Below are 62823 nucleotides of genomic sequence, written 5' to 3'. Positions count from 1 at the left end.
AAAGTGTAGATTTTATTATCTTTTTATGTGTTCTGCATTTAAACACTTTTGTTCATGTCCTTCTTTTCTCCTTGATTCAGGTAATTTAACTCTTTGCTAACATAATTAATGTTGTTATTTATCATTATTCTGACTATAAACACAATCTTTTGGTGTTTTTTCTCCCCTATTACCACGTGTCATTACTCTCTTGATAACTCACTTTGTTCCTTTATTCTTAAATACCTGTATTTGTAGGCATTGATTTATGTTTTAAATTCTACTTTAAATGCAGTTTGTTCAGACTTTATATTAGATTTTAAATCAGTGTTTTAACCTTCTGCACCGTCAGCAAACAGGCCGACGTCTGTTCCGTTCAACATTCTCCAGGCTGATGTTTCTGTAGAGGCCGACCTCACAGGCGGGCGTGCACGGACGCACGGACGCACGTACACGACTGAGACTTAACGTGCTGAAGAACAGAAGGTTTCACAGTCACGCAGATTAATAATGAATCCCAGATTCTCCCTTAAAAAACCCTGAATGTTTATTATGCAGAGAATTCAGAGAATAATGACCAGGATGTCGTCCGCCTGCCTGTCTGTCTGTCTGCCTGTCTGTCTGCCTGCCTGCCTGCCTGCCTGCCTGCCTGCCTGCCTGTCTGTCTGCCTGCCTGCCTGTCTGTCTGCCTGTCTGCCTCACTGTCTGCCTGCCTGCCTGTCTGTCTGTCTGCCTGCCTGCCTGTCTGTCTGCCTGTCTGCCTCACTGCCTGCCTGTCTGTCTGTCTGTCTGTCTGCCTGTCTGCCTCACTGTCTGCCTGCCTGCCTGTCTGTCTGTCTGCCTGCCTGCCTGTCTGTCTGTCTGTCTGCCTGCCTGCCTGCCTGCCTGCCCGCCCGCCCGCCCGTCCGTCCGTCCGTCCGTCTGTCTGTCTGACAGCCATCAACTTGTGGGTGGTTAATCAATCATTGAGGCTTTTTTAATTCAAACATTTAATACTATGATCTCATGTTTACAAGCAGGATGGATGGATGGATGGATGGATGGATGGATGGATGATGGATGGATGATGGATGGATGATGGATGGATGGATGGATGGATGATGGATGGATGATGGATGGATGGATGGATGGATGGATGATGGATGGATGGATGGATGGATGGATGGATGGATGGATGGATGGATGGATGGATGGATGATGGATGGATGGATGGATGATGGATGGATGATGGATGGATGGATGGATGGATGATGATGGATGGATGGATGGATGGATGGATGGATGGATGATGGATGATGGATGGATGGATGATGGATGGATGGATGGATGATGGATGGATGGATGGATGGATGGATGATGGATGGATGCTCTGAAACTGTGTCATCACCTTCAGGACGGCAGAATCACGACACCATGAAATGAACCTTGCGGTGAAACGCAGGAACAAACAAACTGAAGCAGATTTGTTTCACATTAAGCTGCTGAGTCAGAACCAACATCAGCACTTTGAGTGTTGTTCAAATGTGACTCCAAAGAGAGAAAATACCAAAAAACAAAACATTGTTGCAAAGCATTCCCATCATGTGTCATTATAGACCCAACGTCTACAGTACAGCCGCTGGGGGTGTTTTCTTTCTGCATTTATAAATATGTTAGCACGTCCGTCTCCCCTCCACTGACTGCATCACTCGTCATCCTGAGCTGACAGAAGATAATGAGCTCTGTAGGTCTGAAGCACCAAAGATGTCAGCCTCGGCGCCTCAGGAAATAATAATGAATATGGAATAATAATCTATGTACTTTGTTCTGAAAACACAACCAGATGCAAAAGGTGCATGAGGAAAAAATCAGGAGCAGATGTCAGTAACTTCTAGAAGAGAAGGTCTGAGTCTGCAGCCCTGCAAACCTTCTGAAACCCAACTCTGTGCTATAATCACTGTGTACCAGCGCTTTGTAATGAGCGAAGCTACAGTATAAACGAGTTACGCAGCTGTTCCCAGGGAAACCACCGGTCTAGACACAATGTTACTTATGGACAATGAGAAAATTGCTTAAGTCCGACACATTTCTGCAGCCTGCTGCACATGTGGTCACAAAAGAATGCGTATTTACATATATTCGTCCTTCACAGGCAGAGCAGGGCAAACAGCTGAGGAGACGGTGGATTAAAGCTGTTTATTTTGTGCTACAGGCCAGGATAATACGGAACAAATTAAATAATTAAGATAATATTTCAGGAACAACAACTTTAATAAATGACCCTTTTATTATACCTTTCGTTTTCAACGATGTTCGTTTAGTAGTGTTTATAAATTAATTTTGTCCTTTCAAAGCCGCCGTAGTCTGACGTCACAATCCAAGATGGCGCTGCCCGTGCGGACCAACGGAACATATCTTTTCAAATTCATTCAGAAGTTTCGATCCCCCAAAAGATTCTTCTGCTCCGGTGCCTGTTCGGAAAACAAGGTAGGAAAAATTCCTCTCATTGCTGGACCTTGTTGTCTTTTGGTTCTTGGTGTTGCTCCAATGGAAGCGGTGCTCGTTTGTGTTGTGCTGAATGAAGAGATTCGCTTCACGTGTTATTAATTCGCTCAACTTTGCGCTGATTTTCCTGCAGTATTTTCCTATTTACTATATAAAACCATGGGGCGACATTAGCACAGTTGAGTTGGTCGCAATTTTTGGTTTGACAAATGTCTGAACACTTCCGCAAACACATCGCTGAGTCCTCGCGACACCTTTATTTTGACCTTAATTGAGACAATTGGATTACGTCATGATTTATGTAAACGTCATAATCTGGGGTTCCATATTCAACACCCGGTAACAATGTTTTTTCTGACACAGAACGAACGTATTCTGTGATAGATAAATAGATAGATAATGTGTGTGTGTGTGTGTGTGTGTGGGTGGTCAGAAATATGGAAGTCACAAAAAGTTACATCTGAACTTCCTGTTGTTTTAAAGATATTTGCCTGGAAACATAAAAAACTGTTTGGTCCCTCCTGTCTCCCCATGAGAATGTGGAACAGAGACGGATCATTTCCATGTAAGGAATCTAATCCAAAATGTAAGAAAATTGAATTTTACACTTTGTGATCGACTTGTGCATTTAGATGGATGTTTCTATTATTTCAATGTAGTGAATATCTAGTTGGAGTCCAATTATTGGCTTAGGTACAGCAGTGTAAATGGCTGACTGTGTTTATTTCCTTTCATATAAGAACAGAATATCTGGGGTGTGTGTGTGTGTGTGTGTGTGTGTGTGTGTGTGTGTGTGTGTGTGTGTGTGTGCGTGTGTGTGTATTTACTTTTGTGGGATCACACAGCCTTTTGTTGCCTGTTAAACTAATTAATGTGAGTTTATTATGGCTTCTGTTAATGTACTGATCTCATTAAACACAAGTTAATGATATATCATGTGATGAAGGGTTTAAAACGATCTATTCCTGTAATTTCCTTAAGATTCCAATGTTCTTTGGAGCTGCAACGCGTTGCTTTGATCCTGGTTAAAGTGAATCATACACAGGAATGAAAACATGCGATTAATGAAAGCAGCGGGCAGGTGGATGTGGTCAACACCCTTGGATTGAGACGCAGGACGCCGCCTCGGCCTGCTTCCATGTTAACAGTCTGTTCAGGTTCTAATGTGTGTTTGTGAATACCTGAGGATTTGTCCGGGGAAGTTTGGGTATTTAGAACAGCTGCTTTTAGTTTTAGGGCGGGGAGAGTTTTTGGAGGTTCGAAACATCAATAGAAACTATCTCCTCTGGTATCAGTTGCTCTAAATTAAAACGGGAAGGTGTAGAGAACAGATGAAAGCAGAGGCAGCTATGCAAATATCCCCGGGGGAAACGGATCCTGGGAAACAGATGAAGAAGAAAAAAAATGGAGCTATGATGAAATGAAGGAAGCTGGAGGCACATTTGTGGATGGTGAAAAGTGAAAATGGCAGGACGCCACTGCAGCGCTGAAACAGTGTTAATCTGACACCTTTCTCACACTTTTGGACGTTACAGTTTGAGCTCATTTTCCTCGTCGCCACACCCTCAGTAGCGCCACGAGTTTAACACCGTTTAGGAACGCACCTACTGTAACTGACAACTCCGCTTTCCTGGTATTCCGTCTGGTTTGGAGAAATAAATGGGGTGTTAAGTCCCCGAGCACACGTTAGTCTGGCGGGGACGTTTCAGTACAGCAGCGATGCTAATTATTTAGCTGTTCGTGCATTATAGTGCCGTAAAAACCTCAACCGTCTGCCCAAAAAACTGGCGTAGCTGCTTGATGTATGAACTGTAATGTGGCGTTCGTGGTCACCGCTGTCCCAGATGTGTTTTGTTAGAGCGGAGAGGAGAGGAGGTGAGCGACGGGGACGGGACCTTGTTTTCAGGGCGCTCCAAAGCATCTCAGCAGAACTTCATTAGCAGCAATAACAGCAGAAACGCTGTAATAATGTTTTAATTTTCTCCAAATGTGGGAGGCCGAGTGCAAACGCCGGCACATTCACAAAGCCCCGAGGTGTGATGTGCGTCAGGCAGAGACGCTTCCCCCCCCCCCCCCCCCCACCTCCTGCACTGGGAAAAGTGTTGAAAAAGGTGAAGGAGTGAAACGGAGACGAGGTGCGATGGAGGTCAGAGGCCGAGATGCTGCCGGGGCGGCGTTAAAACTGGCGTGGGTGCGATCACGCGTGAGACGATGAGGTCGCCATACGCGGGATGTTTGATCAGCTGAGTGGACCGAGCTGGGGACGTCATCCAATAATCAAACTAAAGGGGAGTTTGATGCTGTTTCTGTGTAATTCTGGTGCTGTTCCACAAAAAAGCAGCAATTAAATACACAACTTGTGGATTTCTGGGGGGTTTTAAAATGTTTCTGTTTTCTTTTGAATTCTGTCTGTACGATTTCCCTGAACTCACCTCAGCGTGAGCCCTTCATGACCCCCCCTACGTCGCCCCGTCGCTTCAGGAAGAGGAAGTGACCTCTGGTTTGCTTCTCTGTCCCTTACGCCCCAAACTCACCGACCTTTGGTGTCGGCTGAAGGCGTGAGAGCGGCCCCGGCATCACGCGGGGGAGGGGGGGGGGGGTGTTTTGGCATCTTCCTTTTCTGTTGTGATGTCGCTGAGCGGCGCCTCGCTCCTTTTCCCACCGGCAGGTCGCGTCTGATTTGGCGCCTTTTGTGGAGTTTTATTTTTAATTCCAGCACAGGAGTATCTGGTGTCCCGCCGGCGTCCGAGCCGGGGAGCTGCTGCAGGTCCTGCGGTCTGTGAGCCTAATTAAACTTTGACGTATTTACGACGTGTGTGCCAGCTGTTATTTGCAGATTTTGACTTTTATGTGTTTCTCATGTCTGATTATTTCTCCCGTCATTCATCTTTTGTCCAGCCGGGGGGACGTATTTTCTATTGTAAACACAGATGAAGGAAGTGGGCGAACGGAACCGTTTGAAGCCGTTTTGAAGGAATGGAAAGAAGTAGCTCTGGCATGAGCGTGTTTATCTAACGGGGGGGGGGGGAAAGTTACCTATGAATTTAGCTAGTCTTGGCGTTTCCAGCTGCACACAGCTGCTTTCCATGTGACCGCGCAGGCATTGCTAACTGCTCGCAGGCCCGTCCGTTTCGTACTGATAGTGGTTTTAAACCCTTGGAAGATTAATAAAAGCTTATGATTTGCAGCTTGTTATTATTAGAGGCCCACGGTAGCCGTGAGATGAGTGATGATTTCAGGATTATTTAGAACTGAGGAATGGGTTGAAGCTGAGCTCCTCATTTATTTGGGGCGAGATTTCTGGGCCCCAGGATGAGAGAGGAACTGCTGCCTGCCCGTGGAAGCGTGAAGCAAAAGACCTTTGTAGATTTCCCTGCTGCGGCGCGTCCTGGCGATCTGACTCTTCCTGTCAGGACTGTCCAGAACCCCTTCAAGCCGTCACTCAGAACACACCGCCTTCCTCCTCTGCTGAAGCAGTCGTGCAACGGGCCAAAATAAACCGGCACAGGCGGCCCGGCGCTCCGAGCCGCCGTCGCTGATGGGTTGATGGTTCTGCTCATTCGTGCCCTTTATGCGTATAATCACATTAGCAGGTAAGGCGATACTGCAGTTGATACGGTATCGCCTGTCAGTATTTGTCAGTTCTCATAAACTACAAAAAAAGCCCATAAAACGTTTAGTTTCTAATGAGGCAGATTACAGCTTCCTGTCTCGAGCCGCCAGGGCTTGTCTTGGTTATCTCCCCCCAGGCAGCATTGAAGTCAGCTTCCTTCAGAAGCTGCAGCCTGTTAGGACGGGAGGCTGGGGGGCTGGTTATTTTTGGAGCGCCGCTGGGCCCCCGTCTGCAGGGAGTGCTGTTTTTGAAGGGCCTCCAGCGCCATTAATCAGCCGAGGGACCCCACGGCGCGAGCGGGCCCCGAGCCCTGCTCCGCCACACTGCAGCGTTCTGTTCCTGTACCCCTGCTCTCTGCACAGTGTGAAGCTCGGAGGAACCTCATCAATCTCACCTGTCCCACATGTCAGCCGCAGATTTAATCAAACGCTGCTTTTGCCCCCCCCCCACCTTCGCTCACGTGGAAGGAAAAACCCCTCCTTCGCTGTTTTACACAGCTGTGCGGTTTCTAAGCGGTTACCCACCACTGCCTTTCTCCAGTTTGTCACCTGTGGTTCTGTTTTCTGATCCCGCTCTGTCTGAAGACGCTCCACTCTGGGGGGGGGGGGGGGGGTGTAATGGGATTCACGAGGCGACCAGAACAGAGGAGAAACACTGAACACTGGACCCTGTGTGATTGATGCCCCGAGGGGAATCCACCTCCTCGTGGAGGCACATCTCGGGGGGAGCGGGGTTCGATCTGGAGCTCTTCCTCGGTCCACAAAGAGCCGATGGTGGTTCGCAGCGGGGCGGGGGGGGGGGGGGGGGGGGGGGGGGGGCAGGGGCGGGGGGCGGTGGCGCTCACGCAGATGTGTTGAAATTGGCCCGGGCCGATGCTCATCAGCGCCGCGGTGAGAGAGATGTCAGTGCGCCACTTCAGGGTTCCCCAGCTTTGATTTACTGGATGGATCCAGAACAGGTCTGAGAAGAGAAGTGGGAGGCAGAATATCAGGGGGGGGGGGGGGGGGGAAGAGCCTCATCCCCAACGTGCTGCCAGGAATAACGGCACATCTGGGAGGCACTTTTACAGGACCCCCGCACCAACGGAGCAGACCTCTGATGGCCACCGCTGCGTTGTTAATAAAAATGGAAGAAAATCATGGTGCCTCCGGCTGAACGTCCCGAAGGTTCGGCCCTCGTTTATGACCTGTGACACGGGTGCAGCGGCACCTTTGTGACCCCTCCAGGGGCAACAGCCGCGCCCCGGAATTATAAATCCCCCAAGATCCTTCTGTAAGTGTGAGGATTATTAGTGAAATCTAAAGTTTGAGTTCAAGTCGGTTTCTCTGCCTCTGGTTGCTATGGGAACCCCCTTGTCTGTGGTCGGGGTCGCTCCGGTTGATTTTATTAATCTTCTGGATTATAATCATTGATCGATTGTCATTAGTCCAGATTGTTTTGAGTGGAATGTCGTCTCCATTTCATTCCTCCAGTTAACGTTAGAGACTGTAAATTCTCGAATGTTCCACTTTCCGCCGCTGGCGACCTGCTGCAGACGGACGCCTTCACGCTCCAACTGCCGCTGACGACGGCAGAGACTTGTGGACACGTGTCTGCATTTCTCTATGACCCGTGTCCCTGTGGACAATACCACACACGTGCACTCAGAAATATCCGAAAACATTCCCGGAAAGGTAGTGAAGGTGTGAAAACATGGAATAGTGCTGTATGTAATGTTCCAACAGTAGCTGTCAATGTCTGTCTGCCTCTCTCTCTCTCTCTCTCTCTCTCTCTCTCTCTCTCTCTCACTCACTCACTCACTCACTCACTCACTCACTCACTCACACACACACACACACACACACACACACACACGGTAAATGAATGAATTTAGCGTATGACTGTGTGTTCTGTCTCGCTTTGTTCCTGAATCGTAGCACCAGTTAGCATCATTCTGTTAGCTTCTCTCTGGTAGCTTGAATGCAGCTGATTGTTGACTGTTTACTAGGCTGCTCCAGACTAACGTTTCTCACCATTTTGATTAAAATAGTTCCTTTTTTTAGACTCGGCTGTAAAGTTACTTTGCTGCACTTTTGTGCGGCTACAGCAGCTGGCTAGCATCGTTGCCGTAGCAGCTGATCATCATCTGCAACAACATCTGCACTTTTCAGCCATCAAAACCTGGAGAAAGTGAAGAAAAGCTAATCGTTCTCTTACAAACGACCATTATCCAAAGAAGCTTGGTGGAGATAATGTTACTCTCACAGCCATTACAGAGGCTCCTATCTAAAGACACTTGTTCCTTAATAGCTAACACGCAGGTGCGCCGCGAAGTAGCATTGAGCGTGTTAGCGCCGGTGGCTAGTTAGCCATGACTCTCATTTGACACTTGATTGGCTCAAATAACATTATTAGCATGTCTGCGTGGCTAATGGCTTTCCCCGGGGGACGAGGCAGAGGGGAAACATGCATTTGGCGTGTCAGCTCGAGGTGAGAACACACATGAGCCAGGCTCGGGGCCCCCGTCGGCCCCCAAATCAATCCTGACACCTCTAAAGAGGCTCTCAGCATCAATGGCACTCAGGCGCAATTACCCCCGTCGGTAATGACATAAAGACCCAGTTCCTTCCTGCTTCTCTCTTGGCCCGGCAGCAGCCGGCTTCCCCAGGCCAGATGGAAAACTTCGGGGACCCCGCTGGTCTGAGAGCAGTCGTAACCCGATCGCTGTTGGGGAGAAAGAACGGGGGAAGCTGTCGGCCGCGCTGGTGTTATCTGATCTGGGCGGCCCTGTCCGCGGGTCTGTCCTGCAGCCAGAGGGAGCCGTGGCTGATCCAGCTGTACAAGATAACCAAAGAATACGGAGGAATGTGGTTCCGTAACCACCGGTTACGATAGATCGGCGCTCGGCTTCAGGCTCAAGCCTGTAGGGATTGGAACCAACAAACCCTTGCTACCTGCTCCCCGCCTCCTTATGTCTAACGGTGCCTGGCGGCGCCGACCCGGGCGTCACCGGGCCCTCGCCGTAGCGCCTAGACGCCGTCCCTCGCCACCTCCGTGTTGAAAACCCCGACCAAGTCATTAAACCGGGCCTCTGCCGGGAACGGGCCGCTCGCCCTGTGCTCGGCCTTCCGGTCAGCTCAGGGTAAACGGCGAGTTCTGGTCCGTCGGAGCTCAAACCTACCGTGGATCAGCTCTGGTTGCGGTGTTGCAGGGCGTCGCCGTGCAAACGGGCCGGCGCCTGAATAGCGTCCTGGCGCAGAACTGCAGGAAAATCCAACATTGGCCCAGAAATGCTGACCCAGCGGTCGCAGGGCTCGACCCCCGGGTGTCCGGGGCATTAATATTCCTGCAGATCCGCGTTCTTCAGTGACCTTCAGTGTTACCAGAGACCTCGGGTTTAGTTGGCCGGGTTCTGATTATTTTTGGCTGGCGGGCCGAGGCCGTCTCTGGGCTGGTTGTGTTTGGAGGAGAACAGAGGTTCTAGCCATCCAGTTAGTGTTTCTCTAAAACAAGCATGACCCCCGCCGGCCCCGAACCCGTCAGGATTCAACACCAACACTCCCAGTGTCTGCAGGTTCTGACGGTCTCGCCAGCCGGTTCCCTCAAACGGATCAGAATTACTTCAAATATGATGTATTTATTTTATTATTGTTGCATTTAGAAATGTTTATTCCGTCACAGGAGCCTCCCGGAGGTGGACGCGTGTTCTCCGGGATCCAGCCCACCGGGGTGCCCCACCTCGGCAACTACCTGGGCGCCCTGGAGACCTGGGTCACCCTGCAGAACCAGTACCCCTCTGTGGTGTACAGCATCGTAGACCTGCACTCCATCACGCAGCCTCAGGAGCCGCCTCAGCTGAGGAGCAGCATACTGGACATGGCTGCCAGCCTGCTGGCCTGTGGTGTCGACCCGGAGAGGTCCGTCCTCTTCCAGCAGTCTCAGGTGGGACCGCTGCTCCTCACAACCCCCACATTTAGGACCCCGTGTTAGAGGTGACGCTCTCTCGCCTGCCGCATTTGTTCGCACTTATTTAGGCGCCGAGTCCGCCGATGCCGTTAATCTGCAGTTTATATACGAGGTGTGTAAACAGCCGACCGTGTCTGGCTGTTTATTTTACGGCTGTTTCTCGTGTGCTGACTGGACTGATGAAAGATCCAATTGCTTTGATTCTTATCTCCACTCGCCGCACATACGGCCGGTGAGAGAGACATTTCTGTGCAGCACACACACACACACACACACACACACACACACACACACACACACACACACACAGAGCCTTATTTCTTATTTCTGTTTATCTTTTCGCCTCACAACTTGGCAGATAGACGCCTGCTCCACCAGCGAAAACACGAGTTCCTAAAGAAAAAAAAAAACCTCGACTGAAGTCAGACGCATCAGAAACGAACAGGTTGAGCGAGCCGATCCTTGGAATTCAGTTTTTCCAGACGCGTCCAGAGGTACAAATGTTAGCTCAAACCCCCGCGTTAGCTGTAACATTAGCATATCCCTGCTTCTGTTATCTCCTCAGCTCAACGTTGGGGTTTTTAATATATTGCATTTCCCAGCGTATCTCTCCACCGTCGGGCCTGTCATCAACATCTGTCTCCTGTCCGTCTGTCTGCAGTGTGTAATTAAAACCGGCCCCATTCATGTTGCTGGGCTTTAAGGCTAAATCCTGGTTTATGTCCCTGCTGTCTGGTATTAACGTCACTCATCCCAGAATGCTCTTCAAGCCACGAGAGCGAGAGGGGAGAGCAGCGTCGTTAGCGGCCGGAATTTGTCAAAGAGAGCGGGCGGACTGTTCTGCTTTATCTCAACGCCACATAATGGTGGCGGATGTGAAATGTCAGTTCGGGACTCCGCCACCGGGGGGCGCTGAGGAGTTGCAGCTGTCTCACGAAGACGTTCTCGCCGGTTGGATTTTGAGTGTATGTAGTTTTCACCCCTGAGAAAGGGGGCAAAGCTCCAAACATGCAGCAGGCAGTGGTGTCTGTGTCCGGATTTTAACCCCGGTCTGTGACCCCCGCAGGTGTCCGAGCACGCCGAACTGTCCTGGATCCTGGGCTGTCTGACCAGCATGCCCCGCCTCCGCCACCTGCCCCAGTGGAAGGTCAGGCTTTAACCATTCCCTCCACGTTCTCCTCCGGTCCAGGTTTCATCACAGCCCTTTGATCTTAACCCTTCTTAGTAATTTTCGGGCCAACCCGCGAGCGGTCGGAGTGGGCGCGACCTTTCACCTTTTGTCAGAAAACCGAGCGAATGCTCGGAAACAAATCACGTGGATGTTTCGTTTCTCGTTAAAGATGAAGAGCAAACAGAAAAACGAGGGCAGCGTTGGCCTCTACACGTACCCGGTCCTGCAGGCCGCCGATATTCTGCTCTACAGGTGAGCGCCCCGCGCGTACAGAGGCGAATGGTGAGCCGCCTTGGTTCCTCCGGACCGGCCGTGTTTCCACCTCCGTGGTTAACGGACTTCAAACCTCCTCACAGATCCACTCACGTTCCTGTCGGTGAGGATCAGGTCCAGCATTTAGAGCTGGCCCAGGACCTCGCTCGCATCTTCAACGGCCGGTACGGAGAGCTGTTCCCAGAACCCAGAGCGCTGCTGAGTAAGACACACACACACACACACACACACACACACACACACACACACACACACACACACACACACACACACACACACACTTAGCTCTTCTTCTTCTACCTCTTTGCTGTCGTTCCAGCCTCCCACATTCATTCCTGTATTGTTTTGCCAGCAACTGTAAGACGAGGAAATTTATTTTATTTTATTATTTTTTTTACAAAATCCATCGACGACAGAGTGATTGGTCACGTTCTGCGTCCAGAAATGGGTTTTTACACACGTGTGACAGGTTCATAAATCCCACTTTCATCCCCAGTATCGTCATCAGCAACATCAAATAGGCCCAAGATGGAGTCGTGTGGGCAGGCAGTTCTCATTAAAGAGGGCGTGCGCGCGTGCGTGCGCACGTGCCCGTGCTTTCTTCTACATGCTACACAGAGAGCTCCACAATATGCATTTCATTTGCAAAGTGAGGACATTTTTTGGGAAGCGAGGACATTTTTTCTGGTCCTCACAACTTCCAGAGGGTTCAAACTGAGCTTCAAAATTCAGAAGGGGTCAGATTAGGATGAGGCGTGTCGATGTGGTGCTTGGGGTCAGGTTAGGGGCCGAGGGAACGTATAATGTCGACGAGAGTCCTCACAGAGATAGAAGTACAGCGTGTGTGTGTGTCTCAGCAGGGGCTTTTGCGCTGCTTGACTCCCACTGATGGATCCCATCCTTCTTTCTTTCCTGTCTTTGGCAAAAGCAGAGTAACGAGTCGCCGCCTTCCCTTTGATTCTAAACCAATACTTTTTTTTTTTTTGTTTTAATTTCACACAGATCCGTCTCAGGGGTGATAAACATGTGACACATCCACACATGTGGAAGCAAAAAAAAAAAAGGAAAAAAATAAAGAGAAAGCTCGCCACATTGTGAAAGTGTCGGTTTGATAAATAGGAAAGGATGGGAAATCTCAACTCCGACTGTCTGCTCATCAGCTCACACTGAGGCACGTCTGCTTCACACTGGGATGTTTTTACAGTCCAAGTCCAACACACACACACACACACACACACACACACACACACACACATATATACATACAGAGTTTAAAAAAAACTAGTTTTTTATCCAGAATTTTGGAACTTCGGTGCTCGTTTTTCCCTCATTCCCGTCTGTCAGGTTTAATTCTGTCCGATGGCGCCCGCGACCGTGGTGAAATCCTTCCTCTTCTCTGACCTCCACAGGCGCAACGCGAAAGGTGAAATCGCTCCGTGACCCTTCGTCCAAAATGTCCAAGTCCGATCCGCACGCCATGGCGACGATCAGCATCACGGACTCCCCGGACGACATCGCCCTCAAGGTCCGCCGTGCCGTCACCGACTTTACCTCGGAGGTCACCTTTGACCCCGAGGCGCGACCGGGCGTGTCCAACCTCGTGACCATCCATGCCGCCGTTGCGAGGATCAGCGTGGACGAGGCGGTGTCTCAGGCCAGAGGGTTGGACACGGGCACTTATAAGACGCTCGTTAGTGACGCCGTTATCCAAAGGCTGACGCCCATCAGAGAGGAGATCCAGAGGTTAAGGATGGATCCGGCTCACTTGGAAGGAGTGTTGGCCCTCGGGACTCGCAGGGCCCGTGAGCTGGCGGCGCCGGTCCTCAGGGAGGTCCGACAGCGAGTTGGACTGAGCTGAACCGTCGCCCCACTGACTGGTTTAGTAGACACGGAGGACTGTACCCATCATGCATCGCTCTGCTATTTATACGTGAAGTCACGAAGGTTTTTAATGTATGACGCGCTGCAAATAAAAGTGTTGTGCCATTCCATCGCCATGGCAACCTGCATGAAATCAGACGACACTGGTTCTGCGTCTGTGTTCCACCCTTAGGTGCTGCCAGATCTCACACAGCCACGTGGAAGACTTTCTCTGTGGCCACATAACCGGAAGTTGCTGTTTGCTGAGCAGTTGACGTCATTTGTTTATTTCCTCCTGTTTGTTCAGTCATTTAAATATATTTTAAATATATCTTCTCTTCATCACACTTTTTTCTCCGTTAACCTGTTTAGAACTGTTCCCGCCTCCTGGATTCAGAGCGCGCGCTGGTTCCTACCTGCACGAGAACACTGGGTTATTGAATTAAGAGAGCCACGCGCGGGCGCAGCGGTCGGTCTCCCGCAGCGAGCTGTTGACGCTTCTCACGCACAGGATCGTATTGCGGTGAATGGAATCAGTTCGAGGAGATCAAACTGTTGTTGGATTGAGACCTCAGAACAGAACCGGAAGTTTTCTCGCGTTCGTTTGATTTTAGTTTTGCGTAATTTACCGACGAGTTTTAACTTTAACATTCTCAAATTACTTGCCTTCATTTCTCTTGTATTCACTCCTACATACATCCCCAAATGTTTCTGAGTGGTTTAAAACACAAAAACACCGTAATTTTATTTTTAAAATTATAATGAAAATTAAAAAAATATATACAATTTGTTCGAATTCCGTCCTTTACTTCTAATCTGATATGTTCGGATTTGAATGCCTCGATTGAGTAATTATAGTTTACAGCGCCTGGCGCGCGCGTGTTTGTTAACGAGGCCCATTATTTAAAGTGCGGGATGAGACCTAATCCAAATGGAAACGCACATAATTCCTTCTCCTCAGACCAGTCGCCTGTAGTTTAGTTCCTCGGTCTCGGGTAACATCGTTGACCGTCCGGTTCTGTTTAGATGACCCGGGAAGCGCGTCGATCTCTCGTGCTCGTCCTCAATCTTAAACTCCGCAGCTCCCGCAGTCCACGCCGGATTCTGAGCCCATCGCTCCCGCGTGGGCTGTACTGAAACAACCGGGGGGGGGGGCTCCTGTCGGTGCGCGTGCTTTACGGCTTCATCTGCGGGGGTCACGCGGGGTCAAAAGCATTCCCGCACTAACTGGACCTTAAAGTCACGTTTGGCCGTTTCCACCTGCGCTGCACGTGCCTGTCGTGAGGGTTACCCAGGGAGATCCTGGGGGATTATAGGTTTTGAGGAGAGGCTGAATAATCCCCAACTGGATTTATTAAAAAAAAAAGAAAGAAAAATCAAATAATGAGACAAGAACTGCGCCCACAAACGCTCCAACGATGTGATTCGGGTTGGGTCCAAATGAGACCCGAACGGTTCCGATATGCAGCCTCTGCGTGACTGCCGGGTAAATGAAGCCATCGGCTCTGTAATTGGGATCTAACCAGGTTTGGTTTCAGCTTTTTACTGCCTATTTTTAACGAGTCCTCTTCCACAGGTATTTAAACGTGCACACGTGCGCAGGCGCAACTTGGTACCTGCGTCTTTTACTTTGTGCAGAGCTTCAAGTGTCCAAAGAAATGTTTGTAAAATAATAATAAAAAAAAGAATAAGACACGACGCCGCCTCAAATTAGAGCTTCGTTTATTCAAATGTGATCATTCGAACTCGTTAATTCGACTTTTCTCTGCGTTGATCTGCCTCGTTTTCCGGAACCGGATTCAGCCGAAAGGCCGCTCCAACAGGCCTGGAACTGTTTAGTCCTGACACCAAGTTTGTGGCAGCCATTTCAATTTACGGGTTGCTTAAATCTGCCATCTGTAAATCTGAATTTATTTCTTATAATTTATAGATTTAATTCCGTCCTTTGAGATTCATAATCAATATTTCTCGATGCTCCACTCACACCTCGCGTGTTTGGGAAAAACCCGGGCCTCCATTAGGATAAAAAAAAAAACCCACAGAAGCTTTAAATGTTGCAGAGAAATATTGGTGGCATTTAAAAAAAAAATTGAATTTTGAAAAATATCTGAAACGCGTCATTTATTTACGTTTTTGTTTGTGCGTAAAGATGCGGGTGATCGATAATTTAAAATTTTAACTGTTTTTTCTTGGACATTAACACGTTTTGTTCTCAGGACTTTTAACATAATCGCCAATTTATATTCTCCATTTCGGTGCCTGAAGTGAATCCACTTAAAATCTATTTTTATAATCGGTCCAACTTCATTTAACTCCGGTTCGATTCGTTTCTCTGCGTAATAAAAACGAGTGTTTTGGACTGTAGATGTTGACAGATATTAGACACGACAGGTATTTTGATTTCCCTTCAGTCTCATATCTGTCACCAGTGTGTTTTTTCCGCCCTCAGATTACAAACGGTCCATTTAATTCGCTATTCCGGCTCCACACGGCCCCGGACTGGAGCCCACCTGTCCCGCTTCTGCAGCCCGCCGCGGACCGCTCAACCGTCGGCGTCTTTTCCTCCAGCCAGTGCCGGAGTCATCTGCCCGGTGAGTATAGACATAAACGTGGCCTCCTCTCGTCTGATCGGACCGAACCTGGATGATCCGAAAAATCAAGCTGAGCCATCTGAGCGTCACGGTGGACGAGAGAGGTCGGCAAATATCTAATTACATCAATTAAATAGTTCTTTCACATGTTTTACTTTTGTAACCGTGAGACAGGAAGATAAATGATAAACTAAGAAAAATAATGTCTTTTTAAATTATTTATTTTCCAGAGGCAACATTCTGGAGTGGGACCACGTTGGGCTAATGTCCGGATAACGGTTCCTCTTTCGGGACGCGCGGATTCCTCCGCCTCTATTGGACGCGGCGCCTCGTCTCGCCCTATTTCTTCACTCTTGATTGGCTGCGTGGGTTTGACAGAGAGTCCCAGTGCCGCCCCCACAGCCTGGGAAAAAAAATCCCCTCCAGAAGTGAGTATCAATCAGAGAGGAGTTCGGGGGGACAGAAAGAGAAAAGAGGATTGTCGGAGTGGACGGACGGAGAGACGCGCAGAGCGACAGACGCATCTGAACTATCCGCCGTCCCGCCGCCTTCAGGCGCAGCCGACATGATTCGCTCCGGCCTCGAGACGTTGACGCAGCGTTTCTAGTCACAGTTGGGATTACTTTGGACACTCGGTGAGTCCGCGTCCTGCTCTAGTCACTGACGTGTGCGCTTTTTGGTTTTTTTTTTTCCCTGTTTTTTTTTTTTGTTTTGTTTTTTTCCTGTTTTGCTTCACCGCGTTGGACGGACGGAGAGGGTTTTTCGCCGCGTCCTACCCCCCGTCGGGTGGATTTGTGAGACATGAGTGAGAGGAGGCGATCTGCCGCAGCTCTGAGCTCTCGAGCCCACGCTTTTTCCGTGGAAGCCCTGATCGGCTCCAACAAGAAGAGGAAGCTCCGGGGCTGGGAGGAAAAGGAGCTGGAGTTGTCCATGGAGAGCCTCGCTGCGGACGGAGAGGACCCGGCGCACTGTCTGGATATGGACCCGGGTCAGTGCGCAGACACGCACCACACCGTTCAAATGTCCGGATCCTCGATGACACCGCGCGGCAACACACACACTGTCGAACCCAAACACGGCTCAGTGACCCGACCCGCGACGGGGCATGTAGATCCCGAACCGCGCGGAGGTGTTTTTCAGAATCGTGAGATTCGGCTGTTGTGATCCAGCGCAGCGGCCTGCAGACGCTCCGGTCGCCCGCGTGACACCGCAAGTTTGAAACAATCGATTAAATGTCATTTAGGCAAATCACACTGCTTTAAAGAATATTCTCTAAACTGGGTGAAGGTGTGCTGCTGCTCGCCTCGGCGCATCCTTGTGGGTCAGAACCACGCAGGAAATCTCCTGCAATAAAATGAAGCTTTCAATTCTCAGGGCGAAACTAATTTCAAACACGCTCAGCAGAACGATTCTCCCGTTTGATCAGATCGGAGAGCGTCCATCTGGCGCCGCGATGTTCAGATTAGTCAAACTAGATAAAACCGACCATCCGAGGTGCGTTTAAAGACGCGCGCCGGTGCGAAAAGATCCAGCAAAATTAAAACAGGGCCGCGCGTAAAGACAGAGTCCCAACAAAACTCCACATTTTAATTTTGTTTATTCGCCCAAATTACAAAGATGCTTCCATAAAAGGGATTCTTGCACTAATTCACATTAAATCAGAATTAAATTAAAGAAGATCAGGAGTTCCTCCACGCGCTCGCTCCCTATCTAAATGGCGATTCTCTGTCGTGGAGGTGAATCGCTGCAGGTGTCCCGGAGGTTCACCTGGCGTCAGTCAGGTGAGATGAGCTTCGCCAGAGCCGCTTTGACCAGCCGGAGCTGCGTCACCTGTGTCGGGCCTGTAGCCGCCGCTGCATCCGAACAGCCCAAACCGAAAACGCTCCAGATTTCTAGAAAACATCTTAAAATCCATAAATCAGCGCCGTCAGGCCTGTGGCCGCAGCTCGGACCTCGGCCTTTTCTCTCAAACTCCCCGTTAAAAGAAAAGTGCTTTAAAAAAAGAGGGAAAGTGTAGCTGGCTTGTCTGACTGTTGCGTTGACGAAGACAGACGGACGACTTGAAACGAGCCCGGTTCGTGTTGTTCTTCTCGAACAAAATCCCGTCAGTCCATCAGAACTTTCCCCCCCCCAGAGATTAAAAGAATCAGATTCGCTCACAAGCGGCTCCTGATCAGCCCCCATTTGACAGAAAACAGCTCGTTCCCTCCAGCAGATTCTGTGGGAGGATTCTTTACGGTGGGACTTTTATCCTATACAACTCCAGGCGAGTCTGGAATTCTGTTGGTCGTATAACACGTTTATTACTCCGAAAGAGCCGAACAGGACTGAGGGGAAAGCGCCGCTCGGAACCCGGCTGGCGTTTAATGGTCTGCAGTTCATTTAGTCCCAGAAAACCAGCACTTTTGCTTCATTACTGCCACAACTCTTCATCATTCCCCTTAAATTATATGAACAAAACATGTAGGAGAATCAGAAATTCAGACTCTGCGTCACTTTTGGCTTTAACAGCCTTAAAATCTAACAGAAATAATTGAAACAAGTAGAAAAAGATGTTTGTGTGGCTCGACCATTTACTGTTTCCCAGTTCCTTCCCAGTTCCCTCCCGTGTCACCACAGTGCGCGAGCAGGTGCTCCGGGCGCGTGGATTAGTTTACGCACAGATTTCATGGTTGAGAAATGGCTGCTGGACTCCTGGAGCCGCCTGGAAGGTTCAGAAAGCACCAAGAGGAGCCTCCCAGATGAAGCCCGACAGGCACTTTGCACCAGAACACGGTTCAATTTGTTAAAACGTCTCCGCCTTTTTATCTGCTCAGAATTCTGATCACAATTCTTTGATTCTCACAACAAAGAGGCATATTTATTTAATTAGTGTGTTGTCTTTGGAGTCAGAATCAATAATCGTTTTAATCTTAAATCATAAGACAGCTCTGGAATACGAAATACTCTTTAGAACTGCTGAAATCTGTGTGTGTGTCTGAGTGTGTGAGAGTGTGTGTGTGTGTGTGTGTTAATGTTCTGCTGAGTGGGCATTTGTACAGATTTAAACATGTGGTGTAAAAACTGAGCTGAGGCTCAGACTCAGAATCTGTCAGCTCTGTGCCGTCTCTCCGTTTCGGTGAACCTGCCTCCGGGGCCCGATCCGGGTCCGGGACCGAGTCTATCCCGGGGCGTTCGGAACAAGTCTGGCTTCAGTCGTTCCTGCTTTGCGCTCTGGAATGTTTCTGCTTCCCCTGAATGCGTCCGTTTCACACCACATCTACTTTTAGACGCCGACAGCAGATTTGGGGGGGGTTGCGCAACGAGTCCGCGTCTGTTACAAATATCCAGATTTCTGCTCCGATTCCAGGAATCCCACATTTCCCCCGCAGCTCTCGCAGAGATTTGATTCCCCAAAAAATGACAGAGCCGTCCAGGTTTGGACATTTTACTGTGCTCAGCCAGCTCGACAATAAAAGTGAACGCAGCGGGCTCACTTTGCGCCACAGACAGTGCGTCAGGAGGTGGACCACGTGGTCCGGCCGTCAGGAATAATGACAACAGCTCTGCAGAAACAGATCCGGGTTTCATTAGCAGCCTCCAGTTTTATAGCAGCGGCGGCGCCTGTGTGTGTGTGTGTGTGTGTGTGTGTGTGTGTGTGTGTGTGTGTGTGTTATGCTTTGATAGAGTCTGCTCTCCTCAGCAGCGCGATCCCCCCAGTGATCCCACATCTTCTCTCCCTCCTCTTCCTCTCTCCTCTTCCTCCCTCCTCTCCCGCGGGCCCTTGGTTGTGCACGCGCAGCGCCGGTGTCCGAGCTACATCTTTACCCCCCCCTCGTCATGGACCCGATAAATGCCCCATTTCTAACCTTTTCCCTGCTTTAGGAGATGTTAAAGGTTTTTAGCTGCGGACTGAAGTGTGAGAAAGGCCTCTGAGGTGTTGATCCTGACGTTTTTACTCCAGGCTGGAAAAAAAGTGCGTGTTATATTTAAACCCAAACCGTCACATTTCTTTTCATGTATTGCCTCTTTAAAACCAATTTTCGTCGTTTTGCCTTTTATCTGCAGCACGAAATCCTCCAATTTTCAACCCAAACGCCAGATAATAATGCGATTCATAATCTTTGATTCCATTATCATCATCAACAATTAATGTATCATTTCAATTGGTTGAACCGAATTAATACAGACAGGAAGAAGAAAAGACACCTTTTTGGATAAAATAAGTGTAAATAAACCAAGAGCGCAGCTCACTTGTGCGGAGAAACAGTAATTAAGATAAATATCACCGTGCGTTCGGGGCTCGAGTAGCTGGAACTATTTCTAAATTTGTTTCAATTTCGGACGTGAAGGAGAAGCGAGGATACGTTTACTCATCGGAGATTCGCCTCATTTTTAACTTCTAATTGTAAACTGTGCTTAATATTTCGTCGTTGAAGGACGCGCGGTGCCAAATTCCCCCCGAGGTGCGCTCGATGTGCCGCGTAAAACCAACAATGCGCCTCTTCTCCCGTTTATTTCTCATCATCTTCCCTCCTTTTCTTCCACAGACTCAGAGGCGAGTCCCGGCTCGGATGGAGAGGGTCTAGCCGAAAGGACCTCCTGTTCATTCGGGTCGCCAGACGACCTGGCCCCCGGACCCTGTGAGCCCTCTCCGCCGGCCTCCATGGAGGAGATCCAGGTGGAACTGCAGTGCGCGGACCTGTGGAAGCGTTTCCATGATATTGGCACGGAGATGATAATCACCAAGGCGGGAAGGTACACACACACGCGCACAGGCACGCACGTAGAATGAGCGTAAAAGGGGTTTTTATTTCTACGCAAATCTATAGCATTTGAGAGAAATTAAATTTTTATGCGCCCCATCTCCATTTCCCTCACTCTCACACATAGTCTGTCTGTCTGTCACACACACACACACGCACACACACACACACACACACACACGCACGCACACACACCTCTGCGCTGTGTTTGGAGGGTGATAATGTGTTGCACATGCAGGCCGATCTGTGTTCGGGCCTGCATGTCGCGACAGGTTATTCCTGACGTGGGAGAACCAGCAGAGCTGCTTCTAATTAATCTCTCTGCAACATGTTCCCGACGTTTCTCACTCGTCGGGGCCAACAGTCCAAACAACAGAGCAAGTTGGGAAGTTGACCCACGGATCCTGCAGGAAGGGACCTTTACCCCCGAGTCTGCTGCGCTTTATGTCCCGCAACAAAACGGTCTTAATGAGGCTTTCGAGGTTTTGACTCTTTAAATATGTCCGTGACAGCAGGGAAATTCACGCAAATCTTTAATCAATGTGTTTTATAAAGAGATTTAAAATACAACCTTTAAACGACCCTGATTGGTATCAAATAAAAACAACCCTGAAACAATGAAAACAGCGCATGAAGAAACATAAATAATTCGATTTTAGTGTCAGAGAAAAGCTGTTGAAACTCAAATTGAAGCTCCTGAAAGCCCGTCTCATCAGATGAGGACATATATAGACAGATTTAGGTCTCAGGAGATTAATAAAGCTGTTACATCAATCAGTTACCAATTATCACCGATAAGAAACCGAAACACGCGCGAAAGTGCACGATTAAAATGCACCTACAAAATTTTCCTTTTAACAGAGTTTTAGCTTTAGCTTGAAAACATTAACTTAAAAAAAGACAAAAATCAGACATCTTTATTAAAAGTTTAGAATGACAAAAACAGATGAACTAATTACAATTATCAAGGTAGCATGAAAATAGAATTTTTTTTCCGACAACTATGACGCTTCAGCTGGAGTTTAGAGAGATCTTATTTTTGGTTAATATATTTTTTATGCGGTATTTTAATACGATTTTAGTTTTTCTTGTTTTAAAGAAGCTGAAATCGACAAATAAACTGTGATATATTTGAAAATACAGGAAAAAAAGAATAAGGTGCTCTGACGTTTTTAATATTTCCAGTTACCCTTGGAAAAAAACTGCCACGCACGAACCACGCACGCAAGTTAAACACGCCGACTTCAAAATAAACTTTGGAAATATGCAGGAAAAAAAAATATTACGGCAGCATTTTTTTCATGGTCTTAACAAAATAAATAAAATAAAAAAAAATTATTAAAAATCTAAAATTATTCCAACAAAAGTGATCTCCAACTAATAAACATTTAAATGCACAGATGTAGGTAAAAATGTTGAGCATAATCAGATTTGACATTTAACACCAATCATTAATATTACGAATGTTCGTAATAAAATCGTTTAATAAAAGAGAATCCACTCGAAATTTTTACCTCAAAACTGTTTTTAAAAAAATCAGTTCTCAGAACATTAAATGAGATTTTATTCATCACTTTTCTTCACTGGCTCATTGTTACGTTTCTAATCCGGAATAAGACGCTTGATCACGACGTCACGCCTGCGTGACCTCAACATCCCGCCATCCCGCCAAAGGTGTTTCACGCGGTGCAGGTTAATCTGTCGCGTGGCAGCTGCGGGTTTCATGGCGTGTCGGTTCTGGAGGAAGTTCTGGCACCGGTTTTTTCCCCCCTCGTCACCTTCCAAAACGGTGGAAACAAGTAAGAAACGTTTTGATGACGTGTTTTTCTCCGCACCCGCAGGAGGATGTTTCCCGCCATGAGGGTGAAGATCGCGGGACTCGACCCGCATCAACAGTACTACATCGCCATGGACATCGTGCCCGTGGACAACAAGAGATACAGGTAGCGGAAGTGGGCCAGAGTTTTAATTTAATTGTTTATGTTGTCGAAATGATGTGTCAGGTTGGTTCTAATTACTAGAATTTTTAATATAAACATGAAAAAAAACAGTGAGGAAAACGGCTTCAATGGACCATTTTAGCAAAGGCGCAGCTGCACACACACACACACACACACACACACACACACACACACACACACACACACACACACACACACACACACACACACACACACAGAGCTCTATCTGAGGAAGTCCCCTGCGTCAGCTGCAGCTACAGCTGGACAGTGAAGCCACATTTTCCTGGAGAATTCTCAGATGTCAGATGGAGCAGGTTGACCTAGTTGGATGGTTCTGGTCCCCGGCCCAGTTTCTCCTGACGGAGTCGTTCCGGACCGGACGAGCGCGCCCCGGAACGCTCTCTGTAGTCGGCTCTAATTGTATAGCTGCGGTGGGAGGAGTCTCTGTTTTCTCTTGGCAGGACGCGGGACTTTTACGTCAGTGGGGTGAGGAATGTGATTAAAGGGATCTTCTTGTATCAACACTTCCTGTGGTTAGCTGCACAGAGGCCTCCAAACACCGAGGTTCTGGGTTTGATTCCAGCTCAGAGTGCGCTGTTTTTCAGCACGTGACCCTGACTGAGAGGCAATTGATAGGAGATGGATGAACTTCCTGCTCTAGATGACAGACGGACATGCTCCCCACCTCGTCCTCGTCCTCCTCCTCGCCACCTATAGCTCAGGGGTTGTGACAGAACTGAGTAGATGAGGGTGATCACGGCTAGTCTGCAATGCTAGCGTGGCCCAACCCAGCGGAGGTCCGGGAGCCCGGCTGTCTGTCAGTCTGAGTCAGGGCCGTGCTGGTCATGTAGCTCGCTGTGCTTCCGTGCACGTGTGTGGAACACGCTCGCGGCTCCCCCGTTGCTGCCTCCCTCTGCAGCAGTTAGAACCGTCACGTCAGCGGTTTGCTGAGGGGGTTCCAGCACGGCTAACGCGGCTAACGCGCTGGTGTCGCGTCCCCTTGGGGTTGAACTTGTTCTGACGTCTGGAAAAGATCGACTCAAACTTTACCTCCACTCGCGTCTGCTGTGGCCACAGTGCTGGTGAAAGCGGCAGTGACCGGCCCCCGCTGGCGGCACACAATGCTAAGCCTTTTAGCGTTTAGCCTAATGAGCAAATGAAACAAACGCACAGCCAAGAATCACTCTCTGGCCATTACCTACTCCAGCTGTTTTCAGGCTCCATTTGAGCCTCCGCCTGAGGTTCCAACAGCATCCAAGTAAAACCTGAAAAACACTTCCACGTACGTCTGAACGCGGCGGCGTGTGTGTGTTTGTGTGTGTGTGTGTGTGTGTGTGTGTGTTTGACGGCCTGAAGGGGCCGGACCCTCGGCCTTCTCCCCCGATCGCCTCTCGCTGCTCCCAGAGTATGAACAGACATCACGGAGGACGTCCAGAGGCTGCAGGGTCTTGTAAAACTAAATAGGATTCCAGTGGTCCGTGCTGGTGTGTCACACACTCCCTGGGATTCGGGGGTCTGGAAATATGGTTTTTATTTGAATGGGTCTTGTTTTTCTTGGGCTCGGTTCCTTTTTTTATTTTTTTTATTTTTTTTTTTAAGAAACGTCTCATTGGTACCGCGCTCGTTAAATCTCCATATATGACCGTCCTTTTATGTGGACGTTCACTCGGAGCTGTCTGGCTCCTCAAACCCGCCTCATTCCAAGCGTTTGCTGGAGCGTGTCGCAGCCCTACTTTCACAATCACAACTGCAGGTTACCACACACACACACACAATAATAATAAAAACAACAATAACAATAATAATAATAGCCTAATCTACTGAAGTGAGGAGGCGCCGTGGGGAAATCTGCTGTAACTGTCAATCGAACCCGAGCTAATTTGAAACAGATGCTACGTCAGTATCCTTCGTTTTAAATGAGCAGTGCAGACATACAACACACAGCTGCCGTAGTCTGTGTTTGTGGGGACAAAATAGGCTAAAACAACTCCTGCAATGAGTGTTTCCGCCACCAGAGGCTGCTAAATCTGACACCAGTTTGGGAATAAAGACAATGAAGCTGTCCTTTCAATCAACAGCTACGCTAACCCAGCTAATTGGGGACTGTTTTGCTAGATTGATCTGTTACTCGCTCCAAATATTAAAAGTGAATGGTCACTTTAACCCTTTAAATGACTCGGTACACTCTAAAAATAGCTCCTATTTGAAGTCACCAGGGTTTGAGCCTCTTTAACTCTTTGCGAGAGGCTTTTTGTTGACACAAACCGGAGACCGCACGCCTCAAACGTTCAATCGTGAGCAGAAATATTTCCTGTCAGGTCGGTAACCGGATCCCGGCCCGGGTTGGGGTTTTTGCGTGTGACAGAATCCCGCGTGTGTCGAGTAGCGCACGCTCCCGAGAAGCTGTTTTTGCTTTCTCGAACGCAGCGCGACACGGCGAGGCGGTTCGGTGTCGGCTGAGATCCTCCAGCTGCCCCACGATAGCGTCACATAAAGTCCGACCCGGATTGATCACCAGACGGCAGATTTAATCAGATTCCCAGTCCTGTCGCTGGGATAAAGCTTCTTTGTTCTTTCACACTTTCACTTCTGCAGTGAGCAGAGCTAAACAGGAAATGACATCACCTTTTTTGATGTGTGTGTGTCAGAGGTTAAGGGTAATGTGTGTTCTGGAAATGAGACATTTCATACCTGTAATTTTTGTTACTCAGCATTCGAATGACTGAAAGAACGTTAAATGTGTAAAGAGGCTCGTAGCAGCGTTAGCGTAGCATTTCCGCTAAAGCTGCAGAATCAGCTGTGGTGAGAGTTTATGTCAAAGGAGATGCAGACAGAAAAACTTTAGCTGTGTGGTTACATTAGACATTAATGTAAATCAACTGCAGATGCGGACTGAACTTTTCAGTCTGTCCGCGGTCCAAGTCGCCAAAACTATTTTTGGTTTTGTTTTCTCTCACGCTGAAAAGGCTTTTTTTTTTAACTCGCAAACATCGACGAAGGCAACGCGTCCCGTTTAAATTGGACGGGATCGTCGTAAACAGTCCGCTACGTCACAAGTCCAGACACTCGCCGGGCTGGATGGGGTCCGGCGAAGTCTGTTCCATCACTAAAACGTATAAAAATGACTGAGGTCGGAACACCCTGGAACCGATCTGACCTCCGACGCCACAAACTACGGCCGCCATCTGTAGAAAATCACCCCGATGCTTTTTAAATGAGTGATTTGATGAGAGCTGCCTCTCCTTGTGGGCACAGACGGACTAAGTATGTTTTTCATTCATCTGAATGTAATTATAGTGTGTGTGTGTGTGTGTGTGTGTGTGTGTGTGCACCTTGGAGAATTCAAGACATTTCACTTAAAGTCTAACCATCTCTGGGAGGACATTCCGGGCCCCATGACATTATCGTTAAATTTAAAAGAGGTTAGATTCTGGTCATAAATCCGTTAATCCGATTTGAGCCAAGCTCAGAACCTCCGACCAACCCCGACTTGTAATGGAGCACACGGGAACGATAACGGCAGCGCACCAGGAAGCGCGTCGATCACACGCTGACGACACGCTGAGGCTGACGGCCAATTAGAGAGGAGCTCCGCGTTATGAATCACTGAAATATGCAGATAGGCGACACCCGAGGCCGACTTGGCTGGACGGCCCCAAACCAGGCAAAACATTGGAAGTCCTCCCTCCCTCCCTCCCTCCCTCTCCCTCTCCCTCTCTCTCCCTCCCTCTCCCTCTCTCTCTCTAAAAGCAGGAGCGACTGAGCATTTTTGTCGTTGTTTCAGGCCTGAGTGATGACTCTGGCAGACGCGCTGCAGATAAAACAACCGAGCGAGGGAGGCCAGAACTAAAGGCAAACAGCTGCGCTTCACACTCTCTCTCCTCCAGCTTCTTCTCCGCCTCGCTCGCCCCATCCCGCCTTCCCTCCTCCACGTTTGTGCCTGGTTTTTCCCCGATGATGCGTCCTGATTGTACTGTTACTGCGACTGTAAAAACCTCCTTTCTTCCTTTCTTCCTCCCTGCTGTTTCACGGGCGGGACGTCCCAAAGCACCAGACATCATCAAGCGTTGCGACCCGCCTTAATTGGAAAGTATGCGGCCGAGCGCGTGACAGCACATGGAATACTTTATGTTGATGTTGTTCGAAAAAAATTCGAAACACAATGAGGAAAGAAGCAACAGATGAGCTCTGAAATCCGATGTTGTGGCAACGTGGCCGAGTGTTTCCAGTTTGTTTTCCAGCTGAGCGAGTGAAGCTCCGGCTGTTTTCTTCTCTGAAATCCAAACAGGCTGTTAAAAGAAGCCGTTTAACCGGCCGTAACCTCGCGCTGTCGAAGGACCCTTCGGTTAATTGAAGCTGTAGCCGACAGATTCCTCGTGTGTCCGTGCTCAGGATCTCCTCTGAATTCCAGGTACGTGTACCACAGCTCCAAGTGGATGGTGGCTGGGAACGCCGACTCCCCGGTGCCCCCGCGGGCCTACATCCACCCCGACTCTCTGGCCTCGGGAGACACCTGGATGAGGCAAGTCGTCAGCTTCGACAAGCTCAAGCTCACCAACAATGAACTGGACGACCAGGGACACGTAAGCGACACGACGGTTTCCTCTTTGTTTGCAGGAAGTGACGAAAGTCCGTAGTTGGTGCACAGAAGTCGCCAAAACCCGACGTGTTTCATGCGTTTAGACGTCTGAGCCGCGCCGATGTGGCGCGATAACGCGTCGGGGCTGTGATCGATTAGCTGCGCTTCGCTCTTCGCGTCTCTCCACGGACGCCGTAGGAACAAAGGCGCTCAGAAATGCCTTTGATGTGTCCGTTTGGGAGGAAAGTCGATTTCACACTCGGTGCTTTCACGACTTGTTGACAAGCGATGTTTAGCAACGCGCGACGGACGGCTCCGACGCGTGCTGCCAGATCGGTCCGCCCAGTTTCAGAATTCTGGTTTCTGGCTGCTCCGAGTGCTTAACGAGGGGTTCACGTGTGAGATATTAATCACAAATTAGGCTGCACTTCCGTTATGCGTAATCGCAAGCTAACATGAGTTTCCTGACTTTATTTTTCAGCATTGTTTGGTGGGGAAAGCGACCAAATTAGCCTGAATTAATCGGTTAATTAGCTGCAATTCAAGCCAAGAAACTCTAAAATGAGCATTTTAGCCCGAGGTATTTAGGTAGCGACGTGTTAGATAGCAAGTGTGAGCTAATATAAAAGCCAAACAGAGTCGGTTCAATGTTGCGCCCCCTAGCGAGAGGCCACATTTAGAAATTTCGGATTTTATTGTGACGCAATGCTGTGGCGATAATTAGAAGCCATTATGCCGCACTTGAGTGTCATTTTTATTTATTCTCAAAGACAAAATGTAACATTAAGCCCGTGCAAAGCCCAGCAGTTACAGATCACAGACGTTTGGGAAAGTTGCAATTTGGAGTCCAACTGCACCGCACAACTCAGAGTTCCCTTTGTATAATATTTTCCACGGCTTCGCAAAGTATCATTTTCGTTTTTATTTAGGCTTTTGTGGAAATTAAAGCCGGTTGAATTAATAGCAAGTCCAGGCACATCTGAACCCTCTGTGTGCTTTATTAATGGCTAAGGTGGTCGGTTCTTTTCAAACCATATAATCTGGATGTTGAAACAGTGGAAGATGGCGCGGTGCCTAGCGCCGCGACTGTCAGGCTAATTTAGACACCAGCGTTTTGATCGCTGCCGTCCTGAGAGGCTGCTGAAAAGAGCTGGAGGAGCTTCCACCAGCCCGTTTCCCCTTTCTCCTCAGAGTCCCACGATTATGTGACGATTAGCAAAGCAGCGCGGCAACATGGATACGGATCCAGCGCTATGACAAAATGGCGGCGCCCGGCTTTGCCTAGCGTGCCGTGTGGGGCTGCCGCCATCATTCGCACACGTGTGACACAGCGGTGACAAATGTAGTAACGTGGGTATTAGCGGGTGACGACTTGGAGGTCGTCCTCCGGCTGCTCGTTTTAGATTCTTTGTTTCCCGGAGGGCTTGAGAGGCCAGAGGAAATTAATTTTGGAACTTCCTGTGTGGGAAACCTTTACCACTCATTTCTCATCCTCCCGATCGGCGGAGGAAAAAAGTCTTTATTTTTATATACTTAATTCTAAATCCAGTTGTGCTTTAGCCATAAAATATATACAAATTTAAGAGACAGCATAGAATTTTTTTTAAAATGTAAATAATTCATGTTAATACTATAACAAATATTTTTTAATTTTATTTTGCTTTTTCAGACAAGTAATTTTAATAAATAATATAATATGGCAAAGCTTTAGGTGATAAAGATGAAAATAGCATCTCTTGACTCCAGCATAATAAATGTATAAAATTTCAGAATAATCAAAATTGATCTTTTTCCTTCATCTGCTTTTTAAACATCATTTTTCTTTGAGGAGAAAATTTGTTTATGTTGCGGAGTTATTCAATTTAATTTAACAACTGAAGTCCAACAAAACTTCTTGTTTGAATTTGCGATGGGGCTCATTTACTCCGGGGATTCAAGGAATTTAATTACCTGCTGTCAAAATGAAAACATGTGCCTAATTAGGCCGACTGTGTTTGATCCGTATCCACCGTCCTCTGGACGCCCTCGGAGATGTTTGTTCAATACGTCAGTGTGTGATGTGATTTTTACGTCACTCCTCTGAGCCTTGGCGTGTGTGACTATACTTGTCTACGTGCCATTGTGGGGACATGTGTCTGCAATGTGACATTGTGGGACTTCATTTATGCTTTAAAAGGAAAGATTTATGATGTAGGTGGTTTAGTTAAAGAAAAGAGCTCTTGTTTTGGGAACAGTTACATATATTTTTTTCAGTTATTAAACTTTTAAAAAATGCTTTAAAAAATGTTGGTACCTTAATTTAGTCTGTTTTATTATATTTGGTCTTTTTTAAAGACCCGACTTGTTGTCGTTGATCTGCTTGAATTCTGAAGATTACATTATTTTTCTGCTCATTCTGTTCTGAAAGAAATATTTAAATGTCAAATTTTGCAGATTTTGTTAATCCATGATCCTGACTTGGCCCGAAACAGTAACAAAATAATGGAGGAAAGGCGAAACTTGTCCCCCCCCCCCGCGCGCTCATTTGCGTATCGTGCATACGCACGATCGTAAATGCTTTGAGAACCTAAAGCGGACGCCCCGCGGCCCTGGTGTGAGAGAACCCCTCACGTCGCAGGAGAGTGGGGTCGGAATGTTTGCCGGTGTGTCGGTTTTCTCACTCTCGGATTAATCAGGAGCAGACTGCAGCCCCGAGGCGAGGCTGGGGCCTGACGCCTGACGCCTCCACTGTGAAAAACCGCCTCGGCCCTCCTGTGAAGTATGAACTCGGTTTCCGTTAAACGTCACGTGGCCCCGATCAAGAACCAGTCAGACTGACTGACGTTACAGAGCACTAGCATAAAAGACCCACACATGGAAGTTGGATCGTTCAGTAAAATCCTGAATAAAATTCAGCCTGGGTCTTTTATTAAAAACGCAAATAGCTGCAGCGCTTCGACATTCATCCTCCGATATCTGTCTCTGATTTAAGCTCCTCCGTTGTGTTCAGATCATCCTCCACTCCATGCACAAGTATCAACCACGCGTTCACGTCATCAGGAAGGACTTCAGCAGTGAGCTGTCCCCCAACAAGCCCATCCCCACCGGGGAGGGGGTCAAGACCTTCAGCTTCCCTGAGACCGTCTTCACCACTGTCACAGCTTACCAGAACCAGCAGGTCCGTTTGTGTCCTCACAGGAAAACTAGAAGCTAATCCTGCTAATATGCTAATTCCACTGTCGTGTCAGATTTTATTGTTGTCATTAGCAGCTGACAGACGTGGATTCTGTTGTGGAACCAGTGTGTTGTTTTTATGTGGTTTTGGTTTCAGTTATCCTCACACACACACACACACACACACACACACACACACACACACACATCAAATAAACACAACACCCGACAGAGCCTTGTTCTCTCGTTCCCAAGCTCCACTTTTGCAAATTGGGCCTGTCAGTGTTCTGTTTCACTCGTGTGTCGTTGCTGTTCTGTCTTTTGTCTCAGAGTAATTGTGACAAAATACACTCAGCAACAGTTTCATGGATTTCTCGTCTGCAGATCACCAGACTAAAGATCGACCGCAACCCGTTTGCCAAAGGATTCCGGGACTCGGGGAGAAACAGGTAGGCCGCTGTTCTGTTGTTCCTTCTGAGCCAGGTTTGATCTTTAAAAGTGCAAGATAAGGTCTCAAACATCAAAGACAGGACTTTAGTGCACGTTGCCATAGACCCCAATTTTTTTTTTTTTGACACAATCTTCCTAAATATTGACTAGAATGGAACTGTGATGAGGTCAAATGTTGAGGCGCTGAAGAAAAACAAGAACCGTCTTTGATTATGATCAAGATTCTGATGTTTCTAACGCGACCAGATGGTGTTTTTATATAAAACGTCCGTCCAAACCGAACCGGCCGTGGCTCAAGATGTCTCTCATCACAAATTTGACTCAAAAAGTCCCACAAAATGTGACGATGAGAGTCAAACAAAGGAGGTAAAGCTCCAGATCCAGGCAGGGATCGTTAGCAACACTCAGTTGGCCACCTGAACTTAACCGCGCAGTAAAAGTCCTAAAAATGATGATTTTTTTTTTATAGAACTCTGAAACTATGGCGACGTTCACATCCTCCATTATCTCACGGCACATTTATGAGGGGAGACACCGAAGAACCTCGATATTCCGCTCCGTTTACATTCTTGCTCACACAGCAAATAAATCAAACTGGATCCTACGCAGGAAACCACATAACATGCATATGACACATGCGCACGCATGCACGTGCACGCACACACACACACAGCTGTGTTACGTGTTGAACCGTCTGACGACTCTGCGGGATCTGAAATTGTGTTGCGATCGTCATGAGCTGGCTAATGAGCTTCTCCTCCTCATGCTCTGCCTCTTCTCTTTGTCATCCTCCTCTCACTCTCTTCCCGCTTTCCTTCGTTCAGCCTCTGAATTATCATATATAACATTTGTAAAAGAGGAGGGGGGAGCGTTTTTTTTTTTTTTTCTTTGGGGGGGCAGTGAACCAGCAGACGCTTGCAAACATGAAAGCAGCCCCCTCATCTGGTCTGCATTATTGGCACACAGATATTTGAGACATCTTTTTTCATTTTTCAAACAATAGGCCACTTGATTTATGAACTGGCATTAGAATTTCACTGCACAAACGCTACAGATGAAACGATACCGGAGACGGAGGTACTGGTCCGGGCCGAAAACGAGCCCGGCCTCACGTACGACTCATCATTTCTTCTCTTCTCCAGGTCGGGTCCGCTTTGTTCGGAGGGCGGGCTGGGCTCCCGTCGCCTCAGAATCCCTCTCCTCAGTCACTCTGAATTTAACGCTTTTATTCTCTGATCTTTATGAGACTGAGACTTTGACCTCGAGCTGCGCGATTGTACGTTCGCATGATAAGTGTGATGATTCTGGACTTCAGTTGGACTCATACTGGGGCTCGTGATGAAGCTGGGCCCTCAACTCCAAAAGCTTTTGTTCTCGTCTCTCAAGTTAATCTGTCGTCGTTTTCCATCAATATCGATAATCGAATGTTTAATCGAATAATAATGAGCATTAGCTAGCCTTAAAAATGTCGGATAAAAGCTAAGTCGCCATCTTTGGGTCGGCCTGTGGCGGCTGGTGGGCGGACACTGGCTCATCTCAATTGTTATTGGCTGCCGAAGTAAATGAATCCTGTCTGGTTTTTTAATTTATTTTGAAAAGTGGGCGAGCGGCATGTGTTTCCTGTATCAGGCTGGTCCTCCCACCTCCCACTCACACACGCCTTCAACTAGTTTTACTTGGTTTAATTTGCGCTACGGTTTAGCAAGTTGATACGTGAACAAAGCAGATGATAATCCAGATGCCAAAGTGAGCTAGACGTATTCCACATTAGCAAGTGTGACCCTGATTGCTGTGGGTAGGCAGGTGTACGAGAGCTGGCATCTAACGGTGAGAGGGCAGAAGGCAAGGATGCCACACTTACCTGCGGCCTGTTCCGTTAACCCCCGTGTTGGTTTAAGGCTTTTTAGGATTGCCACGTAACAGAAGTGTTTCTCCACCAGGGCTTCCAGGCTCGCTGTTGCAGATGGATTCGGCACTCCGGCGCAAAGCTCAGGAGAATTCTAAGCTAACTCTAAAGCTGAAGTGTTTGTGGATTTAAGCAGTAAATCTGCTCTTAATGCTGCCGTTTTGCTGCAATTTGTGTTATATTATTTTTATGCTTCGAGAGTTCTGAGTTACGAAGCATCAACTGGTGACTGTATGAAACAGGGCAATTACAGCGAGAGTTCGCCCAATTAGCGTGGTGCTCTAACGAGCTGCCGCAGCAGAGGAGCTAGCGGCACTAAAATAAGCCGGGGGGGCTGAGGCGGAGGCTGTTTTCATAGGCGCTGAGCAGCACTCAGGAGAGTAAATCAAGCCGGAAGGAGAACTGTGTATCGCTTCTAGAAGAAACATCACTCAGATTTATGTGCGCAGTAAAAACGTCCTTGTCTTAAATGACTCCAGTCTCCTCTAATGACGTGATGGTTTGAAGCGTCCTTCTGGTCATTTCAACAGAAACAACTCCAGAATGAAAACATCTTTACAGACCTGACGTTCAGACCAATGTTCCCGTTATTGGCTTTGCATTGTTTCAACTCACAATATTATAAACCTTTAAGAGGGTTTAAACAGAAAAGAAGGGCAAATACAGAGAGGGTTGTTATAAATTAAATAAACGTGTGACGGTTCTAATCGGCTTTTTGTCTCTGGACTGGGAGCTCCACAGCTGTGGGTCGGGTCAGCCTTGTCAGCCAGACGAGGTCACGTTGGGATCAACATCACAGATCTCAGCGGCAACGTGATCGTGTAAAGCTTAAAAACAAGCAATGAATTTTGACATCAAAACCCACTTTAAGAGCGGTGTTAAAATTAAAATTTCTGCCTCTCGCATCGGCGTCCAAAACCCCCCCGAGTGTCCGAGTCATCTGGTCAACACACTTCAGCTCTACGAGTGTGTGTGTCTGAAATAATCCCTCTTGCTCTCTCTGTCAGAACTGGTCTGGAGGCCATCATGGAGACATATGCTTTCTGGAGACCTCCCGTGAGGACCCTCACATTTGAAGACTTCACCAACATGCAGAAGCAGCAAGGTGTGTAAATCTGCAAGGACACTCTCAGCATTAAAACCACACACACTCGACCACGATAGAACAATGTAACTGACATCAAATTTAATAAAAACAAACAAACAAACACTTAAATCAGAGGAGATGACAGCAGTTTGGGTCTTTGATGGGTTTCTGTCTGCTGCTGTCCCTCAGATCTGGAGCAAATTGTTTCTACAAAGTTTCTGCTCTGCTGTTTTTACATCATTTTAAAGTGCATTTTTAGTTATTTGTTGACTGTTTGCACTTGGATCCGGCTTTTTCCGCTCCGGTTGTTAAATATGGTGCTACACTCTTTCCGTTCCTTCCGTTTATCCGGGTCACGGGGGCAACAGTTTACGGAGGGAAGCTCCGACCATCCTTTGTCCAGCTGCCTCCTCCACCTCCTCTGGGAGAAACAGTTCCAGGGCTAAATAGGAGAAATAACCCCCTCATGCGTAGCTGAGTCTGCCTCAGGGTCTTTGCCTCCCCAATGAGATGAACTGGAAGACATCCTGACTACATTTAGCTACAACGAAAGACTGACGGGAGCAAGATCAGGATCTCTTGTTATCGTGAGATCAACAAATGGGACATTTTTAATTAGTGTAGGTCAGGGGTGTCCAACCCAGTTCTACAAGGGCCACAATCCATCTACCAGCTTTCTTCTGTGATGGCAGTTTTCCACCTGCTGGGACAGAAAACTCCGATGGATTGCCGCCCTGGTTGGACTGGGTTGGACACCCGCGGTCTAAATTGTAGCCCTGGTATGATTCTTGCGTCCTGTGGTGTCCGAAACACAACATTTCTCACTGCAAATCTCACCAGACGCCACATCAGAACCACAGTTGTCCCCGACTGCGGAACTCCTCACATCAGGCAGTCTCGTAGAAAATACATTCTGGAGGCTTCCGCCGCACAAGTCACATTCGGGAGGATCGCCTTTTGTCTCCCTCAACCCCCCCCCCGGCCTCAGTCCAAGGCCTGAATCAGGGCTCATATCCACAGCTCTCTCTCATCTACCGCTGCAGCTCAACATGACGTGATGCGCTATATTTTGTTTGCAGAGAATTAGAATTTAATCAAAGTCCCTGTACAGCCAGTGAACCCTACATCACCCTGAGAGTGTACGCCGGGTGTACATGCGTGTCGTTGGCCTTGTGGTACATTACGTTTGCCCTTCAGCTAATCAGCAATCCCCTCTCGGTGCTAAGGCACCTTCTGACAAGAGGAAAACATGACATCACTCTCTGTTTCTAAGTCCACCTTGCTTTTCCTCTCCCCCGTCTCTCTCCGTGAAAGCCCCCACCTCAACCTTCCCGAGAAGGGCAGAGCAATGCAGCAGCATTATCAAAGGCATATGCTGCGAAATCAGAACCCCAGCCAACGGAGTGCTGGATTATTTAGTTATGCCCCCCTCCCAATTTCTTAGTTGAAGTTCTCCAAATCAAAGATAAATCCCGGCCAAATTCTCATTAAAGTAAAAGTATGTGATTGATATTCTGCGGCTATCGTTTTGCTTTGAAAGGCTTGAGTTAGTGGATGTCTAAACTCGGTTTCATGGCTTTTTATTACAGAGAGAAGCTGAGATTTTTGCGCAGCTCTGCTGACCAGACATGTTCAAAAGCAAATCCACATTTACTGTCCCACCACATACCAGCCATGTATTTTACAATAAAGTCCTGGATTTTGCAGAATAGAAAGAAGGATTAAAGCTCTCCAACTGCTGGGAGGGGAGCAATCCGAAGGAGACCCTATAAACTGTTTGCTGGCGCAGGGTTAAAGACAAAAAAAGAAAGAAGGGGCCACACCATGCGCATGCAAGACCCCAGGGGGATAGTAAGGGGTGAAGCTTAACAGGACACATCGACCACCGAGCACGTGCCGACTACAACTGGGCCCGACGCTGCCCCATGTGACACGGTTGAGCCGTTTTTCTGAATGTCTTTGTTTTCCTCGTCCTGTAGGTGGAAGCACGGGGACTTCTCCCACCACCTCCAGCACAGGAACCCCTTCTCCTTCTGGTGCAGCACACCTCTTGTCTCCTTCCTGCTCCCCTCCCGCCTTCCACCTTGGCCCCAACACTTTTAACGTGGCCTGCCGGGAAAGTCAGCTGTGCAACCTGGGCCTGTCCGAGTACCCGGCCTGCGCTCGCAGCAACATGGCGGCGCTGCAAGGCTACGGCAGCCTGGCCGACAGCTCCTATGGACGCCTCCAGGCTGCAGGGGGCACTGTGGCCTCCGCCCAGCCCTCTGATTCCTTCCTACCACAGAGGACTTCCTCTTTGATCGCTGCTGGGATGCAAGGCGGTGCTCACCACGCCTCGCTGACCAGCGGTAACGGTGGCAGCGGCACTGGGGGCAAGATGGATGCCTATAGCAGCCAGTTGGGCTCCTTCCCAGCCTCGCAGCTCCAGTACATGATGCAGGCCGGAGGTGGCTCCGGCTCTGCCTCCTCATCTTCATCTGGATCCTCCCCCTCTTCTGCCCACATGTTCAGCGGAAGCCACCACGTGCAGCAAGGCTCCTACAACGCGTTCTCCCTGCACAACCCCTACAACCTGTACGGATACAACTTCCCCACCTCCCCTCGCTTGGCCGCCAGCCCTGAAAAGCCTCAGGGAGGTCTGCTCTGCACCTCCTCTCCGGCTGGAGCCTTCGCGGAGCGCCAGTACCTGTCCAATGGAAGTATGGACACTATGCACATGATCAGCAACCCTGCAGGTGGCCAACAAGGCAGCAGCTCGTGTGACGGACGCCAGTATGGCTCCTCCTCTCAGATGTCCATGCACATGGTGTAGCAACGTCCTTCGGCCGAAGATCACGTGAATGTCGATCAGTATCAGTCCTGATGCAACGTTCGGGGTACAAATGCAACCTTTGGAAAAGGTCATCATCTCATATTTGCAAAGGAGCTCAGACTCGGATCATGACGGAGGGAGTGGAGATGGTTATTTAATTTTATTTGTGGTTCTGTAGAGAAACTGAGGACTGTCTGACTGTTTCTGACTGGACAGAAACAGCAAACTCTTATTGTGTTGAAGGAAAGTAATGCTCTGGTTCAGAAGCGGAGGATGAGTTTTGAATCAGTTATGGTGCAATAGTATCGAAACTCTTCTTAGGGGGACTTAAAAGTGGTCTTTTCGTGACAGAATGAAACCGAATAACCTTGTTGTCACGGGGTGAACGGTTTGCCCGGGGAGTGAAAGGGACAACTGGACAAATGAACGACTGTCTACCCCGCTCGCATGTAGGAGTTGAAGAATTTGGACGCTGTGACAGCCAGTTGATGTGGAGTTTAACAGGTGGACACAGAGCTGGAGGTCGAGATCGGCGAGGAGCTCCCAGTTTCCTCAACCTGAGTGGAACGCCTTCACTATTTTGGGGTGGACCCAGTTTTCATGCATAAAATGATATAATGGATGGGAAGTCAGCAAAATAGGCTTAAAGTTGTGTGGAAAATTATTAAATCAATAGCAAGACAGAGTAATTAAAGTATTTTTGGTGTGTTTAGATTTGTATTTAAATGCTGAGCAATTTTTAAAGGTCAGTCTCTTCTAAAAGTGTGTGACAAAAGGGAAATGGCAAAGTAATTCTTTTTGCAGCATTAAAAATAAAATTGTAAATACAAGTGCCAAGCACGTAAAATGCTCAATAAACATTTCATCTCATGTACACCCTCTTGGATTGTTTTTCATTGTTAGCGTCACTTTTTACGCATTTTCCAACAGTCTCCCCCCCAAACCCAGACAACTGCAGGCAGCCTTACTTCCACGAGCCGTCCACATTATATTTCACAGCTAACTAATACATTTGGATTTATCCTCCCCACACAGCATCAGCGAGAGCGCTGTGGCTACGATAACAACGGATGACACAAATATTAATCGTGCACAAATAGGATCTACTTTTGTAAAGAAAAGAAAAACCCCACATCTGCTGTGCACCACATCACAGGCATCAGCTTCAAACACTGATGTAATGCATCAACCCCCCCACCCCCCCCCCTCCTCAAACACACACATATAAAACACACTGATTTTCCCTGCTGGTGCAATTTATTATAAGAGTAAAGAAGAAACGCGCTGGTGCCAACTGCACTCGGCTGAACTGTTTTTGTGCTCAATGCGCATAAATAAGGCACCTGCTTAACACGACACAACGTTTCTCTTGTAATCATTTGGACGTCCAAGAGGGGGGAAAGCACGCAACATTTAGGATCATTACTGCTGCGGCTAAACAGGCACAGACTGCAGGGATTTAGCCAAGGCCAATCAGCATACATTACATGCATGTCCTCTGAAAACCTCTCCCCAATCACTTCCTATCATGTGTGCGGCTCCGGCCGTGAAATATCATATCTGAACTATCATCAGAGAGTGGAGCAGGAGACGGTGACCCGCTATTGGAAACACCTGTTTTTCCAAGCATGACTTCAAGTAATGAGGGCGGCGATGTCCAATAGACAAGCGCATGATTTCATAATATGGCCACATTCCATTTATCTGGAAATTATATTTAAACGACTCTGGTTGTGTGTGCGATATGCTCATCTTCTTTTGTTGTGGCACTCTGTGCGGGTCGCCTAGCTACTCGGTTAGTCACAGTAAAGAGCAGGTTTGGGTTTTCTCGAGCCTCGTTTGTGTGCGGACGTCCCGTAAACGTGCCGTTGGATGATGAGCTCGTCAGGTTTTTGCACATCTGAAACATGTGACCATCAGTTCTCTGACGGAGATCGGCGCCAGCTGGTGTCTAAACTTTTAGGGTAGTTTTAGAATAACAGCGCATTGCATGCGGCCTATCCCATAACTGCGCTGTCCAAGATGATCATTCACTTCAAACATGTCTCAGAAATTTTAACACACTCTGAATTAGTCTTTAGAACTCTTCACTGGTTGGAAATCTGGCTGGAGGTTGTGAGTGACCATAAAGAGGCCAAAAACTTTCGTGAGCTGGATCCAAGGATCTGGTTTTGATATGACAGCGTGAGCTGATTTTCAATCAGAAATCCTGGAAAACTATTGCCCTCTTGTGTTTATTCCCCTCTTTCACTTGCTATCCCTGAACTCGGGGAATGCTCCTTGAGAGGAGACCCAGACCCTTTTTCTGAGGCTTTTTTCTGCACCTGACAAATGTGCCGAAGTACTAAATCAATGCTCTTCCTCACGTAGCTCCAGTCACCTCACACCAGCGGTTTCCCTGCTTTAAGGAACATCTTGAAACTATTTCAGGATTGATAAAGCGATGATACAGATGTCAAAACTGAAAGGGGAAGCGTAGAGAATCCAGGGATGCGGCCAACGTTTTTATAGTCTCAGAAGTGCAGATCTTCTCAGATTCTCTGAAAAAATATTCAAGTGTGTGTGGAGTTAATGAGCAAATCTGAGAATACCATTAAGCCCTGAATGTGAAAATATTCCTCCCCCGAGCATTTGCAAGTTGTACTATTGGCCACAAACTCAAGAGCAGCATTAGCTTCATTGCTCAACCTGGTGCCGTTTACAGACTTTAGTCCAGTAACAAGAGTTCATTATGCTTCTTAAATCGTCTGGGTGGGTTTTCTAGGTCCAGTTTCCTCCCACAGTTTAAATACATGGACATAAATGGTGATTGGAGACTCCAAATTGCCCCCCAGTGAGTGTCTGAGAGTGATGTTTGATGTTTTAATTAACAGTTCTTTTTTAAAAAAGGAAACTACATTGCCAAGCTTTAATAAATGGCATATTTTTTCAGTTTTATTTCAAACAAATGATTTGTTTCAAATAAATCATACAATTCATCTGTGATTAATCTGCGTATTATTATTATTAAATCAATTATCAGCCCATTAATCATTATAAATTATGCCTATATTCCTTTGATCATTGCATTTACAGGAACCTTGTGACCCAAAATCTCGTTTGGGTCTTCACATCCGTCCTTCGGCTCCCGGAAGAAGCAACCAAATGTTTTTGTTCCGGCAGGTTGTGTTTAAGGGACTATTTTGCTTCATTTTAAGTCACTATTATCCTCCTGACACCGGGGCGCACAGCTGGAACCACTTCATCTCCCAGTAAAATCAGCAGTCGCTCAAACACCGTTCGGTTTAACACGAGAGGATTTTACCTGCGACAGGTGACTGGTGCGTTTGACAGTAGGTTCTGATGTTTGGGGGGGTGAACAACCTGTGTCTGGGTAAAACGCGCGTTTCACGTGTCAAAGATTACGAATTTATGACATTTTAAATGGTTTAGACACGAAGTCCACGTGGCACTGCTAATTAGCATAAAGATTAGAGCAAAACGTGGGAGAATTTAATCTAGCTTCGCTCTGATCCAGATAATTTTCAAGATCAACGAACCATTAAAACAATTGATCTCAGACATACTGGGAATAAAAATCTACTCAAAAGTAATAGAAATTGTTATTTTGTACATATTTGCTAATTCTACAATGTTGCCATTGTAGCACACTGCATTGTGCTAAAGCTATCTTGTCATTACATTGTATGTTTGCTATTGCGGCTGCAGCATTAGCAATTTTATTTAATTAAGTATTAGACAGAAAACATCGCTGCATGTTTGTGTGGCCACATTGTCATCACCGATTATGCTCGTTGATGTATCGTCATCGTACAATCCAAACCGAGGTCTGACACCTCGGGAAAACTTCAGAGCCTGAAGTCCAGGTCAGCAGGAAACGCTCTAAATTAGTTTCCTCTTCCTCAGGAGGGAAAAGAGATGTTTGAGATACCGGCCCAGGCAGGTGGTTCTGATAAAAACTCCAGCCCAGGATATCCCATGGTGCTTTGCCTGCTAAGTACTGAGAAGTCCCACTGGGAAGCTGCTGTGTCTAAATGAGAGGGGTCCGGTGCAGCTTGGTGGTTAGCCGTCAGGTCCTCAGAGATCCAGCGGGATAGTGTGACTGGTCGGACCGGTGACCTGGATTCTGAAACCCCCAAAGAGAGTTGATTTTTGGAGTTTGAGAAAAGCGGGAACAATAGTTAGCAAGAAAAGATGCTACATTGTGTTGTGCTGAGGCATGAATCTGTGATTATAAAGGATGTCCGTTTGTGCCATTGCAGTAGATGGATTCACTGTAGGTGGATTTAGCGGGTATAGTCCTGTTCTTCTTGTTTAAAGGGGCAGATAATGGTCCCACTGTCCTTCCACAGTCCCCATCCAGTTTATGATCAAGCAGTCTTGGATTGAGCAATCAGAAAACCTGGACTCCCCCTGTGCTTCCTGGGCATGATAAGACTGAACAAGGGCATGTAACACATCACTGGTGTAGAAAAAACAAGTCAGAAGGTTTCCAGGACGTGCCGGGCCTTAAACCCATCACAGTTTCAGCTTTGTCTTGGTTTTCCACTGACTTGGTGTGATGATTCACTCTTCCTTAAACTGTGTTTTGTCTTTTGTTCAAGCTATTAGCTTGATTTGACCCCTCTTGTTTCAGGAACAAATGTATGACTTCCATCAGGCACTGACTCTAGTTGTCTTACCGGATCTCTGCCGTACTCTACCAAACCATCTGAGAGCACTTTTAGCATCGTAGCTCAGGTCTTGTGTAAAAGAACCATTACAAGGGGGAACGAGCCGTAGGTCGCTGCCTTACATTAAAGGCCATCCCATAAAACTAACAACACTTATAAGGGTGTTCTCACAATGACCTCTGCCGTCCTTCTCAGACCTTGGGGGGAGGGCATTCAGAGTTTGCTGCGCTCATTATTTTCAGAGGAAGTTTCTTTAATGGTCAACAGGGTGATGTGAACAACCAGGCGGATTTGAAAACCCGGACTTAATCCCCCTACCTAAATGTTCTGGAAAACGTTGGGTCCAGCACACATGCGTTCTATAAATCACCTTTATAATGCTTGTCACATAAAAAAGTTACTATATGACTGTGGACCTCAGTGTGTCTGCTGTGTTAAAGTTGGCCTGATCTCAGGACAACCACCCAGGTTCCTCCTCCCACCACCATCAATCTAGCTATGGGGGCCATACATGCCTACTGGTGCGTGTCTGAATGTGAGTTCGAGGGTGGCAGCTGCACTCTTTCATGGACCTCACCTGCACCGGTTGGGGAGATGCCAAGGACACATTCGAAGAACGCCCGGTGACATTTAGGAAGTCGGACCGTCCCACAAAACAACATGGTATTGTGGTACGAGAAGCACTCGTTGCAAAGTTAGGATGATTCCCAGTAACGGACCATGGAGTGCAGAACCCCCCCCCCCCCCTTTGCTGTGTCATGACTCAACGCGGGAAAATGGGGAGCCGCAGGCGTCTTTTTCGTGGTGTGTTTTGGAGCGGCTGCACATGTTGGACGAACTCCTGGAACCAGTGTTTCAGAAACACAGGCTGACCAACTGCTCTTAATCCACCAGTCCCTGATTTAAGCCCCTGACACGCACAGCTGGAAGACAAAGGCTGGCTGTCGAGCAGAACTTGATCGCGTAATCACACACACAAAAAAAACAAAACGGAAGAGTTTAGAGGTTACACTCAGCCCTTGCATGATCCAGTGTGAACGCTTAAATTTTAGCTCTTTTGGCTCATTTTACCTGAATATCTGCTACTCATGTGGGTAATCTAGTACTGGCACCTTCAGTGTGTTAAACTGAGATTAAGAAAAGGGTCGGACTGACACACCCATACTGTGAGGTGAGTGGGTCAGCTGCTCATGAGTCGAGCTCTGCATGTGCACCTCAGACCCTCGCTGCCCCTTTGACCCTGGGATGTTTGTCTTTATTACAAAGTTGTCTTTTTTTTTTTTTCTGTCAGCCGTAAACATAAAAACACAGGTGAGACAGCTGCCATTCGTGGTCATTGAACTTAAATTTCTGCAAGCGGAGGACAACAGTTGTCGAGAGTCAAAAAATGACTGACTATGAGCAGATGAGGCACTCGCCCTTGCACTTTTAGTCTGTCTGTCATAGGCTTTTTCACAAGCGTAGCCGACACTTGTCTTTGTGCTGCCTGGTTGTCAGTGCCTCGGCCTGGGTGGAGCGGACCATTATTTATGTATATCCTCCTGGTGCTCGCACAGATCGGTGTGCGAGTCGGTCTGTATGTGAAAGAGTTCAAGTTCAGATGTCTCACAACATGTACAGTTTGTGAGACATCTGAGCCTAATCCCTCACACCTGCTCCGTAAAGGAATGCCAAGTTAAATTTACAGCCATGGGTAAAGACCCAGTGGAAAGAAAGTTTTAGCCTAATTGAGGATGGCTCTTTGAGGGTTTGAGTCCAGTTGTTCCAGTCGTGTGTTTCATTTACTCGACTCATCGCTTGAAATCAAGTCTTAATTAAAGGGCACATACAGAATAAGTCTTGCTCTTGGTCAGAGGAACACGTACCATGCCAATATTCGCCTAGTGTAAGCTTATTTATTTAGTTTGTACAGCTATATTTTAGAGACTCATCGACCGAACCGAACCTGCGTGGGTCATTGGACTGCGTGTTCACCCTAGCTCACACATCACCACAGCTCTCTAACTCTATGGTTGCAGTTGAGGTGTTAGCCTTTGCAAATGCACCTCTCGTACGATCAATATCGTTACGCTATGTTTGCATCGCTAGTCATCTAATAGCCCAAACTTTGTTTTAATAATACGTTAAAAAAAACAACAACACGATGCCGCAGATTAACTTGCAATTACTGTAAGCGAAAGTTGAATTTAAAGTACCTTTTGGGTAAGTATAAATTTAAGATACCTGATCAATGACTAACGTACTGCATCCTGGTCAGTGGCCATTTTTTCTTCAAGCAGCGTGCAGAGGAAACTTGCAGCTTCGTTTGTGCGGGCTCATGGAGAGTCCATGTTGGGAGGCGGTCAGGGCGGTTCGATGGGTCAAACTCAGGAATTTCTATTCTTGTGACACACACTGTAGTCCCAAACAGTTGCTAAACAGAGCTGTTGCTATGTGACACCTCGGTACTGGTGTGGGTAAATTACCAGTTTAGGTTCACTGTTGTGTGCTTATTGGGTTTTTAATCAAGGAACTTGCTCAATCAGGACATGAGGACCAGAGCAGTATCTTTTAATACCGGGGGGCGGCCGCGAGCGGCCATGTCTGTCGTCTAAATTGAGCGCTTGGACTCGACCACAAACAACTGGACAGCAGCTCGTGTTTGTAGCTGTGGCCAGAGCTGCTTTGTTCTGTCTGACACTCCGTCTACTTACAACTAATTACAACTCTGTCAGAGTGATCGCCTTTCTGGAAATGACAATGCAGCCTGAAGGGAGGCAGCGGGTGCAGGGCAAACACTCAGCTCTGGTGTCACGCTTATCTTCTTTTCCTACTCATCAACTTGGATTCAGCGATAATTTTAGCCAGGTAGCTGCGTCACTTGGGAATAAAATTAAACTTGCCCCCCCCCATCTTGACAACTGTCTTAGAGTTGGTAGCAAAGGCAAATTTAGCACCTATACTATATATGCAAACGGACACAGAGGCTACCATCCTGTTGGTTTCATCCATAATTTTACAGAGCTTTAAAGATTTGGAAAAAATGTTGCACTGCAGTTTTTCGGGACATTGTGACCAGTTATAAATGACCTTCAGCACGGTGGTGCATGCACATGGTTTCGGTTCACCCCCGTTAAGTGACCCAGTCTTCATGCTGAAACTGGGAAACGTATACATTCACACTATTTTCGATGTTTTGTCTCAATATTTGATATTTTTTAAGATGGATTCCCAATCTGGGGTGAACCAGGTCTCCTTTCCTGTCTTTGAAGGTGACATCAAAGCACATAATACACCTGTGTACCAGAACCGGTCATTCTTGGCCATAGCGTTTCGCTTTTTTACGGCTCGTGTGTGAATTGCGGCTAGATTTTATCGGGAAATCTGATCAATGTTCACAGCTGACAACGATTTAAAATGTGCGAATTTATCTGTGAGTATTTTTCTTCTGGGAAAAACAACAAATGGATTCAGGAAATTGGGACATGTTCCTCTGTAATTTTTCGATTTCTTTTTTTAATCTCCAGTGAGTGAGTTGCCAGTTTTGGTTATATCTGTTACAGAGCAGACGTACTGGGAGCTATCTGGTTACCACTCTTTCTGTCTGGGTGGGGAGTTGGGGGGGAGTAGGGGGGTGAGGCATGTTTTTGTTGAGTGGAAAATGGTCTCCAAAGCTCTTCTACTCACCTTTCGCAGTGACAACATTTAGCACAATGCACTGACCCTTGACTCCCCTTTGTCACCCATCACCACCTTGTGCTTTACCACCCCCCCCCCCCCCCCCACTCACCCCCCGCAGACATTCAAATTTCCTTTTTTGCGTTTTCACAACTTGTTTTAGGAGCCGCAGAAGGATAAAGTGATTTTGCAGGACTAAATGCCCTTCAGCAGATGGTCAGACATGACACGGGGGTAGGTGGAGGGGACGGGGTCGGGGGGGGGGGGGGGGCGATGCAGCCCCCACTGCTGCCGAATGTGACAAAATGCAAAGTGGAATTCACTGCCCCCTCAGTCCAGAATTGGCCCAGAGAAAGAACATGTGAGAGGCACGATGGCATGTCCTTCGCGGTCCAGGCGAGTTTGGGTGACAGCTGCGATGTTTATAGGCCGGCTTCGATGACAGTCGGGAGGGGGGGCGGCTCGGTTCTTTTCAGACAGGAATTAGGTTTGTCATCAGATTCTAAAATCCTTCTGATTTATGACGTTTCCACTCCCATTTTCTCTCCTACCCCTTTGACCCCTGCCGACAAACGCCCAGCAGGGAAACGATGACATTCAGTAAAATTGTTGGTGTGTTTACCTCTTACTTTCAACGCAGAGGATCGAGTTCAGGCCCGGCGTCTCGGCGCTCCACCTCCCTTTGATTTACACGTCAGTGACCCAAATTTAGTCCCGTGAAACATTCTTTTAATACGATTGATGAAACCATATTTGAAAGTTCACGTGCATTTTCTTGATTTGTGTTGTGTTGTTGTTGGGGCATTTGCGTGTTTGAGTTCCCAGTCTGGTACTGGAAACCAGGAGGAATATGGTCCAGTTAACCAGTGCCGATCGACTGATGTCAAGTCAGAGCTGGCCAGCAGATTTTGCATCAAACTAATTATTTTCTGCACATTACATTTTATCTGCCGGTCAATTGTGTCCAGCTGAGCTCAGTTATCCTATAATAAGCCTGGTTTAACATTCACTCGTCCCTAATCTCTTAATTTGCCCCCCGCAGGCTGATTATTCACAGGGAATCTTTGTACGACCGATTTAGAGCGACAGCAAATCGACCGGGGAATTAAATGAGAAATCAATTAACGAGGAGATTATGTGTTGAACATCTCTTTTAATAGGAGGGTGTCATCAGCACTGTGGGGTGTGTGGGTGCCAGCCCAGTTATGAGGGGAGGGGGGTTTACAGAAGCCAGGGGGAGGTTATTTTAGGGTGGTGCAAAGGGAAAATTTTTCTTTCTTTAAAAACAACTGAAACAACTGAAATTCTCTACACAAAAGACGAGAAATCATCAGGTTTCCTGTGCCTTTCATTTCTCCCACAGGTGTAGCTAAGATCTAAATAAAACTTTACATTTAGACCTTATTAGCATATATTGGTCTGTCCGCCCACTTTTTCTGGTTGTAACAGAAACATTTTGGCAGTTCGACTTTCTTCGGGTCATTTTTAGGATGACTACTGACAAAAAAAACCTTGCTGTTAACTGGTGAACTGCTGCCATCATTCAAAATCTCTGTAGGGTGTCAGCTAATGACACGTGGACAAATTCCAACACTGTCCATATTGCTGGAATGGCAGGTGCTCTAAGAGGAAAATGTACACGCACACACACGGAGTCCAGACGTGTGTCATTCTCATGAATCTACAAATTAGCGCTGTTATCTGTCCACCAGGGGACCAACCCATTGTTGCTTAAGCTTCTTCTCTTGTTCTTCATTCTCTCTCACCCCGCTGCTAATGGACGCTATTTCACGAGCTGTAAATACGCAGCAGATAAACCGAGAAGGCTGTGGGACTCGGCAGATCGTCCCTCCAGGGGTTTGCTAATTCTGCTCCAGCTTTTTGAAGTAGCAAAGCTGAAAGGTGACTGGACATCGTTTGGAAGACTCCATTTACCTTTGACTCCAGTAATCGACTCCAGCACGACCCAGATACCAGCGCGTATGTGTCCAGTGTGGTGACTGTAGGTGGCGATACGTGCAACAGTAGTTAATTCGGATTACAGAAGCACATCTTAGCAGTGCAGCGAACCCTTTTAGTGCACGTAGCTGGGTCAAGGGTGCAAGATTTGGAGGCGTCTGACAGACTGCAAGGAACAACCTCAATGTTCAACAGGCGCACGTCTGTCCGGGCTACTCCAGAATCGTCGGACTGAAAGAGCGGATAAAAATAAATATTTACATGATATGTTGTAAACCTGAGTTTTTAACCCTGATCATGTGCACAGTCCTGAGGTTGTGGCGCTGGCACGCGGCTCGGTGGCTTGTTTTCCATACGACCCCGTCCAAGTCTCGCCCGTGTGAACTTCTGCTGATCCATCATGGGACAACGTTATGTGTCTGTAGCTGAATTTCTGCTCCGCAAATAGCCCGGCCAGACAAGCCTCACTTTTTTAGCCTCTTCAATCTGCTGCTATCCCCACTCAGTCATGCGTTACGTGTGCCGGTCCGTGAACCCGCAAACGGTGCTGGCGAACACGCCGACCCCTGTCTCTGCCCTCGCCGACCTGCTGCATCGGGATATTTTAGGCCTTTAACTCTTCTTCTGCCTCTTCTCTTCCCCCTTTCTATTTTTTCTCCGTCCCCCTTCCTCTGCGTCCTCCTGCTTCCTCATCAATCATCAGTTTGCCATAGATGAGGACAAACCCTGGCGCTCCTACGAAGCGAGGCGGTTTTTGAGCCGCGGCAACAACGTTTTTCTGAAGTATTTCATCCACAGCGGGAAGTTTTGATCGGCCATGAATCTACCAGCTGACAGAAGTTAGCACTCAGCGGAGTCTGTGTGTAACCTCAGCCCCAGTCTGACGGCGAGACATCCACACCAACAATTAGAACTTAATAAATCAGTTCCACGTTTTAACACCTCGATTCTCCACACCGAGGGGTTCCTCGGCTGTCTTGGTCAGGGATGTCTTCTTTGCTAAGTAACTGTTCAGGCAGGTGGAAGAAGACAAAATGGCAGGAGTCAGAATTCCTAATACAGCTGTTTAGCATAACACTTACAAATGTCCTCATGTTAGCTTAGCCCAGCTTGTATTGATAATATTTTCTGTGAACTCCACTTTCTGAAAGATTGTATATTATCATTTAGCTTGCATATTTTATTTATATAATTACTTGCAGTCGTTTAATAAGCTATTAATGTTCTGATCCTTTAGTGTGGATTGTTAATGCTAAAATAGCTTAGCATTGAAATAGCCTCACCTCACCTTTGTTACACCTCTTCTTTGGGCAGATTAGTCCAGGGAGACAGGACACACGCTTAGCAAGTTTGTAAAAACCATCTAACAGCCAGTATTCAACATATAGCTGCAAGTTCTAGTATTGAAGTATTTTTTTAATGAATGTGCATGATTTCGAATGTTTTCAGTTCATAGTGAGTGTGTGTGTGCGTGCCTGCCTGTGTGCCATCCCGGGTGGCCCTATTATTTAGAAGTGACAGTGACCCAAAGATCAAGGTGAGTGTGACAGTGTGTGTTTTGTTGCTACTTACTTCAATACTTATTTCCATTTTTCTGCAAATAAAACTATTTTAAGAACTACTGTTTGTGCGTGCGTGTGCATGCGTGTGTGTGTGTGTGTGTGTGTGTGTCAGTAGCAGGTGCTAAATTTGCAACAGTTAATTCCGTTTAGATTCATTTATTGCAGGGTTTGAGTCTAGTGAGGGTTAAAGATGTCAACTGGTCTTCAAATAGGTTCCCATGCAAATATTGAACACATTAAAAGATCAAAGTGATCCTTTTATAGGTCAGCGATCCATTCCATGTAGTCTGTGATCTTTGGGGCTTTGATGTTGCTTCTTCTCTCGATAATCAAATTGTTTAATCTCATTATTTTTTTGCTTTTACATTATCAGATGTCGTAAAAAGTATTTTTATTGATTTCAGGTGACTTCACATGCTGGAACCAAGTCACATAAATCGGTCTGTTATTATTGTTGTTATGACTCAGTCGTGGTTCTTGGCAGACGGAGGCCCATCAGATGTTTTATTATCCTAAATGTTTGGCCGGCTGCTCCGACGTTAGAAAGTCCGGTGAAACTTGAGCCGCCACAGCATCTCCATCTCACTTGGTATGCTCTGGATGGTCAAGTGGAACATTCCTGGAGACTCCATTTCATTTGGTTGGCTCAGATTGGCTTTAATCGCCTGGCGATGGTTGAGCAGCGGATATAGAGTTACCGTACGCTACCAGGGAGAGATGAGAGAATTACTTTTCCATCATTGGGTGATGTCGTTTGCGTCATTGATGGCTGTACTTGATTTTCCCTGGAGGAAATGCAGTGTGTTGATGAGAACGTCTATAAAACAAAGTTTTACGACTTTTTAGCCTTGCATGGTCCATTTGTCACGTCTGGGTTAAACGGTGACTTGCGTAAAAGCGGCCTGAGTCACCTGATGAGTGCAAACATGTGTTGTCTTTATTGGTTGTTAAAATGGTTTCATTTTTGTCTGCAACAAAAGTAATCAATGGAAATAAGTATTAAAGTAAGTAGCAACAGAAAACCACAATAAAAGTTGCCCTTATTCAATCTTTGCTGGATTAGTCTCCCCCTCCATTGATGTAATTTTATACACTTTTGCTGTCTCCGCTAACCCTCCCACCCCCCTCGGTCACGGTGCCATGTGGCTAATCGTTTACATATATCATATTTAGTGTCACCAGGTCGTTTTGGTTTATTTCGGAAGTCTGCCAATTAGCTGCACTCTAATTAATCAGCACTTTCACTGACTCCACGTGTCGCACATGTTTGGTCCGTCACCACTGGGGTGTCAGGTTTTTAAGTGCTTTTGTGATTGTTGGCTGAAGAGAACATGATCCATTTTTTGTATTTTGGGATAGAGTCCTAGCAAGATGGCTGTGTTGATCTTGAATCTGACTTAAACAGCAACTCACATATTTATCAGTGTAGAAATTTAATAATTATCAAGCACTTGGCAATTTTTTTTTAATTAACAGCAATTTGGCGCAAAGTGACGTAGCATGGAAAAAGTTGGAGGGCGCAGCTCGCGATGTGTGGGAATGTGTGAAGACTATGAGTTTGTGCTGACTGATGAACAGTATGTTCTGTAATTATATCTAAATTAATTCGTGGGGATTCATTTTCAGAGGACGGTGCCCCTGTTCGAGGTTGCACCTGTTCACCCAGATTGAGATATAGATAGATCACAAGGTGCAGGTCATATGCACCCTATATGATGTACAGTATAAATAGAAATTGTGTGTATAGTATTACAACTTGTGTTTTAAAAAAAATGGTAGTTTATAAAGCTAATATATGCTCTTTTAAAGATAGAGGTTGACCTGTGGAAGAGCCACAGTTGCAGGATGCATATCCCATGAGAGGTACCCTGTGCCAGAGATGACCTTTTATTTGAATGAAATTATGTCTTGGTTCTGTTTAAATATTGTGTTTTATAATTGACAGCGAATGATACGATGCAACAAGATCAGAGCCTGTTACCACATCTGAGGAATCAGCACGGTCAGCTCTTGGCTACCAGGAGGATTATTTGCTAATAAAGTAGTTGAATTTGCTAGTAGTGGTTTGCTAGTGGTTAATGTTGAGTCCACTGTAGTTCATATATGTTTAGTGTCTGATAAGAACCAGCAGGTCCATAAAGCAAAAATATCATTACCACACCACCGGCAGCTGCCAAAATATCCGCCATCATGTTGGCGAGCTGCTCTCCAAGCATCACCACTTGTCTTTACAGGAAAGGTGCTACTTTTATGATGCCAGCGCAGAATCAAGATACCCCTAGAAAAAACTTAGCAGTCAATGCAGACAGTCGGGAATTCTCATCGGCGTTTCGTAGTTCTGGTGCTGAAGATACCGTCATGGGGTGTCTGAGCAGTTTGCGTGTACGGAAACCTCATGAGGTGACTGGGCCACCTCAGAACTGTCTCAGCTGAGGTGTTTACTGACTGTCTTCACACGTGTATTACAGTAGGCCGCAGAGCTCCAGCAGGATTAGGATGCCCCCTCCCTCAATTGGATGAATCCCCAAGAACTTTATTATGGTGCAAACCTACAAACAAACACAAGTGGACCCAGGATCCCAGTTCAGCCAATGACCTGAACTTTACCCAAAAGTGTAACTTTGCAGTTGGAGGCAAAACTGAAGATGGGAAAGAATGTGCTGTTGTCCAGGGGATTGATGTCGCTGACGTTTCAGAAAACTGAAATTCAAAATTTTAAACGGCAGCAACGACACTTATTTCTTTATATTGGAGATACCCTGGTCCAACAACGAAGTGAAGATGTTCTTAAACTGTGTGGTGTACAGGACATGATGGCGCTAGACAGTTTGACCAGAAATTAGGTTTACTGGAGGGTCTCTGATGTCCACTCGGAGGAATCAGCGGACATTTGCAAGATTTTTTTAAAGAACGGACTAGAAGTGCTTTAATCAACTGGACATTATTTACAGCACCGACTGGAGAGCAATGGGAGGAGAGTTGCCTCAACTCAGCCATGAAATTGTTGGGAAAATAGTGGTTTGGAGAGTTTGGTGACTTCCAGCATTTTTACCTGTCAGCAACATTTACACACAAGTGTCTGGGTTTTACCTCTGACTGTAATAAAGAATTTGTCTTTGATTTCTGTGTCCTCTGTTAAGTCTCTCACAATAAAAGAGAAGCAAAGAGAAGAACACACCTTTACTGACCAAGCATCTTCAGTAATGTAGACAGAAGACTTCTCTGTTCCATTACCTGCTGCTTATTCCAGTCAGGGTCACAGGGGTGCTGGGGTCTATACCAGCAGGCACCAGGCCAGAGGCAGGAATCTGGGACACCCGTCCATCACAGGACTCGCACATCATCCAGTCGGAATACTCCAGCGGACCTTCATCTGCGCTTAGAGCAGCCAGGATCTGTCAGGAAGAACACAGAACGGGCCAACACTTGGAGCAGAACCTCGAAGAACAGTGGGAGTCCAAAGTGATGGAGCACCGGAGGAACTCTGGAAGCCGGGCTCTTTAAGGCCACGTTGTTTTTCCTGTTGTCAGAACGTCCAATGTTCTATTTCAGTTCACACTTGAAAGACCATTCTGTCACATTAATCAGGGGTGGCACGAATGCCAGGCAGTGTTTTCTGTCAATCCCAAGGCCCCTGCTTACGCCGGCAAGGATTTATTGGGGAGAAAATGGCTATTTTTGTAGAGGCAAAGGTTGCCGGACCTCACAGCTGATGCCAGTTAATTATTTGTCCCCTGAATCTAATACGTTTTCTTTGTGCCAAAAGATGGCCGTGGAGAACTGAGCTCACACGCGCACTCAAACACCCATGCACCCACACGCACACTGGCCAAAACACAATCTGGGATATAAGCGCACAAGTGCTGACAAACACACACATCAGCAGATGCCGTCTCTTTCTGTCAGTCACTGTGAAAAATCAGACACTCCATCCATCTGCTCATGTTATTCCTAGCAACAAATGCCATGTTGCCATGGTCCAGACGTACCCACATGAACATGTCAATCAAGTTCCAGTGACTTCATGTTTCATGTTTTTTTATATTCTAGCTACTTCATTTGAGTGTTAATTTGCTGTGATGAGATTATGTGAATCTGCTCTCAGATCTGGCGAGTGAGATTTTGCAGCACCTAGTGGTGAGAATTCAGATCACAAGTTTTGGATTCCTGTCCTTAACCCAAAGTTTTCTAAAACTCTATATTCTTTTGGTTTTACAAAAGTTCTATAGCCAATTTATTTACTTATTCACATTAAAGAAAAAAATGTCTGATTCAAGTTAAAGTAGAAATACAGAGGAGCGAGATGCTAATGTGACGAAAACACAGGCCTCAATAGTCAAGTACTATTTAAGATTATCTTGATATACCATAATAAAATTTAAAAACTACCAACTGGCCCTTTACGGCATGAATGAAATCACTTCCCATGGATGGTGGTGAACGGCGTCTCGGTAAATCTGTCGAATCCAGAAAGGTGCTCTGTGCAAATCGCAGGTCATGGTGAGTAAAGACCACATCTGTTTGGACAAATGTGTGATTTAGTGTTGCGGATTTGAAGGACAGAGTGGAGGAAAAGTTGATAAACCACACAAATCCACCATAACCGCAGGAAGCCCTGGTAAACGAGAGTGATTCCCAAACGAAGTGTGAGAAAAAGGGGCAAAAGAATGACTTTGTAATACCTTAAAAGACACGGTTTACACTGGGATGAGTATCGTGTTTCCTCGGAAATATTACCATGTCCGAAATGTGGGGCGGCATTTGTTTCCTTTTACACGCTGACTTACGCTTTGGTATTACACTGGAAATAGTTATGCTTGGATTTCAAGCTTTGCACCGTAACCTGTCGCACCGACGTCCTTCCCTGCTGTGTGTTTGTTTACAAAGGAAAATTTGTCAGAAGCTTTTGCAGGATTTATCTGAAGCAGGTCAAAGGTCATGTCTTTCTTTAGAACGCTATGCTTCAAACTTTTCCTTTTGCTTGATTCTCTAACTTTCAAAAGCAAAAAAGGAATATTTTTCAGTTAATTAAATGAAGGCTTCTTTTCTCTTTTCTTGCATAACAAAAAATAAAATAACAACTTAAGAGACTTCTCCTGACCTCTGTCCCATAAACCATCTGACTTCACTGACCAATAAATGGAGAGAAGCATTCAGACAAATTATCTGTTTGGGGTTATTACACCTTAATAACTAGAATATTAAAATGTATCGGCATTAATTGGAGGTCAAAGTCTGAGATTGTCTTTGATGCTGTCTCCGGCTTGAGAAAGCAGAAGCAGAACAGGTGGTTCAATAGTGGTGACGTTAATGGATTTCTGGGAAAGCTCAGTCATACCCGTACGAGCACCTTAACTCATCGCGGATAAACGTGCAACAACACGACCTTGCTCTGGTTACGCAACTGGGATGCACCAGCGATGGGCTTAGACGAGACGTAATGGAAATGTTGTCAGACTTTCCTGCGTCCCCATTGCCTCGGTGCGTGTCGTGTACTCGGCGGCTTGTTCTTTGGTAATTTCAGACCCTTAAAGTTAGCTGGATTTTAAATGCAACAGGGGGCAGCAGGTGGGGACTCCTTGCCCCAGCGGGAATACCAATTGGATGGACTCAGCTGGACCTCAAAGACGTCCCCTGGCACTGTGCAGGGGACCTCTGCGGGGTTGCCCTTTAAGGGTGCACGGCCAGGGAGAACGAAGTCCAGATTGAAGACTCTCCATGTGAACCTGTCACTCTTGTGATCTGGAGGCTTCGGGGGGAGGAGGGGTAGCATGTGTGTGTGTGTGGAGATGGATTTAGACCATTAGTTCTGGGCTGCTCCGGCACACATTCACATGTGTGTGGAGAGTTGGCCAGACCTTTCTGCTAATTATAGGCTGAAATCTGACAGAGAAGAATCGGAGGGAAAAGGAACAGCTGGGGAAGAAGAGAGGGAGGAAGAAGGCCTTTGATTTCCTGCTAAATCCTAAAATCCCCATCCTTGAACCTAAAAACAAAATTCAATAACCTCAGTGTTCTTCTCGCTGTCATTCATCTCCCCGCAGCCTCTTCCTTGTCCTCACAGACAGGAGGTCAGGAGTCCAAGCCTGCTGGAGACACCCTGAGTTTCTCAGAAAGCTTCTCGGGGGAGCTAGGCCAGCAGCTACAGACTAAAGTCCCAGTGTAAATTTCTATCATGTCGCACAAATGCAAAGCACACTTGCATAAACGGCAGGAAACGCTGTATTCTTAAGGAAGCACAATTGGAGTCTGTTAAAGGTTGTGTCAGCCAACGTCTCGGTATCTGTTTAGGCTGGACGGGTTACAGAGCAACCACGCTGTTGCTAAGCAGTAATAGTACTCTATTACTATTTGACTTTTGTCCCACTACTGGCATCTTTAGCTGGAACCTGCAGCGCAGGTACAGGTTATCCAGGTATTCATCTACCTGGATTGGCACAACGTGTCCTGTGCTTGCAGGATGCTACTAGAGAATCTTTGTGTTAGCATTTCTAATGTTTAGCAGATGTTTGTGGAAGTCTTTCCCATAAATTTGTATTTTTAATGTGACGTAAAATTATTTGTAAGCTTTTAAGAAGCTTCCTAAATTGATTTAAAAGTCTTTAGTGATTCCGAAACAATCTTTAATAGTTTTAAATTTAGACAAAGTACAGGAGAATGAATGAAGGGGATCCAGTTGCTGTTTCGTTTTGTGGTGGATAACAGAATCGTGTATTTAAGTACCTGAGTTATTAAAGATCATTTGATATATATTCCCACTCTACTTGAGAATTTTGGAAAAGTGAAAACAGATCTCATTTGTCGAGTAGGATAACAGTCCTCTCAATGACACTTGTGTGTGAAATATTTCTCGATGTTGCTGTAACATTGTAAGTCGTGGCTCTCCGTGAGAATGTCATGAGCTCGCCTCTGCCCGGCTTAAACGTCTTACTGCTCAGGAACAGTAGCCAAGTCCAGAGCGTTCCCCTCCTCGGCCTGATTGACAGGTGTCCAACAATCCCAGCGGATTTGCACCGGAGATGGTGAAGAGTCTGCGTGGAGGCCCCGGCCTGGGCGGCTGACCTTGCCTGGCTCATCAATAGCATTCATTGCTCCCAGGCTGTGTGTGACAGGTGCTCAGGCCCAAACCTCTGCCCAAGCCCCCTAAACTTAAATCCTGCCAGTTTTATTGGTCCTGCTGCCTTTCTCCCCCCTCATCCCTTTTTCCTCCTGGGGGTTATTGAAGAGAAGCTCAGGTCTCCTCTGGCTCAAATTAAATGCCTGCGGTTAATTAGTTGAGGTTGCTTTTACCAGCCTGGCAGAAACCCGTCAACAGTGCACCTCGTCCTGGGAAACACTTGGCAGATTTGTGGCTTCCCCTGTGAAATAAGACAGAATTCGTGATTTCATAGGTTTGGGCCAAAACCTTGAACAGGACACACTTCCTGGCTCGCAGCCACATCCTGGGTCTGCAGCAGCCTGCAGAAGTGCAAAGACAGACTCACAGCTCCCCTCTAGTGACTGCAACAGTAACTACAACCTGAGGAAGCCAGAGAGTGTTTATATTTATTACTGAAATTCTGACAACTCCAGTTTTCTGATTTGCTGGCAGTTTTGGGTACTTTTTCATTCGCCTTCAAAAAACAGGGAATTACCATTGAGATTCGATGAAGTCAAAGGTTCCCCTGAGACTCAAAATTCTTCTGGCTTCTTTTGGGGCTCTAAAGTATAAAACATGGAAGGAAAAGCATCATTTGTTTTGAAATTGGTTCAGAATCAGCTGGTTCCCTGGTTCATGTTTATCCCCAAACAGACCATGTGATCAGCAACATTTCTGTACTTCTTGGCCTAATCTCAAGGACTCAGCACACCAGGGTCTCGCTGGGAATATTGACTCACTCTTTTACAATTCTTATAGATATCGGGTTTACCCCCTCTCAACATTTTTATTGCTGAGGAAAAGGATTCACGGCGGGTTTGAAGTGATGGGTGGAACTGGTCTCATTCATATAAACGTCACTGAATCCTCAGGAGTGCCGTTGGAGCCCTGACACATTTTTATATACGTCTGCTATTTGTTGCATTTTCTAAATATAAATTTATGAATGTGATTCTGGTGCAGGACGTCTATTTATAATGATGAGCAATGCTACGAGGTGGCCAGATGTCCTCTCTCCTGCCTGTCCTGGTCAGGGTGGGTGGATCTCGCCCAGACTCGGAGCTCCATTACAGGCCTGCGTCTGTCTGCAGAGACACCCTCATGTATCATTTCATCATCCCTCTTGTGCAATGTTTAAGTTTTCCTTCACATTACCCATGTTGTCATGATCTGGATAAAGTAACCTCTTCTCCTCTCTGCTATATTTGTTTTGACCCATAACACATTTTATTGAGTAACGCCTCCAAGCACATTAAAATGTTGCATGCCTTTATTCCCGTATTGAGTCTCGGGTTACTTTTTTTATATACCCCAGCTCCGCCGTCTCCCACTATGGGCGCACCTACTGCTGCTGTACACCTCAGCTGTGTGAGAAGTTGTTAACGCCGCTATTCCTAACCCAGATGAAGGCCACAGGGATGGTTGTTCACAGCCCAGAAGTCTCAGCGGCATCCTGGAGGACCAAAGCCAAGCCCCAGTCACATGACCGGGGAGATTAGCTCCCAGCACCTGTGGGAAGAAACGAGAGTGCCGCAAGACGTGGTTAAATATGTGGGGCGATAAGTCTTGTGACTTGTGCTGATCAGCAGCATTCCGATACACGCTGAGCCGAAACTTTAAATTTACAGATCTTTGGGTTGGATTCTGAAAGAGGAGCTCTGGATTTTGGCCTTTTGGGCCATCTACTGTATTGAAATATCTGTTAATAATGTTTGTATTGGTCGAATTCGACAGTGAAATTCCAAGCTTGTCCAAGCATTTATAACCCTCTTTAGACATCAGGAGAGAGCTGACGCGCCATCGTTAGCTTGTTCCAGTTTGCTTTCTTGGAATCTCGGGGAGGTTGCTGCTTAGATCCACAGGACTCTGAGTTCTTAGTACCCGTCCTAAAAAAGACCACGTCCACCCACACATACAATCTGGGAAAGATAAACTGGATGTGTCGTTTGGTCAAGTCAAAGGAGAATTTGAGGACGCCAATGTGTTAATGGTGGAAGTTCTTTCAAGTCCCTCCATTCCTTTTCCAGTAAGACACTGTGAGGCTGTTGGAGCAACTTCACATGCGTGAGGGGTGAAGGAAGGTCATGGGGTCAAGTATGGGGTAAAAGAAACAAAGGATACTGTGTTATTTAGGATCCAGCGTAGTTGGATCAGGAGTTTGAGAGACTTTAAGTTCGGCAACTTTAGCAAAGAACTGTTTGTTTGCCTTTGCAAACAACTTCAGGCCGACATCGCCACTGAACCCACCGCTCGAGCTCCATCTCGCCGCCAAACAGCAGAGAGACACCCTTTGATTTTGTTAAAAAAGGGCAGAATCTGTTTCATGTTCCAGGCATGCAGAGCTTTTCCCTCGTAAAGTCCCCATAGGAATAAAGAAATGTGTGTGGGGGAGGTTCTGCGCCCTTACACACGGTTCCTTGAATGCGTGTTGCAGTTCCGTGTTATTCTGCGTGTTTGCTGCTGGCTGTGAGCGAGAGCGCTCCACAGATCATCAAACCTTCCCTGCTGGAAAAGCAACAGCTAATGTGCCCTCGCGGAGCGATATCACGCGTGCAAAAAGAGCTCGCACTGTCCCAAATCAGCCATAAGCACGCGCGCGTGTGTGTGTGTGTGTATTTTTTCGGTTATCACTCTCTTTACCCCATATAGTGCACTAACTAGGGTGAGAGCCATTTTCAAATCTGGATGTGGTGACCTTTTTAATGCAATATTTCAGTCTTACATCCTAAATTACAGGTCTTAAATCCAACATGTGGCAGTCACATGTACGCCCAAACCCACATTTCCCAAAAAAAAAAACCCAGTTTCCTCTTTGAAATTAATGCAAATTCAGTGTGAGACCCTGTTGCATGTTAATGTGCCGCTTCACTTCCTGAACGCCGATTCAGCGAGTTAGCATTTGCTCTCAGTCCGGCGTCCGTTTTGCTTCACCAAAGAGCCGCCAGCAGGAGTGAAGGATGAAATGTGACGGCTCGGTCCACAGAAGCCTAAATCCAAACTCCATCTGCCTACACACACACACACACACACACACACACCAGTTCTCTACAGTTGCTCTTTCTTCCTCTCGTCTTTCCCTCTTTTCGGTTTAATTATTTAGATCCTGTCACAGATAAATGCTCTCAGGAGCACCTTTAGTTAATTAGGACTATAAAATTCCCGCGTCATGTTAACGGTTTTGTCGTGGCTGCAGCTGCTGATGCTGAGGGAGAGATTGCAGATGCTTTTTGCAGGGATTAGTGGCTGCTAGTTATGTCCATAATCACACACTCACTCGCACCAACACATTCTCTCAGACCCACATTTGCTCTCCAGCATTCTGTACACTTGCACATTCTCTTAAACACATGCTGTCGTTCACACACACACACGCACAACGCACACAAATGTGAGAGGTTGGAGCGGCGGCCAGGCCGTGAGGCCGCATGATGGTTGGAGGGAGATTTGAGAGGGCTTATCTGAGGATAGATGGAGCGACAGGCTGCAGCTGTGCCGAAATGATTTATATGGGCAGAAACACACACACGTTTTGAAGCCTGCACCCACAGACGTGTGCGCGGTTGTGTGAAACACAAGCGCATGTTATTGTAGGGGAACGTCACGCGGCACAAATGCTCGAGTGGGAAACCAATCTGCATGTTTTTGTGTGACGGAACCCGAATGACGTGCGCGATTATTCACTTTATTTGGTATTTCTCGACGGTCTTTATCTCCAGAGGTTTGTTGCCTTGGTTACACGGATGTTTTGCCGTATTATCACTATTTGAACATGCTGAAATTAGCGTGATAACCATCTAACTGCAGCTCGTTTAGTTTAATAATGCAGCTCAAAAATGTGTCGACAGCTCTTTAGTCTAATAAATTGTGAGAGAAATGTGGACAAAATGATACAAAACATCACAAATGGTGTCAGCTTATCTGCCACTGAAGGGAAGACTCAACATTTTACAGGTCCACTAAGATTTGGTGGCAACTCGTGGTGAGTATGCAAAATAATGCTTTTTTTTCTACCTAATTTCAGATCACTTCAACAACACAAATCATTGTAATTTCAAAATTTGAGGTTACACAGCAAACATAAAAATGGTCAATGACCAATGGTATTAACTACTATTTTGTCCATTTAAGGCCTCTGTAGAAAACCCCATGGAGAGCCTCAATATTTTTGCCTAGATCGACAAAAGATTATCCCCTCACAGCATAATTGGGTTGTGTATGGTAACACCTTTCCGAAGGGGGTTGTCGCCGTAGCTTGACGGCAGAAGTTGGACACACTCAGTGCGTCCCTGCGTTTGTCTGACGTGAGCTGTAATCTGTGTTAACTGGACGCGGACACAATCTGGACACGCCGCATCTCCGAGCAGGATTTACTGTACGTCCTGAACAGCTGTGGACGCGAGACGGCTGACGTCCTGACAGGAGACACCGGGCAGAGGCTGCGATGATGCTGTCAACACACTGGGACCTGTCATGTTCACAACACTTTCACACCGCATACACACTTTCTCAGATGCCCACGCGTCATTTCGCAAGAGGTCCGACGCCAACTTTGCTCACCAACATACACACGAGGGTTTCACAAATATAAGCTATTTCTTCCCACATATTTGGATTCGGTGTGGATAAGTTTCCTGTTCTGGGCCTTTTTTATATTATTTGCTGTTAAATTTAGAATCAGAAACACCCCAAAATTTTGTACATTTGGTACATTAATTTGTAAAAGTGTGGTGGAGACGAGAGGTATTTATGTACAGTGTGGACCTATAGCCCTCACGGGCCCTGCAGCTGGCCAGCTTTGGCTTATGAAGGCTTACAGTGTGCATTAATAGAAAGGTTCCAGCAGCACTAGGATGAGCTGACCGGTGCAAGTTTGTACTTTCTAATTAAAAGATTTTCTTTCATGCTTTGATTTTATTTGGCATCTTGTTTATCTGGCTTTAAAAATGGACTAAAAGTGGACTTTAGAAGCTCGTGGCAAAGACGAAGAATGGTGCTCACTGGTGAGACACTTCGGACTGGAAGAATTTGGGGCAACTGCAGCTTAAGAAACAAAGATGGCTGACAGTTCATTAAAGGAAGTTTTAAGCTATATAATAAAATCCTTATTAATAGACATTCCAGCGAACAGTTGCTACGTGGGAAATAACCGCCAAGAATGTTGTTCTAATATAAAACACATACTGACACTGATCCCTGAAGTTTATCTGGCTTGTTATTAACTGTTCCCTTAATTTTTGCGATCTTATTATAGAGCATATTATGCAATATGGTCACCGTTTCCCCTGACTCGTAAAAACGTTAGCATCCGCACAAGGGTCATTTCCCTGATAGACTTACCGATAATTTACCGTGATGACCTTACCACTAATCCAGGCCTGGAAAATAAGATTAAGTGGTCTCCTAGAATTTCACTTAGTATGCACATATAAAGTATATGTGCTTTCCAAGAATACCTGCCAGCAGATCGGTACCAACTGAATTTGAGTAGTGAGGGACATTCTATAGGAGCTGTTCTTAGATGTGTAACACTCTTGATTTTGCATGCACTACTAAAAAAGAACCCATTTTTTTTTACTGTGAGGACATTTTGGGAACATTCAAGGACATCGAAGGTCCGGTTTTAGGTCTTCAGAACTGGATTTTACATAATAAAACTTGATGAATGTAAATATCCCGTTTTCTTGCATAAATAGATTGTTTTCAGATCAGCAGTGTTCCGTTCAGGCGCTCTTCTCCAGTCCAGGTTCCCTCCTGGCTGGACGTCCCTGACGTCTGCAGCTTTGCCCAGAGTGGCTACACTAGGTGGAGGGGGCCTCCTCACCCAAGGGCCCCCCCCCCCCCCCCCCCCCCCCCCCCCACACATGGACTGAATTAGCTCACCGTACAACTCTGGATTCCCTACAGATTCAGAGTAAGCATGAGCTGTGTGCAGGGTTTGTGTGGTCTGAACTTTCTCTCAAAATGTCCTCTGAAATAACAGCCTTTAATATGTCCGTGTACTAATTAGAGAGGGGTTCATCGCCATGTCCTTCTAATCCCTCTGCTCGTCTCTGTAACTCTTTCCATTTTCTTGAACCTTAAAGCAGATTTGTACCTGGATCCTCAAGTCGGTGGGAGACGGATCTCAGATGTGCGCGTGCCGGTTTTCCCTGTTCCTTATTTATGAAAGAAAAACAATCTTTAAGTGAGACACACTTAAAGAGCGATGCCCACAACATCACATGTCCGCCAGCTGTTATCTGGACTCGACCCGGTGTCGTGGGCTGTTTTCTGGAGGGCTCTTGTGTTTGAGACCAGGCTCTGTCAAACACATTATATCTGTATTTCTTCACGCTATAATGCAAAACATGCATGTTATTGCTACAGAGTCGGTGTTGAGCAAACTCTGTTACTGTAATGTCTCCATTAGGAAGTCACAGCAAACGTCCTCTGGCCCCCGAACACACTTTTCCATTGGTCCAGGAGAGGTCCCTCTAGGAGAGATCCGTCCAGTGACGGCAGCAACCTATTTAATTCAGTCTTCTGTCTTTAAATGGGGACTGGAATGAGTTGAAAGTGCCAGAGTTCCTCTTTGCACTTGATTAAACATTGCGCGTACTGGGAAAACGGTGTTAACGGGCCCCGGGCCACCTCGCTCAGTCTCGTTGGTCCCTCAGCTCTTGTCAACGAACTTTACAGACCCACAAAAACCTGTGTGGGTGTGTCCCAAAGCCAATGATTGGTGGCCTTAGCAGCCCTCCAGTGATAATTTTTCACTGCTTCGCCATCTGACTTTATAACACATATGTAATCAGTATATACTGTAATAACATTATGAACTTTGACAGTATTTGATAATAGTTGCTGTCTACAGCCGACAAAGCATCAAGACAGTCGTCTCCGCTTAATGTTTTATATAAGGCTGAGTCATATTGTGTTTTTGTTTTACGCCCAGTCTCAGTGGAAGTCATGACAGGCTAATACTAAAAGACAATATTCCCATATTCATCTCCATTATACTGTGAATCTGGGCACTGGGAGCCACATTTTCAAGTCCTGGTCACCTTCTCCTGCAGGGCACTCCAGGGCTGGAGGGTAGATTTATCCCTCTAACATGTCCTGGCTCTACTCCATCCTCCCCTCTGGCCTGGATATACCTGAAACACCCTGCTGGATTGTGGGACTCATAGGATTTGGTAGATGTCCCCTGGTCCATGGTCCTGACAAGATGCCCAAACTGCTTCAC

The 62823-nt window shown here is 46.8% G+C and overlaps 2 protein-coding genes and 1 long non-coding RNA gene across 5 annotated transcripts; all 3 read left to right on the top strand.

The window, feature by feature from the left end:
• The first annotated feature begins 2301 nt into the window (after positions 1-2301).
• Positions 2302-13656, top strand: wars2 (tryptophanyl tRNA synthetase 2, mitochondrial). Of its 2 annotated transcripts, XM_003962240.3 has the most exons (6): positions 2302-2445; positions 9737-9997; positions 11088-11168; positions 11362-11444; positions 11549-11667; positions 12875-13656. In XM_003962240.3, exons 1-6 carry the CDS (start codon positions 2341-2343, stop codon positions 13321-13323), a joined length of 1098 nt encoding a protein of 365 aa, XP_003962289.2. In that variant the 5' UTR covers positions 2302-2340; the 3' UTR covers positions 13324-13656. The 2 variants fall into 2 exon arrangements, with proteins under 2 accessions (XP_003962289.2, XP_029700802.1); XM_029844942.1 differs by lacking the exons at positions 2302-2445; positions 9737-9997 and adding an exon at positions 10500-10986.
• A 1850-nt stretch (positions 13657-15506) lies between these two features.
• tbx15 (T-box transcription factor 15) lies at positions 15507-37483 on the top strand. Of its 2 annotated transcripts, XM_029844926.1 has the most exons (9): positions 15507-15916; positions 16147-16904; positions 20446-20653; positions 22503-22604; positions 27034-27205; positions 30191-30358; positions 30739-30803; positions 33718-33815; positions 35777-36609. In XM_029844926.1, the coding sequence occupies exons 2-9, from the start codon at positions 16718-16720 to the stop codon at positions 36607-36609; spliced, it is 1833 nt and encodes a 610-aa protein (XP_029700786.1). In that variant the 5' UTR covers positions 15507-15916; positions 16147-16717. The 2 variants fall into 2 exon arrangements, with proteins under 2 accessions (XP_029700786.1, XP_003962217.1); XM_003962168.3 differs by lacking the exon at positions 15507-15916 and having other exon boundaries at positions 16718-16904; positions 35777-37483.
• A 2347-nt stretch (positions 37484-39830) lies between these two features.
• On the top strand, positions 39831-50484 carry LOC115251498 (uncharacterized). Its single transcript, XR_003890065.1, has 3 exons — positions 39831-39922; positions 50270-50323; positions 50406-50484. It is a non-coding gene; the product is annotated as an uncharacterized lncRNA (long non-coding RNA).
• The last annotated feature ends 12339 nt before the right edge of the window (positions 50485-62823 follow it).

Source organism: Takifugu rubripes, chromosome 1 (genome assembly GCF_901000725.2).
Source record: "Takifugu rubripes chromosome 1, fTakRub1.2, whole genome shotgun sequence".
NCBI classification, from domain to species: Eukaryota; Metazoa; Chordata; class Actinopteri; order Tetraodontiformes; family Tetraodontidae; genus Takifugu; species Takifugu rubripes.
The sequence above is the reverse complement of the archived record's forward strand: the minus strand, read 5'-3'. Positions and strand labels throughout refer to the sequence as shown.

Bases quoted from the DNA above. Each gene is read 5' to 3' on its own strand.
- tbx15 (XM_003962168.3), top strand. From the start codon at position 16,718: ATGAGTGAGAGGAGGCGATCTGCCGCAGCTCTGAGCTCTCGAGCCCAC. The intron at 20,654-22,502 runs GTACACACACAC...CCGCACCCGCAG, and splicing joins ATAATCACCAAGGCGGGAAG to GAGGATGTTTCCCGCCATGA. The intron at 30,359-30,738 runs GTCCGTTTGTGT...TCTCGTCTGCAG, and splicing joins CAGCTTACCAGAACCAGCAG to ATCACCAGACTAAAGATCGA.
- wars2 (XM_003962240.3), top strand. From the start codon at position 2,341: ATGGCGCTGCCCGTGCGGACCAACGGAACATATCTTTTCAAATTCATT. The intron at 2,446-9,736 runs GTAGGAAAAATT...ATTCCGTCACAG, and splicing joins GTGCCTGTTCGGAAAACAAG to GAGCCTCCCGGAGGTGGACG. The intron at 9,998-11,087 runs GTGGGACCGCTG...TGACCCCCGCAG, and splicing joins TCCTCTTCCAGCAGTCTCAG to GTGTCCGAGCACGCCGAACT.